This window comes from Hemitrygon akajei, unplaced genomic scaffold (assembly GCF_048418815.1).
Source record: "Hemitrygon akajei unplaced genomic scaffold, sHemAka1.3 Scf000114, whole genome shotgun sequence".
NCBI lineage: Eukaryota > Metazoa > Chordata > Chondrichthyes > Myliobatiformes > Dasyatidae > Hemitrygon > Hemitrygon akajei.
The window spans coordinates 748,569-820,657 of NW_027332000.1; positions in this window are offsets into that span (position 1 = coordinate 748,569).

Below are 72,089 nucleotides of genomic sequence, written 5' to 3' on the forward strand. Positions count from 1 at the left end.
CCTCCGTAACCTCCCTGTCTCACTGGAAAGTACCAATGCAGAACTCCAAACAAATATGCCCTGAACCTGTACCCGTCCATTACCTCCCTGTCTCACTGGAACGTATCACTACAGAACTCAACACAAATATGCCCTGATGCTGTACCCTCCATAACCTCCCTGTCACACTGGAATGTACCAATGCAGAACTACAGACATATATGCCCTGAACCTGTACCCCTCCATAACCTCCCTGTCACACTGGAATGTACCAATGCAGAACTACAGACATATATGCCCTGAACCTGTACCCCTCCATAACCTCCTTGTCTGACTGGAAAGTACCAATGCAGAACTCCTCACAAATATGCCCTGAAACTGTACCCGTCCATAACCTCCCTGTCTCACTGGAACGTACCACTGCAGAACTCCACACAAATATGCCCTGAACCTGTACCCTGCATAACCTACCTGTCTCACTGGAACGTACCATTGCAGAACACCACACAAATATGCCCTGAACCTGTATCCCTCCATAACCACCCTGTCTCACTGGAACGTACCAATGCAGAACTCCAAACAAATATGCCCTGAACCTGTACCCCTCCATAACCACCCTGTCTCACTGGAACGTACCAATGCAGAACTCCAAACAAATATACCCTGAAACTGTTCCCGTCCATATTCTCCCTGTCTCAGTGGAACGTCCCACTGCAGAACTCCACACAAATATGCATAGAACCTGTAACTCCATAACCTCCCTGTCTCACTGGAAAGTACCAATGCAGAACTCCAAACAAATATGCCCTGAACCTGTACCCGTCCATTACCTCCCCGTCTCACTGGAACGTATCACTACAGAACTCAACACAAATATGCCCTGATGCTGTACCCTCCATAACCTCCCTGTCACACTGGAATGTACCAATGCAGAACTACAGACATATATGCCCTGAACCTGTACCCCTCCATAACCTCCTTTTCTGACTGGAAAGTACCAATGCAGAACTCCACACAAATATGCCCTGAAACTGTACCCGTCCATAACCTCCCTGTCTCACTGGAACGTACCACTGCAGAACTCCTCACAAATATGCCCTGAGCCTGTACCCTGCATAACCTACCTGTCTCACTGGAACGTACCATTGCAGAACACCACACAAATATGCCCTGAACCTGTATCCCTCCATAACCACCCTGTCTCACTGGAACGTACCAATGCAGAACTCCAAACAAATATGCCCTGAACCTGTACCCCTCCATAACCACCCTGTCTCACTGGAACGTACCAATGCAGAACTCCACACAAATATGCCCTGAAACTGTTCCCGTCCATATTCTCCCTGTCTCAGTGGAACGTCCCACTGCAGAACTCCACACAAATATGCATAGAACCTGTACCTCCATAACCTCCCTGTCTCACTGGAAAGTACCAATTCAGAACTCCAAACAAATATGCCCTGAACCTGTACCCGTCCATTACCTCCCTGTCTCACTGAAACGTATCACTACAGAACTCAACACAAATATGCCCTGATGCTGTACCCTCCATAACCTCCCTGTCACACTGGAATGTACCAATGCAGAACTACAGACATATATGCCCTGAACCTGTACCCCTCCATAACCTCCTTGTCTCACTGGAACGTACCAATGCAGAACTCCACACAAATATGCCCTGAACCTGTACCCCTCCATAAACTCCCTGTCTCACTGGAACGTTCCAATGCAGAGCTCCACACAAATATGCCCTGAACCTGTACCCCTCCATAAATTCCCTGTCTCACTGGAACGTACCAATGCAGAACTCCACACAAATATGCCCTGAACCTGTATCCGTCCATAACATCCCTGTCTCACTGGAACGTCCCACTGCAGAACTCCACACAAATTTGCTATGAACCTGTACCCCTCCATAACCTCCTTGTCTCACTGGAACATACCAATGCAGAACTCCACACAAATATGCCCTGAACCTGTACCCCTCCATAACAACCCTGTCTCACTGGAACATACCAATGCAGAACTCCACACAAATATGCCCTGAACTTGTACCCCTCCATAACCACCCTGTCTCACTGAAACGTACCAATGCAGAACTCCACAGAAATATGCCCTGAAACTGTACCCGTCCATAACCTCCCTGTCTCACTGGAACGCACCAATGCCGAACTCTACTCAAATATGCCCTGAACCTGTACCCTGCATTACCACCCTGTCTCACTGGAACGTACCATTGCAGAACACCACACAAATATGCCCTGAACCTGTACCCCTCCATAACAACCCTGTCTCACTGGAACGTACCAATGCAGAACTCCACACAAATATGCCCTGAAACTGTACCCCTCCATAACCACCCTGTCTCACTAGAACGTACCAATGCAGAACTCCACACAAATATGCCCTGAAACTGTACCCGTCCATAACCTCCCTGTCTCACTGGAACGCACCAATGACGAACTCCACTCAAATATGCCCTGAACCTGTACCCTGCATAACCACCCTGTCTCACTGGAACGTACCACTGCAGAACACCACACATATATATGCACTGAACTTGTACCCGTCCATATTCTCACTGTCTCAGTGGAACGTCCCACTGCAGTACTCCACACAAATATGCATTGAACCTGTAGCCGTCCATAACCTCCCAGTCTCACTGGAACGTCCCACTGCAGAACTCCACACAAATTTGCTATGAACCTGTACCCTCCATAACCTCCCTGTCTGACTGGAACATACCAATGCAGAACTCCACACAAATATTCCCTGAACCTGTACACTGCATAACCTCCCTGTCTCACTGGAACGTACCATTGCGGATCACAACACAAATATGCCCTGAACCTGTACCCGTTCATTACCTCCCTGTCTCACTGGAACGTACCACTGCAGAACTCAACACAAATATGCCCTGATGCTGTACCCTCCATAACCTCCCTGTCTCACTGTAACGTACCACTGCAGAACTCCACACAAATATGCCCTGAACCTGTACCCAGCATATCCTCCCTGTCTCACTGGAACGTACCAATGCAGAACTCCACACAAATATGCCCTGAACATGTACCCGTCCATATTCTCCCTGTCTCAGTGGAACGTCCCACTGCAGAACTCCACACAAATATGCATAGAACCTGTACCCTCCGTAACCTCCCTGTCTCACTGGAAAGTACCAATGCAGAACTCCAAACAAATATGCCCTGAACCTGTACCCGTCCATTACCTCCCTGTCTCACTGGAACGTATCACTACAGAACTCAACACAAATATGCCCTGATGCTGTACCCTCCATAACCTCCCTGTCACACTGGAATGTACCAATGCAGAACTACAGACATATATGCCCTGAACCTGTACCCCTCCATAACCTCCCTGTCACACTGGAATGTACCAATGCAGAACTACAGACATATATGCCCTGAACCTGTACCCCTCCATAACCTCCTTGTCTGACTGGAAAGTACCAATGCAGAACTCCTCACAAATATGCCCTGAAACTGTACCCGTCCATAACCTCCCTGTCTCACTGGAACGTACCACTGCAGAACTCCACACAAATATGCCCTGAACCTGTACCCTGCATAACCTACCTGTCTCACTGGAACGTACCATTGCAGAACACCACACAAATATGCCCTGAACCTGTATCCCTCCATAACCACCCTGTCTCACTGGAACGTACCAATGCAGAACTCCAAACAAATATGCCCTGAACCTGTACCCCTCCATAACCACCCTGTCTCACTGGAACGTACCAATGCAGAACTCCAAACAAATATACCCTGAAACTGTTCCCGTCCATATTCTCCCTGTCTCAGTGGAACGTCCCACTGCAGAACTCCACACAAATATGCATAGAACCTGTAACTCCATAACCTCCCTGTCTCACTGGAAAGTACCAATGCAGAACTCCAAACAAATATGCCCTGAACCTGTACCCGTCCATTACCGCCCTGTCTCACTGAAACGTATCACTACAGAACTCAACACAAATATGCCCTGATGCTGTACCCTCCATAACCTCCCTGTCACACTGGAATGTACCAATGCAGAACTACAGACATATATGCCCTGAACCTGTACCCCTCCATAACCTCCTTGTCTCACTGGAACGTACCAATGCAGAACTCCACACAAATATGCCCTGAACCTGTACCCCTCCATAAACTCCCTGTCTCACTGGAACGTTCCAATGCAGAGCTCCACACAAATATGCCCTGAACCTGTACCCCTCCATAAATTCCCTGTCTCACTGGAACGTACCAATGCAGAACTCCACACAAATATGCCCTGAACCTGTATCCGTCCATAACATCCCTGTCTCACTGGAACGTCCCACTGCAGAACTCCACACAAATTTGCTATGAACCTGTACCCTCCATAACCACCCTGTCTGATTGGAACGTACCAATGCAGAACTCCACACAAATATGCCCTGAACCTGTACCCCTCCATAACCACCCTGTCTCACTGGAACGTACCAATGCCGAACTCCACACAAATATGCCCTGAAACTGTACCCGTCCATAACCTCCCTGTCTCACTGGAACGCACCAATGCCGAACTCCACTCAAATATGCCCTGAACCTGTACACTGCATAACCTCCCTGTCTCACTGGAACGTACCATTGCAGAACACAACACAAATATGCCCTGAACCTGTACCCGTCCATTACCTCTCTGTCTCACTGGAACATACCAATGCAGAACTCCACACAAATATGCCCTGAACCTGTACCCCTCCATAACCACCCTGTCTCACTGGAACGTACCAATGCAGAACTACACAATAATATGACCTGAAACTGTACCCGTCCATAAACTCCCTGTCTCACTGGAACGCACCAATGCCGAAATCCACTCAAATATGCCCTGAACCTGTACCCTGCATAACCACCCTGTCTCACTGGAACGTACCATTGCAGAACACCACACAAATATGCCCTGAACCTGTACCCCTCCATAACAACCCTGTCTCACTGGAACGTACCAATGCAGAACTCCACACAAATATGCCCTGAAACTGTACCCCTCCATAACCTCCCTGTCTCACTGAAACGTACCACTGCAGAACTCCACACAAATATGCCCTGAACCTGTACATTGCATAACCTCCCTGTCTCACTGGAACGTACCACTGCAGAACACCACAAAATATGCCCTGAACCTGTACCGCTCCATAACCGCTCTGTCTCACTGGAACATACCAATGCAGAACTCCACACAAATATGCCCTGAACCTGTACCCCTCCATAACCACCCTGTCTCACTGAAACGTACCAATGCAGAACTCCCCACAAATATGCCCTGAACATGTACCTGTCCATATTCTCCCTGTCTAAGTGGAACGTCCCACTGCAGAATTCCACACAAATATGCATTGAACCTGTACCCGTCCATAACCACCCTGTCTCACTGGAACGTCCCACTGCAGAACTCCACACAAATTTGCTAAGAACCTGTACCCTCCATAACCTCCCTGTCTGACTGGAAAGTACCAATGCAGAACACTACACAAATATGCCCTGAACCTGTACCCCTCCATAACCACCCTGTCTCACTGGAACGTACCAATGCAGAACTCCAAACAAATATGCCCTGAACCTGTACCCCTCCATAACCACCCTGTCTCACTGGAACGTACCAATGCAGAACTCCACACAAATATGCCCTGAAACTGTTCCCGTCCATATTCTCCCTGTCTCAGTGGAACGTCCCACTGCAGAACTCCACACAAATATGCATAGAACCTGTACCCTCCATAACCTCCCTGTCTCACTGGAAAGTACCAATGCAGAATTCCAAACAAATATGCCCTGAACCTGTACCCGTCCATTACCTCCCTGTCTCACTGGAACGTATCACTACAGAACTCAACACAAATATGCCCTGATGCTGTACCCTCCATAAACTCCCTGTCACACTGGAATGTACCAACGCAGAACTACAGACATATATGCCCTGAACCTGTACCCCTCCATAACCTCCTTGTCTCACTGGAACATACCAATGCAGAACTCCACACAAATATGCCCTGAACCTGTACCCCTCCATAAACTCCCTGTCTCACTGGAACGTTCCAATGCCGAGCTCCACACAAATATGCCCTGAACCTGTACCCCTCCATAACTTCCCTGTCTCACTGGAACGTACCAATGCAGAACTCCACACAAATATGCCCTGAACCTGTATCCGTCCATAACATCCCTGTCTCACTGGAACGTCCCACTGCAGAACTCCACACAAATTTGCTAGGAACCTATACCCTCCATAACCACGCTGTCTGCATGGAACGTACCAATGCAGAACTCCACACAAATATGCCCTGAACCTGTACCCCTCCATAACCACCCTGTCTCACTGGAACGTAGCAATGCAGAACTCCACACAAATATGCCCTGAAACTGTACCCGTCCATAACCTCCGTGTCTCACTGGAACGTACCACTGCAGAACTCCACACAAATATGCCCTGAACCTGTACCCTGCATATCCTCCCTGTCTCACTGGAACGTACCAATGCAGAACTCCACACAAATATGCCCTGAACATGTACCCGTCCATATTCTCCCTGAATCAGTGGAACGTCCCACTGCAGAACTCCACACAAATATGCATAGAACCTGTACCCTCCATAACCTCCCTGTCTCACTGGAAAGTACCAATGCAGAACTCCAAACAAATATGCCCTGAACCTGTACCCGTCCATTACCTCCCCGTCTCACTGGAACGTATCACTACAGAACTCAACACAAATATGCCCTGATGCTGTACCCTCCATAACCTCCCTGTCACACTGGAATGTACCAATGCAGAACTACAGACATATATGCCCTGAACCTGTACCCCTCCATAACCTCCTTTTCTGACTGGAAAGTACCAATGCAGAACTCCACACAAATATGCCCTGAAACTGTACCCGTCCATAACCTCCCTGTCTCACTGGAACGTACCACTGCAGAACTCCTCACAAATATGCCCTGAGCCTGTACCCTGCATAACCTACCTGTCTCACTGGAACGTACCATTGCAGAACACCACACAAATATGCCCTGAACCTGTATCCCTCCATAACCACCCTGTCTCACTGGAACGTACCAATGCAGAACTCCAAACAAATATGCCCTGAACCTGTACCCCTCCATAACCACCCTGTCTCACTGGAACGTACCAATGCAGAACTCCACACAAATATGCCCTGAAACTGTTCCCGTCCATATTCTCCCTGTCTCAGTGGAACGTCCCACTGCAGAACTCCACACAAATATGCATAGAACCTGTACCTCCATAACCTCCCTGTCTCACTGGAAAGTACCAATTCAGAACTCCAAACAAATATGCCCTGAACCTGTACCCGTCCATTACCTCCCTGTCTCACTGAAACGTATCACTACAGAACTCAACACAAATATGCCCTGATGCTGTACCCTCCATAACCTCCCTGTCACACTGGAATGTACCAATGCAGAACTACAGACATATATGCCCTGAACCTGTACCCCTCCATAACCTCCTTGTCTCACTGGAACGTACCAATGCAGAACTCCACACAAATATGCCCTGAACCTGTACCCCTCCATAAACTCCCTGTCTCACTGGAACGTTCCAATGCAGAGCTCCACACAAATATGCCCTGAACCTGTACCCCTCCATAAATTCCCTGTCTCACTGGAACGTACCAATGCAGAACTCCACACAAATATGCCCTGAACCTGTATCCGTCCATAACATCCCTGTCTCACTGGAACGTCCCACTGCAGAACTCCACACAAATTTGCTATGAACCTGTACCCTCCATAACCACCCTGTCTGATTGGAACGTACCAATGCAGAACTCCACACAAATATGCCCTGAACCTGTACCCCTCCATAACCACCCTGTCTCACTGGAACGTACCAATGCCGAACTCCACACAAATATGCCCTGAAACTGTACCCGTCCATAACCTCCCTGTCTCACTGGAACGCACCAATGCCGAACTCCACTCAAATATGCCCTGAACCTGTACACTGCATAACCTCCCTGTCTCAGTGGAACGTACCATTGCAGAACACAACACAAATATGCCCTGAACCTGTACCCCTCCATAACCACCCTGTCTCACTGGAACGTACCAATGCAGAACTCCAAACAAATATGCCCTGAACCTGTAACCCTCCATAACCACCCTGTCTCACTGGAACGTACCAATGCAGAACTCCACACAAATATGCCCTGAAACTGTTCCCGTCCATATTCTCCCTGTCTCAGTGGAACGTCCCACTGCAGAACTCCACACAAATATGCATAGAACCTGTACCCTCCATAACCTCCCTGTCTCACTGGAAAGTACCAATGCAGAACTCCAAACAAATATGCCCTGAACCTGTACCCGTCCATTACCTCCCTGTCTCACTGGAACGTATCACTAAAGAACTCAACACAAATATGCCCTGATGCTGTACCCTCCATAACCTCCCTGTCACACTGGAATGTACCAATGCAGAACTACAGACATATATGCCCTGAACCTGTACCCCTCCATAAACTCCTTGTCTCACTGGAACGTACCAATGCAGAACTCCACACAAATATGCCCTGAACCTGTACCCCTCCATAAACTCCCTGTCTCACTGGAACGTTCCAATGCAGAGCTCCACACAAATATGCCCTGAACCTGTACCCCTCCATAACTTCCCTGTCTCACTGGAACTTACCAATGCAGAACTCCACACAAATATGCCCTGAACCTGTATCCGTCCATATTCTCACTGTCTCAGTGGAACGTCCCACTGCAGTACTCCACTCAAATATGCATTGAACCTGTACCCGTCCATAACCTCCCTGTCTCACTGGAACGTCCCACTGCAGAACTCCACACAAATTTACTATGAACCTTTACCCTCCATAACCTCGCTGTCTGACTGGAAAGTACCAATGCAGAACACCACACAAATATGCCCTGAACCTGTACCCCTCCATAACCACCCTGTTTCACTGGAACGTACCAATGCAGAACCTCAAACAAATATGCCCTGAACCTCTACCCCTCCATAACCACCCTGTCTCACTGGAACGTACCAATGCAGAACTCCACACAAATATGCCCTGAAACTGTTCCCGTCCATATTCTCCCTGTCTCAGTGGAACGTCCCACTGCAGAACTCCACACAAATATGCATAGAACCTGTACCCTCCATAACCTCCCTGTCTCACTGGAAAGTACCAATGCAGAACTCCAAACAAATATGCCCTGAACCTGTACCCGTCCATTATCTCCCTGTCTCACTGGAACGTATCACTACAGAACTCAACACAAATATGCCCTGATGCTGTACCCTCCATAACCTCCCTGTCACACTGGAATGTACCAATGCAGAACTACATACATATATGCCCTGACCCTGTGCCCCTCCATAACCTCCTTGTCTCACTGGAACGTACCAATGCAGAACTCCACACAAATAAGCCCTGATCCTGTACCACTCCATAAACTCCCTGTCTCACTGGAACGTACCAATGCAGAGCTCCACACAAATATGCCCTGAACCTGTACCCCTCAATAACTTCCCTGTCTCACTGGAACGTACCAATGCAGAACTCCACACAAATATGCCCTGAACCTGTATCCGTCCGTAACATCCCTGTCTCACTGGAACGTCCCACTGCAGAACTCCACACAAATTTGCTATGAACCTGTACACTCCATAACCACCCTGTCTGATTGGAACGTACCAATGCAGAACTCCACACAAATATGCCCTGAACCTGTACACTGCAAAACCTCCCTGTCTCACTGGAACGTACCATTGCAGAACACAACACAAATATGCCCTGAACCTGTACCCGTCCATTACCTCTCTGTCTCACTGGAACATACCAATGCAGAACTCCACACAAATATGCCCTGAACCTGTAAACCTCCATAACCACTCTGTCTCACTGGAACGTACCAATGCAGAACTCCACAATAATATGACCTGAAACTGTACCCGTCCATAAACTCCCTGTCTCACTGGAACGCACCAATGCCGAAATCCACTCAAATATGCCCTGAACCTGTACCCTGCATAACCACCCTTTCTCACTGGAACGTACCATTGCAGAACACCACACAAATATGCCCTGATCCTGTACCCCTCCATAACAACCCTGTCTCACTGGAACATACCAATGCAGAACTCCACACAAATATGCCCTGAACCTGTACCCCTCCATAACCACCCTGTCTCACTGAAACGTACCAATGCAGAACTCCACAGAAATATGCCCTGAAACTGTACCCGTCCATAACCTCCCTGTCTCACTGGAACGCACCAATGCCGAACTCTACTCAAATATGCCCTGAACCTGTACCCTGCATTACCACCCTGTCTCACTGGAACGTACCATTGCAGAACACCACACAAATATGCCCTGAACCTGTACCCCTCCATAACAACCCTGTCTCACTGGAACGTACCAATGCAGAACTCCACACAAATATGCCCTGAAACTGTACCCCTCCATAACCACCCTGTCTCACTAGAACGTACCAATGCAGAACTCCACACAAATATGCCCTGAAACTGTACCCGTCCATAACCTCCCTGTCTCACTGGAACGCACCAATGACGAACTCCACTCAAATATGCCCTGAACCTGTACCCTGCATAACCACCCTGTCTCACTGGAACGTACCACTGCAGAACACCACACATATATATGCACTGAACTTGTACCCGTCCATATTCTCACTGTCTCAGTGGAACGTCCCACTGCAGTACTCCACACAAATATGCATTGAACCTGTAGCCGTCCATAACCTCCCAGTCTCACTGGAACGTCCCACTGCAGAACTCCACACAAATTTGCTATGAACCTGTACCCTCCATAACCTCCATGTCTGACTGGAACATACCAATGCAGAACTCCACACAAATATTCCCTGAACCTGTACACTGCATAACCTCCCTGTCTCACTGGAACGTACCATTGCGGATCACAACACAAATATGCCCTGAACCTGTACCCGTTCATTACCTCCCTGTCTCACTGGAACGTACCACTGCAGAACTCAACACAAATATGCCCTGATGCTGTACCCTCCATAACCTCCCTGTCTCACTGTAACGTACCACTGCAGAACTCCACACAAATATGCCCTGAACATGTACCCGTCCATATTCTCCCTGTCTCAGTGGAACGTCCCACTGCAGAACTCCACACAAATATGCATAGAACCTGTACCCTCCATAACCTCCCTGTCTCACTGGAAAGTACCAATGCAGAACTCCAAACAAATATGCCCTGAACCTGTACCCGTCCATTACCTCCCTGTCTAACTGGAACGTATCACTACAGAACTCAACACAAATATGCCCTGATGCTGTACCCTCCATAACCTCCCTGTCACACTGGAATGTACCAATGCAGAACTACAGACATATATGCCCTGAACCTGTACCCCTCCATAACCTCCTTGTCTGACTGGAAAGTACCAATGCAGAACTCCACACAAATATGCCCTGAAACTGTACCCGTCCATAACCTCCCTGTCTCACTGGAACGTACCACTGCAGAACTCCACACAAATATGCCCTGAACCTGTACCCTGCATAACCTACCTGTCTCACTGGAACGTACCATTGCAGAACACCACACAAATATGCCCTGAACCTGTATCCCTCCATAACCACCCTGTCTCACTGGAACGTACCAATGCAGAACTCCAAACAAATATGCCCTGAACCTGTACCCCTCCATAACCACCCTGTCTCACTGGAACGTACCAATGCAGAACTCCACACAAATATACCCTGAAACTGTTCCCGTCCATATTCTCCCTGTCTCAGTGGAACGTCCCACTGCAGAACTCCACACAAATATGCATAGAACCTGTAACTCCATAACCTCCCTGTCTCACTGGAAAGTACCAATGCAGAACTCCAAACAAATATGCCCTGAACCTGTACCCGTCCATTACCGCCCTGTCTCACTGAAACGTATCACTACAGAACTCAACACAAATATGCCCTGATGCTGTACCCTCCATAACCTCCCTGTCACACTGGAATGTACCAATGCAGAACTACAGACATATATGCCCTGAACCTGTACCCCTCCATAAACTCCTTGTCTCACTGGAACGTACCAATGCAGAACTCCACACAAATATGCCCTGAACCTGTACCCTTCCATAATCTCCCTGTCTCACTGGAACGTTCCAATGCAGAGCTCCACACAAATATGCCCTGAACCTGTACCCCTCCATAATTTCCCTGTCTCACTGGAACGTACCAATGCAGAACTCCACACAAATATGCCCTGAACCTGTATCCGTCCATAACATCCCTGTCTCACTGGAACGTCCCACTGCAGAACTCCACACAAATTTGCTATGAACCTGTACCCTCCATAACCACCCTGTCTGATTGGAACGTACCAATGCAGAACTCCACACAAATATGCCCTGAACCTGTACCCCTCCATAACCACCCTGTCTCACTGGAACGTACCAATGCCGAAATCCACACAAATATGCCCTGAAACTGTACCCGTCCATAACCTCCCTGTCTCACTGGAACGCACCAATGCCGAACTCCACTCAAATATGCCCTGAACCTGTACACTGCATAACCTCCCTGTCTCACTGGAACGTACCATTGCAGAACACAACACAAATATGCCCTGAACCTGTACCCGTCCATTACCTCTCTGTCTCACTGGAACATACCAATGCAGAACTCCACACAAATATGCCCTGAACCTGTACCCCTCCATAACCACCCTGTCTCACTGGAACGCACCAATGCCGAAATCCACTCAAATATGCCCTGAACCTGTACCCTGCATAACCACCCTGTCTCACTGGAACGTACCATTGCAGAACACCACACAAATATGCCCTGAACCTGTACCCCTCCATAACAACCCTGTCTCACTGGAACGTACCAATGCAGAACTCCACACAAATATGCCCTGAAACTGTACCCCTCCATAACCTCCCTGTCTCACTGGAACGTACCACTGCAGAACTCCACACAAATATGCCCTGAACCTGTACCCCTCCATAACCACCCTGTCTCACTGAAACGTACCAATGCAGAACTCCCCACAAATATGCCCTGAACATGTACCTGTCCATATTCTCCCTGTCTAAGTGGAACGTCCCACTGCAGAATTCCACACAAATATGCATTGAACCTGTACCCGTCCATAACCACCCTGTCTCACTGGAACGTCCCACTGCAGAACTCCACACAAATTTGCTAAGAACCTGTACCCTCCATAACCTCCCTGTCTGACTGGAAAGTACCAATGCAGAACACTACACAAATATGCCCTGAACCTGTACCCCTCCATAACCACCCTGTCTCACTGGAACGTACCAATGCAGAACTCCAAACAAATATGCCCTGAACCTGTACCCCTCCATAACCACCCTGTCTCACTGGAACGTACCAATGCAGAACTCCACACAAATATGCCCTGAAACTGTTCCCGTCCATATTCTCCCTGTCTCAGTGGAACGTCCCACTGCAGAACTCCACACAAATATGCATAGAACCTGTACCCTCCATAACCTCCCTGTCTCACTGGAAAGTACCAATGCAGAATTCCAAACAAATATGCCCTGAACCTGTACCCGTCCATTACCTCCCTGTCTCACTGGAACGTATCACTACAGAACTCAACACAAATATGCCCTGATGCTGTACCCTCCATAAACTCCCTGTCACACTGGAATGTACCAACGCAGAACTACAGACATATATGCCCTGAACCTGTACCCCTCCATAACCTCCTTGTCTCACTGGAACGTACCAATGCAGAACTCCACACAAATATGCCCTGAACCTGTACCCCTCCATAAACTCCCTGTCTCACTGGAACGTTCCAATGCAGAGCTCCACACAAATATGCCCTGAACCTGTACCCCTCCATAACTTCCCTGTCTCACTGGAACGTACCAATGCAGAACTCCACACAAATATGCCCTGAACCTGTATCCGTCCATAACATCCCTGTCTCACTGGAACGTCCCACTGCAGAACTCCACACAAATTTGCTAGGAACCTATACCCTCCATAACCACGCTGTCTGCATGGAACGTACCAATGCAGAACTCCACACAAATATGCCCTGAACCTGTACCCCTCCATAACCACCCTGTCTCACTGGAACGTAGCAATGCAGAACTCCACACAAATATGCCCTGAAACTGTACCCGTCCATAACCTCCGTGTCTCACTGGAACGTACCACTGCAGAACTCCACACAAATATGCCCTGAACCTGTACCCTGCATATCCTCCCTGTCTCACTGGAACGTACCAATGCAGAACTCCACACAAATATGCCCTGAACATGTACCCGTCCATATTCTCCCTGAATCAGTGGAACGTCCCACTGCAGAACTCCACACAAATATGCATAGAACCTGTACCCTCCATAACCTCCCTGTCTCACTGGAAAGTACCAATGCAGAACTCCAAACAAATATGCCCTGAACCTGTACCCGTCCATTACCTCCCCGTCTCACTGGAACGTATCACTACAGAACTCAACACAAATATGCCCTGATGCTGTACCCTCCATAACCTCCCTGTCACACTGGAATGTACCAATGCAGAACTACAGACATATATGCCCTGAACCTGTACCCCTCCATAACCTCCTTTTCTGACTGGAAAGTACCAATGCAGAACTCCACACAAATATGCCCTGAAACTGTACCCGTCCATAACCTCCCTGTCTCACTGGAACGTACCACTGCAGAACTCCTCACAAATATGCCCTGAGCCTGTACCCTGCATAACCTACCTGTCTCACTGGAACGTACCATTGCAGAACACCACACAAATATGCCCTGAACCTGTATCCCTCCATAACCACCCTGTCTCACTGGAACGTACCAATGCAGAACTCCAAACAAATATGCCCTGAACCTGTACCCCTCCATAACCACCCTGTCTCACTGGAACGTACCAATGCAGAACTCCACACAAATATGCCCTGAAACTGTTCCCGTCCATATTCTCCCTGTCTCAGTGGAACGTCCCACTGCAGAACTCCACACAAATATGCATAGAACCTGTACCTCCATAACCTCCCTGTCTCACTGGAAAGTACCAATGCAGAACTCCAAACAAATATGCCCTGAACCTGTACCCGTCCATTACCTCCCTGTCTCACTGAAACGTATCACTACAGAACTCAACACAAATATGCCCTGATGCTGTACCCTCCATAACCACCCTGTCACACTGGAATGTACCAATGCAGAACTACAGACATATATGCCCTGAACCTGTACCCCTCCATAACCTCCTTGTCTCACTGGAACGTACCAATGCAGAACTCCACACAAATATGCCCTGAACCTGTACCCCTCCATAAACTCCCTGTCTCACTGGAACGTTCCAATGCAGAGCTCCACACAAATATGCCCTGAACCTGTACCCCTCCATAAATTCCCTGTCTCACTGGAACGTACCAATGCAGAACTCCACACAAATATGCCCTGAACCTGTATCCGTCCATAACATCCCTGTCTCACTGGAACGTCCCACTGCAGAACTCCACACAAATTTGCTATGAACCTGTACCCTCCATAACCACCCTGTCTGATTGGAACGTACCAATGCAGAACTCCACACAAATATGCCCTGAACCTGTACCCCTCCATAACCACCCTGTCTCACTGGAACGTACCAATGCCGAACTCCACACAAATATGCCCTGAAACTGTACCCGTCCATAACCTCCCTGTCTCACTGGAACGCACCAATGCCGAACTCCACTCAAATATGCCCTGAACCTGTTCCCGTCCATATTCTCCCTGTCTCAGTGGAACGTCCCACTGCAGAACTCCACACAAATATGCATAGAACCTGTACCCTCCATAACCTCCCTGTCTCACTGGAAAGTACCCATGCAGAACTCCAAACAAATATGCCCTGAACCTGTACCCGTCCATTACCTCCCTGTCTCACTGAAACGTATCACTACAGAACTCAACACAAATATGCCCTGATGCTGTACCCTCCATAACCACCCTGTCACACTGGAATGTACCAATGCAGAACTACAGACATATATGCCCTGAACCTGTACCCCTCCATAACCTCCTTGTCTCACTGGAACGTACCAATGCAGAACTCCACACAAATATGCCCTGAACCTGTACCCCTCCATAAACTCCCTGTCTCACTGGAACGTTCCAATGCAGAGCTCCACACAAATATGCCCTGAACCTGTACCCCTCCATAAATTCCCTGTCTCACTGGAACGTACCAATGCAGAACTCCACACAAATATGCCCTGAACCTGTATCCGTCCATAACATCCCTGTCTCACTGGAACGTCCCACTGCAGAACTCCACACAAATTTGCTATGAACCTGTACCCTCCATAACCACCCTGTCTGATTGGAACGTACCAATGCAGAACTCCACACAAATATGCCCTGAACCTGTACCCCTCCATAACCACCCTGTCTCACTGGAACGTACCAATGCCGAACTCCACACAAATATGCCCTGAAACTGTACCCGTCCATAACCTCCCTGTCTCACTGGAACGCACCAATGCCGAACTCCACTCAAATATGCCCTGAACCTGTACACTGCATAACCTCCCTGTCTCAGTGGAACGTACCATTGCAGAACACAACACAAATATGCCCTGAACCTGTACCCGTCCATTACCTCTCTGTCTCAAAGGAACATACCAATGCAGAACTCCACACAAATATGCCCTGAACCTGTACCCCTCCATAACCACCCTGTCTCACTGGAACGTACCAATGCAGAACTACACAATAATATGACCTGAAACTGTACCCGTCCATAAACTCCCTGTCTCACTGGAACGCACCAATGCCGAAATCCACTCAAATATGCCCTGAACCTGTACCCTGCATAACCACACTGTCTCACTGGAACGTACCATTGCAGAACACCACACAAATATGCCCTGGACCTGTACCCCTCCATAACAACCCTGTCTCACTGGAACATACCAATGCAGAACTCCACACAAATATGCCCTGAAACTGTACCCCTCCATAACCTCCCTGTCTCACTGGAACGTACCACTGCAGAACTCCACACAAATATGCCCTGAACCTGTACCGCTCCATAACCGCTCTGTCTCACTGGAACATACCAATGCAGAACTCCACACAAATATGCCCTGAACCTGTACCCCTCCATAACCACCCTGTCTCACTGAAACGTACCAATGCAGAACTCCCCACAAATATGCCCTGAACATGTACCTGTCCATATTCTCCCTGTCTAAGTGGAACGTCCCACTGCAGAATTCCACACAAATATGCATTGAACCTGTACCCGTCCATAACCACCCTGTCTCACTGGAACGTCCCACTGCAGAACTCCACACAAATTTGCTAAGAACCCGTACCCTCCATAACCTCCCTGTCTGACTGGAAAGTACCAATGCAGAACACTACACAAATATGCCCTGAACCTGTACCCCTCCATAACCACCCTGTCTCACTGGAACGTACCAATGCAGAACTCCAAACAAATATGCCCTGAACCTGTACCCCTCCATAACCACCCTGTCTCACTGGAACGTACCAATGCAGAACTCCACACAAATATGCCCTGAAACTGTTCCCGTCCATATTCTCCCTGTCTCAGTGGAACGTCCCACTGCAGAACTCCACACAAATATGCATAGAACCTGTACCCTCCATAACCTCCCTGTCTCACTGGAAAGTACCAATGCAGAACTCCAAACAAATATGCCCTGAACCTGTACCCGTCCATTACCTCCCTGTCTCACTGGAACGTATCACTACAGAACTCAGCACAAATATGCCCTGATGCTGTACCCTCCATAAACTCCCTGTCACACTGGAATGTACCAACGCAGAACTACAGACATATATGCCCTGAACCTGTACCCCTCCATAACCTCCTTGTCTCACTGGAACGTACCAATGCAGAACTCCACACAAATATGCCCTGAACCTGTACCCCTCCATAAACTCCCTGTCTCACTGGAACGTTCCAATGCAGAGCTCCACACAAATATGCCCTGAACCTGTACCCCTCCATAACTTCCCTGTCCCACTGGAACGTACCAATGCAGAACTCCACACAAATATGCCCTGAACCTGTATCCGTCCATAACATCCCTGTCTCACTGGAACGTCCCACTGCAGAACTCCACACAAATTTGCTATGAACCTATACCCTCCATAACCACGCTGTCTGCTTGGAACGTACCAATGCAGAACTCCACACAAATATGCCCTGAACCTGTACCCCTCCATAACCACCCTGTCTCACTGGAACGTAGCAATGCAGAACTCCACACAAATATGCCCTGAAACTGTACCCGTCCATAACCTCCGTGTCTCACTGGAACGTACCACTGCAGAACTCCACACAAATATGCCCTGAACCTGTACCCAGCATATCCTCCCTGTCTCACTGGAACGTACCAATGCAGAACTCCACACAAATATGCGCTGAACATGTACCCGTCCATATTCTCCCTGTCTCAGTGGAACGTCCCACTGCAGAACTCCACACAAATATGCATAGAACCTGTACCCTCCATAACCTCCCTGTCTCACTGGAAAGTACCATTGCAGAACTCCAAACAAATATGCCCTGAACCTGTACCCGTCCATTACCTCCCCGTCTCACTGGAACGTATCACAACAGAACTCAACACAAATATGCCCTGATGCTGTACCCTCCATAACCTCCCTGTCACACTGGAATGTACCAATGCAGAACTACAGACATATATGCCCTGAACCTGTACCCCTCCATAAACTCCTTTTCTGACTGGAAAGTACCAATGCAGAACTCCACACAAATATGCCCTGAAACTGTACCCGTCCATAACCTCCCTGTCTCACTGGAACGTACCACTGCAGAACTCCTCACAAATATGCCCTGAAACTGTTCTCGTCCATATTCTCCCTGTCTCAGTGGAACGTCCCACTGCAGAACTCCACACAAATATGCATAGAACCTGTACCCTCCATAACCTCCCTGTCTCACTGGAAAGTACCAATGCAGAACTCCAAACAAATATGCCCTGAACCTGTACCCGTCCATTACCTCCCTGTCTCACTGGAACGTATCACTAAAGAACTCAACACAAATATGCCCTGATGCTGTACCCTCCATAACCTCCCTGTCACACTGGAATGTACCAATGCAGAACTACAGACATATATGCCCTGAACCTGTACCCCTCCATAAACTCCTTGTCTCACTGGAACGTACCAATGCAGAACTCCACACAAATATGCCCTGAACCTGTACCCCTCCATAAACTCCCTGTCTCACTGGAACGTTCCAATGCAGAGCTCCACACAAATATGCCCTGAACCTGTACCCCTCCATAACTTCCCTGTCTCACTGGAACGTACCAATGCAGAACTCCACACAAATATGCCCTGAACCTGTATCCGTCCATAACATCCCTGTCTCACTGGAATGTACCAATGCAGAACTCCACACAAATATGCCCTGAAATTGTACCCCTCCATAACCACCCTGTCTCACTGGAACGTAACAATGCAGAACACCACACAAATATGCGCAGAAACTGTACCCGTCCATAACCTCCCTGTCTCACTGGAACGCACCAATGCCGAACTCCACTCAAATATGCCCTGAACCTGTACCCTGCATAACCACCCTGTCTCACTGGAACGTACCACTGCAGAACACCACACAAATATGCACTGAACTTGTACCCCTCCATAACCGCCCTGTCTCACTGGAACGTACCAATGCAGAACTCCCCACAAATATGCCCTGAACATGTACCTGTCCATATTCTCCCTGTCTAAGTGGAACGTCCCACTGCAGAATTCCACACAAATATGCATTGAACCTGTACCCGTCCATAACCACCCTGTCTCACTGGAACGTCCCACTGCAGAACTCCACACAAATTTGCTAAGAACCCGTACCCTCCATAACCTCCCTGTCTGACTGGAAAGTACCAATGCAGAACACTACACAAATATGCCCTGAACCTGTACCCCTCCATAACCACCCTGTCTCACTGGAACGTACCAATGCAGAACTCCAAACAAATATGCCCTGAACCTGTACCCCTCCATAACCACCCTGTCTCACTGGAACGTACCAATGCAGAACTCCACACAAATATGCCCTGAAACTGTTCCCGTCCATATTCTCCCTGTCTCAGTGGAACGTCCCACTGCAGAACTCCACACAAATATGCATAGAACCTGTACCCTCCATAACCTCCCTGTCTCACTGGAAAGTACCAATGCAGAACTCCAAACAAATATGCCCTGAACCTGTACCCGTCCATTACCTCCCTGTCTCACTGGAACGTATCACTACAGAACTCAGCACAAATATGCCCTGATGCTGTACCCTCCATAAACTCCCTGTCACACTGGAATGTACCAACGCAGAACTACAGACATATATGCCCTGAACCTGTACCCCTCCATAACCTCCTTGTCTCACTGGAACGTACCAATGCAGAACTCCACACAAATATGCCCTGAACCTGTACCCCTCCATAAACTCCCTGTCTCACTGGAACGTTCCAATGCAGAGCTCCACACAAATATGCCCTGAACCTGTACCCCTCCATAACTTCCCTGTCTCACTGGAACGTACCAATGCAGAACTCCACACAAATATGCCCTGAACCTGTATCCGTCCATAACATCCCTGTCTCACTGGAATGTACCAATGCAGAACTCCACACAAATATGCCCTGAAATTGTACCCCTCCATAACCACCCTGTCTCACTGGAACGTACCAATGCAGAACACCACACAAATATGCGCAGAAACTGTACCCGTCCATAACCTCCCTGTCTCACTGGAACGCACCAATGCCGAACTCCACTCAAATATGCCCTGAACCTGTACCCTGCATAACCACCCTGTCTCACTGGAACGTACCACTGCAGAACACCACACAAATATGCACTGAACTTGTACCCCTCCATAACCGCCCTGTCTCACTGGAACGTACCAATGCAGAACTCCACACAAATATGCACTGAACATGTACCCGTCCATATTCTCACTGTCTCAGTGGAACGTCCCACTGCAGTACTCCACACAAATATGCATTGAACCTGTACCCGTCCATAACCTCCCTGTCTCACTGGAACGTCCCACTGCAGAACTCCACACAAATTTACTATGAACCTTTACCCTCCATAACCTCCCTGTCTGACTGGAAAGTACCAATGCAGAACACCACACAAATATGCACTGAACCTGTACCCCTCCATAACCTCCCTGTTTCACTGGAACGTACCAATGCAGAACTCCAAACAAATATGCCCTGAACCTCTACCCCTCCATAACCACCCTGTCTCACTGGAACGTACCAATGCAGAACTCCACACAAATATGCCCTGAAACTGTTCCCGTCCATATTCTCCCTGTCTCAGTGGAACGTCCCACTGCAGAACTCCACACAAATATGCATAGAACCTGTACCCTCCATAACCTCCCTGTCTCACTGGAAAGTACCAATGCAGAACTCCAAACAAATATGCCCTGAACCTGTACCCGTCCATTACCTCCCTGTCTCACTGGAACGTATCACTACAGAACTCAACACAAATATGCCCTGATGCTGTACCCTCCATAACCTCCCTGTCACACTGGAATGTACCAATGCAGAACTACATACATATATGCCCTGAACCTGTGCCCCTCCATAACCTCCTTGTCTCACTGGAACGTACCAATGCAGAACTCCACACAAATAAGCCCTGATCCTGTACCCCTCCATAAACTCCCTGTCTCACTGGAACGTACCAATGCAGAGCTCCACACAAATATGCCCTGAACCTGTACCCCTCCATAACTTCCCTGTCTCACTGGAACGTACCAATGCAGAACTCCACACAAATATGCCCTGAACCTGTATCCGTCCATAACATCCCTGTCTCACTGGAACGTCCCACTGCAGAACTCCACACAAATTTGCTATGAACCTGTACAGTCCATAACCACCCTGTCTGATTGGAACGTACCAATGCAGAACTCCACACAAATATGCCCTGAACCTGTACACTGCATAACCTCCCTGTCACACTGGAACGTACCATTGCAGAACACAACACAAATATGCCCTGAACCTGTACCCGTCCATTACCTCTCTGTCTCACTGGAACATACCAATGCGGAACTCCACACAAATATGCCCTGAACCTGTACACCTCCATAACCACTCTGTCTCACTGGAACGTACCAATGCAGAACTCCACAATAATATGACCTGAAACTGTACCCGTCCATAAACTCCCTGTCTCACTGGAACGCACCAATGCCGAAATCCACTCAAATATGCCCTGAACCTGTACCCTGCATAACCACCCTGTCTCACTGGAACGTACCATTGCAGAACACCACACAAATATGCCCTGAACCTGTACCCCTCCATAACAACCCTGTCTCACTGGAACATACCAATGCAGAACTCCACACAAATATGCCCTGAACCTGTACCCCTCCATAACCACCCTGTCTCACTGAAACGTACCAATGCAGAACTCCACAGAAATATGCCCTGAAACTGTACCCGTCCATAACCTCCCTGTCTCACTGGAACGCACCAATGCCGAACTCTACTCAAATATGCCCTGAACCTGTACCGCTCCATAACCGCTCTGTCTCACTGGAACATACCAATGCAGAACTCCACACAAATATGCCCTGAACCTGTACCCCTCCATAACCACCCTGTCTCACTGAAACGTACCAATGCAGAACTCCCCACAAATATGCCCTGAACATGTACCTGTCCATATTCTCCCTGTCTAAGTGGAACGTCCCACTGCAGAATTCCACACAAATATGCATTGAACCTGTACCCGTCCATAACCACCCTGTCTCACTGGAACGTCCCACTGCAGTACTCCACACACATTTGCTAAGAACCCGTACCCTCCATAACCTCCCTGTCTGACTGGAAAGTACCAATGCAGAACACTACACAAATATGCCCTGAACCTGTACCCCTCCATAACCACCCTGTCTCACTGGAACGTACCAATGCAGAACTCCAAACAAATATGCCCTGAACCTGTACCCCTCCATAACCACCCTGTCTCACTGGAACGTACCAATGCAGAACTCCACACAAATATGCCCTGAAACTGTTCCCGTCCATATTCTCCCTGTCTCAGTGGAACGTCCCACTGCAGAACTCCACACAAATATGCATAGAACCTGTACCCTCCATAACCTCCCTGTCTCACTGGAAAGTACCAATGCAGAACTCCAAACAAATATGCCCTGAACCTGTACCCGTCCATTACCTCCCTGTCTCACTGGAACGTATCACTACAGAACTCAACACAAATATGCCCTGATGCTGTACCCTCCATAAACTCCCTGTCACACTGGAATGTACCAACGCAGAACTACAGACATATATGCCCTGAACCTGTACCCCTCCATAACCTCCTTGTCTCACTGGAACGTACCAATGCAGAACTCCACACAAATATGCCCTGAACCTGTACCCCTCCATAAACTCCCTGTCTCACTGGAACGTTCCAATGCAGAGCTCCACACAAATATGCCCTGAACCTGTACCCCTCCATAACTTCCCTGTCTCACTGGAACGTACCAATGCAGAACTCCACACAAATATGCCCTGAACCTGTATCCGTCCATAACATCCCTGTCTCACTGGAACGTCCCACTGCAGAACTCCACACAAATTTGCTATGAACCTATACCCTCCATAACCACGCTGTCTGCTTGGAACGTACCAATGCAGAACTCCACACAAATATGCCCTGAACCTGTACCCCTCCATAACCACCCTGTCTCACTGGAACGTAGCAATGCAGAACTCCACACAAATATGCCCTGAAACTGTACCCGTCCATAAACTCCGTGTCTCACTGGAACGTACCACTGCAGAACTCCACACAAATATGCCCTGAACCTGTACCCAGCATATCCTCCCTGTCTCACTGGAACGTACCAATGCAGAACTCCACACAAATATGCCCTGAACATGTACCCGTCCATATTCTCCCTGTCTCAGTGGAACGTCCCACTGCAGAACTCCACACAAATATGCATAGAACCTGTACCCTCCATAACCTCCCTGTCTCACTGGAAAGTACCATTGCAGAACTCCAAACAAATATGCCCTGAACCTGTACCCGTCCATTACCTCCCCGTCTCACTGGAACGTATCACTACAGAACTCAACACAAATATGCCCTGATGCTGTACCCTCCATAACCTCCCTGTCACACTGGAATGTACCAATGCAGAACTACAGACATATATGCCCTGAACCTGTACCCCTCCATAACCTCCTTTTCTGACTGGAAAGTACCAATGCAGAACTCCACACAAATATGCCCTGAAACTGTACCCGTCCATAACCTCCCTGTCTCACTGGAACGTACCACTGCAGAACTCCTCACAAATATGCCCTGAGCCTGTACCCTGCATAACCTACCTGTCTCACTGGAACGTACCATTGCAGAACACCACACAAATATGCCCTGAACCTGTACCCCTCCATAACCACCCTGTCTCACTGGAACGTACCAATGCAGAACTCCAAACAAATATGCCCTGAACCTGTAACCCTCCATAACCACCCTGTCTCACTGGAACGTACCAATGCAGAACTCCACCCAAATATGCCCTGAAACTGTTCCCGTCCATATTCTCCCTGTCTCAGTGGAACGTCCCACTGCAGAACTCCACACAAATATGCATAGAACCTGTACCCTCCATAACCTCCCTGTCTCACTGGAAAGTACCAATGCAGAACTCCAAACAAATATGCCCTGAACCTGTACCCGTCCATTACCTCCCTGTCTCACTGGAACGTATCACTACAGAACTCAACACAAATATGCCCTGATGCTGTACCCTCCATAAACTCCCTGTCACACTGGAATGTACCAACGCAGAACTACAGACATATATGCCCTGAACCTGTACCCCTCCATAACCTCCTTGTCTCACTGGAACGTACCAATGCAGAACTCCACACAAATATGCCCTGAACCTGTACCCCTCCATAAACTCCCTGTCTCACTGGAACGTTCCAATGCAGAGCTCCACACAAATATGCCCTGAACCTGTACCCCTCCATAACTTCCCTGTCTCACTGGAACGTACCAATGCAGAACTCCACACAAATATGCCCTGAACCTGTATCCGTCCATAACATCCCTGTCTCACTGGAACGTCCCACTGCAGAACTCCACACAAATTTGCTATGAACCTATACCCTCCATAACCACGCTGTCTGCTTGGAACGTACCAATGCAGAACTCCACACAAATATGCCCTGAACCTGTACCCCTCCATAACCACCCTGTCTCACTGGAACGTAGCAATGCAGAACTCCACACAAATATGCCCTGAAACTGTACCCGTCCATAAACTCCGTGTCTCACTGGAACGTACCACTGCAGAACTCCACACAAATATGCCCTGAACCTGTACCCAGCATATCCTCCCTGTCTCACTGGAACGTACCAATGCAGAACTCCACACAAATATGCCCTGAACATGTACCCGTCCATATTCTCCCTGTCTCAGTGGAACGTCCCACTGCAGACCTCCACACAAATATGCATAGAACCTGTACCCTCCATAACCTCCCTGTCTCACTGGAAAGTACCATTGCAGAACTCCAAACAAATATGCCCTGAACCTGTACCCGTCCATTACCTCCCCGTCTCACTGGAACGTATCACTACAGAACTCAACACAAATATGCCCTGATGCTGTACCCTCCATAACCTCCCTGTCACACTGGAATGTACCAATGCAGAACTACAGACATATATGCCCTGAACCTGTACCCCTCCATAACCTCCTTTTCTGACTGGAAAGTACCAATGCAGAACTCCACACAAATATGCCCTGAAACTGTACCCGTCCATAACCTCCCTGTCTCACTGGAACGTACCACTGCAGAACTCCTCACAAATATGCCCTGAGCCTGTACCCTGCATAACCTACCTGTCTCACTGGAACGTACCATTGCAGAACACCACACAAATATGCCCTGAACCTGTACCCCTCCATAACCACCCTGTCTCACTGGAACGTACCAATGCAGAACTCCAAACAAATATGCCCTGAACCTGTAACCCTCCATAACCACCCTGTCTCACTGGAACGTACCAATGCAGAACTCCACACAAATATGCCCTGAAACTGTTCCCGTCCATATTCTCCCTGTCTCAGTGGAACGTCCCACTGCAGAACTCCACACAAATATGCATAGAACCTGTACCCTCCATAACCTCCCTGTCTCACTGGAAAGTACCAATGCAGAACTCCAAACAAATATGCCCTGAACCTGTACCCGTCCATTACCTCCCTGTCTCACTGGAACGTATCACTAAAGAACTCAACACAAATATGCCCTGATGCTGTACCCTCCATAACCTCCCTGTCACACTGGAATGTACCAATGCAGAACTACAGACATATATGCCCTGAACCTGTACCCCTCCATAAACTCCTTGTCTCACTGGAACGTTCCAATGCAGAGCTCCACACAAATATGCCCTGAACCTGTACCCCTCCATAACTTCCCTGTCTCACTGGAACGTACCAATGCAGAACTCCACACAAATATACCCTGAACCTGTATCCGTCCATAACATCCCTGTCTCACTGGAATGTACCAATGCAGAACTTCACACAAATATGCCCTGAAATTGTACCCCTCCATAACCACCCTGTCTCACTGGAACGTACCAATGCAGAACACCACACAAATATGCGCAGAAACTGTACGCGTCCATAACCTCCCTGTCTCACTGGAACGCACCAATGCCGAACTCCACTCAAATATGCCCTGAACCTGTACCCTGCATAACCACCCTGTCTCACTGGAACGTACCACTGCAGAACACCACACAAATATGCACTGAACTTGTACCCCTCCATAACCGCCCTGTCTCACTGGAACGTACCAATGCAGAACTCCACACAAATATGCACTGAACATGTACCCGTCCATATTCTCACTGTCTCAGTGGAACGTCCCACTGCAGTACTCCACACAAATATGCATTGAACCTGTACCCGTCCATAACCTCCCTGTCTCACTGGAACGTCCCACTGCAGAACTCCACACAAATTTACTATGAACCTTTACCCTCCATAACCTCCCTGTCTGACTGGAAAGTACCAATGCAGAACACCACACAAATATGCCCTGAACCTGTACCCCTCCATAACCTCCCTGTTTCACTGGAACGTACCAATGCAGAACTCCAAACAAATATGCCCTGAACCTCTACCCCTCCATAACCACCCTGTCTCACTGGAACGTACCAATGCAGAACTCCACACAAATATGCCCTGAAACTGTTCCCGTCCATATTCTCCCTGTCTCAGTGGAACGTCCCACTGCAGAACTCCACACAAATATGCATAGAACCTGTACCCTCCATAACCTCCCTGTCTCACTGGAAAGTACCAATGCAGAACTCCAAACAAATATGCCCTGAACCTGTACCCGTCCATTACCTCCCTGTCTCACTGGAACGTATCACTACAGAACTCAACACAAATATGCCCTGATGCTGTACCCTCCATAACCTCCCTGTCACACTGGAATGTACCAATGCAGAACTACATACATATATGCCCTGAACCTGTGCCCCTCCATAACCTCCTTGTCTCACTGGAACGTACCAATGCAGAACTCCACACAAATAAGCCCTGATCCTGTACCCCTCCATAAACTCCCTGTCTCACTGGAACGTACCAATGCAGAGCTCCACACAAATATGCCCTGAACCTGTACCCCTCCATAACTTCCCTGTCTCACAGGAACGTACCAATGCAGAACTCCACACAAATATGCCCTGAACCTGTATCCGTCCATAACATCCCTGTCTCACTGGAACGTCCCACTGCAGAACTCCACACAAATTTGCTATGAACCTGTACCCTCCATAACCACCCTGTCTGATTGGAACGTACCAATGCAGAACTCCACACAAATATGCCCTGAACCTGTACACTGCATAACCTCCCTGTCACACTGGAACGTACCATTGCAGAACACAACACAAATATGCCCTGAACCTGTACCCGTCCATAACCTCCCTGTCTCACTGGAACGCACCAATGCCGAACTCTACTCAAATATGCCCTGAACCTGTACCGCTCCATAACCGCTCTGTCTCACTGGAACATACCAATGCAGAACTCCACACAAATATGCCCTGAACCTGTACCCCTCCATAACCACCCTGTCTCACTGAAACGTACCAATGCAGAACTCCCCACAAATATGCCCTGAACATGTACCTGTCCATATTCTCCCTGTCTAAGTGGAACGTCCCACTGCAGAATTCCACACAAATATGCATTGAACCTGTACCCGTCCATAACCACCCTGTCTCACTGGAACGTCCCACTGCAGTACTCCACACAAATTTGCTAAGAACCCGTACCCTCCATAACCTCCCTGTCTGACTGGAAAGTACCAATGCAGAACACTACACAAATATGCCCTGAACCTGTACCCCTCCATAACCACCCTGTCTCACTGGAACGTACCAATGCAGAACTCCAAACAAATATGCCCTGAACCTGTACCCCTCCATAACCACCCTGTCTCACTGGAACGTACCAATGCAGAACTCCACACAAATATGCCCTGAAACTGTTCCCGTCCATATTCTCCCTGTCTCAGTGGAACGTCCCACTGCAGAACTCCACACAAATATGCATAGAACCTGTACCCTCCATAACCTCCCTGTCTCACTGGAAAGTACCAATGCAGAACTCCAAACAAATATGCCCTGAACCTGTACCCGTCCATTACCTCCCTGTCTCACTGGAACGTATCACTACAGAACTCAACACAAATATGCCCTGATGCTGTACCCTCCATAAACTCCCTGTCACACTGGAATGTACCAACGCAGAACTACAGACATATATGCCCTGAACCTGTACCCCTCCATAACCTCCTTGTCTCACTGGAACGTACCAATGCAGAACTCCACACAAATATGCCCTGAACCTGTACCCCTCCATAAACTCCCTGTCTCACTGGAACGTTCCAATGCAGAGCTCCACACAAATATGCCCTGAACCTGTACCCCTCCATAACTTCCCTGTCTCACTGGAACGTACCAATGCAGAACTCCACACAAATATGCCCTGAACCTGTATCCGTCCATAACATCCCTGTCTCACTGGAACGTCCCACTGCAGAACTCCACACAAATTTGCTATGAACCTATACCCTCCATAACCACGCTGTCTGCTTGGAACGTACCAATGCAGAACTCCACACAAATATGCCCTGAACCTGTACCCCTCCATAACCACCCTGTCTCACTGGAACGTAGCAATGCAGAACTCCACACAAATATGCCCTGAAACTGTACCCGTCCATAACCTCCGTGTCTCACTGGAACGTACCACTGCAGAACTCCACACAAATATGCCCTGAACCTGTACCCAGCATATCCTCCCTGTCTCACTGGAACGTACCAATGCAGAACTCCACACAAATATGCCCTGAACATGTACCCGTCCATATTCTCCCTGTCTCAGTGGAACGTCCCACTGCAGAACTCCACACAAATATGCATAGAACCTGTACCCTCCATAACCTCCCTGTCTCACTGGAAAGTACCATTGCAGAACTCCAAACAAATATGCCCTGAACCTGTACCCGTCCATTACCTCCCCGTCTCACTGGAACGTATCACTACAGAACTCAACACAAATATGCCCTGATGCTGTACCCTCCATAACCTCCCTGTCACACTGGAATGTACCAATGCAGAACTACAGACATATATGCCCTGAACCTGTACCCCTCCATAACCTCCTTTTCTGACTGGAAAGTACCAATGCAGAACTCCACACAAATATGCCCTGAAACTGTACCCGTCCATAACCTCCCTGTCTCACTGGAACGTACCACTGCAGAACTCCTCACAAATATGCCCTGAGCCTGTACCCTGCATAACCTACCTGTCTCACTGGAACGTACCATTGCAGAACACCACACAAATATGCCCTGAACCTGTACCCCTCCATAACCACCCTGTCTCACTGGAACGTACCAATGCAGAACTCCAAACAAATATGCCCTGAACCTGTAACCCTCCATAACCACCCTGTCTCACTGGAACGTACCAATGCAGAACTCCACACAAATATGCCCTGAAACTGTTCCCGTCCATATTCTCCCTGTCTCAGTGGAACGTCCCACTGCAGAACTCCACACAAATATGCATAGAACCTGTACCCTCCATAACCTCCCTGTCTCACTGGAAAGTACCAATGCAGAACTCCAAACAAATATGCCCTGAACCTGTACCCGTCCATTACCTCCCTGTCTCACTGGAACGTATCACTAAAGAACTCAACACAAATATGCCCTGATGCTGTACCCTCCATAACCTCCCTGTCACACTGGAATGTACCAATGCAGAACTACAGACATATATGCCCTGATCCTGTACCCCTCCATAAACTCCTTGTCTCACTGGAACGTTCCAATGCAGAGCTCCACACAAATATGCCCTGAACCTGTACCCCTCCATAACTTCCCTGTCTCACTGGAACGTACCAATGCAGAACTCCACACAAATATACCCTGAACCTGTATCCGTCCATAACATCCCTGTCTCACTGGAATGTACCAATGCAGAACTCCACACAAATATGCCCTGAAATTGTACCCCTCCATAACCACCCTGTCTCACTGGAACGTACCAATGCAGAACACCACACAAATATGCGCAGAAACTGTACGCGTCCATAACCTCCCTGTCTCACTGGAACGCACCAATGCCGAACTCCACTCAAATATGCCCTGAACCTGTACCCTGCATAACCACCCTGTCTCACTGGAACGTACCACTGCAGAACACCACACAAATATGCACTGAACTTGTACCCCTCCATAACCGCCCTGTCTCACTGGAACGTACCAATGCAGAACTCCACACAAATATGCACTGAACATGTACCCGTCCATATTCTCACTGTCTCAGTGGAACGTCCCACTGCAGTACTCCACACAAATATGCATTGAACCTGTACCCGTCCATAACCTCCCTGTCTCACTGGAACATACCAATGCAGAACTCCACACAAATATGCCCTGAACCTGTACCCCTCCATAACCACCCTGTCTCACTGAAACGTACCAATGCAGAACTCCCCACAAATATGCCCTGAACATGTACCTGTCCATATTCTCCCTGTCTAAGTGGAACGTCCCACTGCAGAATTCCACACAAATATGCATTGAACCTGTACCCGTCCATAACCACCCTGTCTCACTGGAACGTCCCACTGCAGTACTCCACACAAATTTGCTAAGAACCCGTACCCTCCATAACCTCCCTGTCTGACTGGAAAGTACCAATGCAGAACACTACACAAATATGCCCTGAACCTGTACCCCTCCATAACCACCCTGTCTCACTGGAACGTACCAATGCAGAACTCCAAACAAATATGCCCTGAACCTGTACCCCTCCATAACCACCCTGTCTCACTGGAACGTACCAATGCAGAACTCCACACAAATATGCCCTGAAACTGTTCCCGTCCATATTCTCCCTGTCTCAGTGGAACGTCCCACTGCAGAACTCCACACAAATATGCATAGAACCTGTACCCTCCATAACCTCCCTGTCTCACTGGAAAGTACCAATGCAGAACTCCAAACAAATATGCCCTGAACCTGTACCCGTCCATTACCTCCCTGTCTCACTGGAACGTATCACTACAGAACTCAACACAAATATGCCCTGATGCTGTACCCTCCATAAACTCCCTGTCACACTGGAATGTACCAACGCAGAACTACAGACATATATGCCCTGAACCTGTACCCCTCCATAACCTCCTTGTCTCACTGGAACGTACCAATGCAGAACTCCACACAAATATGCCCTGAACCTGTACCCCTCCATAAACTCCCTGTCTCACTGGAACGTTCCAATGCAGAGCTCCACACAAATATGCCCTGAACCTGTACCCCTCCATAACTTCCCTGTCTCACTGGAACGTACCAATGCAGAACTCCACACAAATATGCCCTGAACCTGTATCCGTCCATAACATCCCTGTCTCACTGGAACGTCCCACTGCAGAACTCCACACAAATTTGCTATGAACCTATACCCTCCATAACCACGCTGTCTGCTTGGAACGTACCAATGCAGAACTCCACACAAATATGCCCTGAACCTGTACCCCTCCATAACCACCCTGTCTCACTGGAACGTAGCAATGCAGAACTCCACACAAATATGCCCTGAAACTGTACCCGTCCATAACCTCCGTGTCTCACTGGAACGTACCACTGCAGAACTCCACACAAATATGCCCTGAACCTGTACCCAGCATATCCTCCCTGTCTCACTGGAACGTACCAATGCAGAACTCCACACAAATATGCCCTGAACATGTACCCGTCCATATTCTCCCTGTCTCAGTGGAACGTCCCACTGCAGAACTCCACACAAATATGCATAGAACCTGTACCCTCCATAACCTCCCTGTCTCACTGGAAAGTACCATTGCAGAACTCCAAACAAATATGCCCTGAACCTGTACCCGTCCATTACCTCCCCGTCTCACTGGAACGTATCACTACAGAACTCAACACAAATATGCCCTGATGCTGTACCCTCCATAACCTCCCTGTCACACTGGAATGTACCAATGCAGAACTACAGACATATATGCCCTGAACCTGTACCCCTCCATAACCTCCTTTTCTGACTGGAAAGTACCAATGCAGAACTCCACACAAATATGCCCTGAAACTGTACCCGTCCATAACCTCCCTGTCTCACTGGAACGTACCACTGCAGAACTCCTCACAAATATGCCCTGAGCCTGTACCCTGCATAACCTACCTGTCTCACTGGAACGTACCATTGCAGAACACCACACAAATATGCCCTGAACCTGTGCCCCTCCATAACCACCCTGTCTCACTGGAACGTACCAATGCAGAACTCCAAACAAATATGCCCTGAACCTGTAACCCTCCATAACCACCCTGTCTCACTGGAACGTACCAATGCAGAACTCCACACAAATATGCCCTGAAACTGTTCCCGTCCATATTCTCCCTGTCTCAGTGGAACGTCCCACTGCAGAACTCCACACAAATATGCATAGAACCTGTACCCTCCATAACCTCCCTGTCTCACTGGAAAGTACCAATGCAGAACTCCAAACAAATATGCCCTGAACCTGTACCCGTCCATTACCTCCCTGTCTCACTGGAACGTATCACTAAAGAACTCAACACAAATATGCCCTGATGCTGTACCCTCCATAACCTCCCTGTAACACTGGAATGTACCAATGCAGAACTACAGACATATATGCCCTGAACCTGTACCCCTCCATAAACTCCTTGTCTCACTGGAACGTTCCAATGCAGAGCTCCACACAAATATGCCCTGAACCTGTACCCCTCCATAACTTCCCTGTCTCACTGGAACGTACCAATGCAGAACTCCACACAAATATACCCTGAACCTGTATCCGTCCATAACATCCCTGTCTCACTGGAATGTACCAATGCAGAACTTCACACAAATATGCCCTGAAATTGTACCCCTCCATAACCACCCTGTCTCACTGGAACGTACCAATGCAGAACACCACACAAATATGCGCAGAAACTGTACGCGTCCATAACCTCCCTGTCTCACTGGAACGCACCAATGCCGAACTCCACTCAAATATGCCCTGAACCTGTACCCTGCATAACCACCCTGTCTCACTGGAACGTACCACTGCAGAACACCACACAAATATGCACTGAACTTGTACCCCTCCATAACCGCCCTGTCTCACTGGAACGTACCAATGCAGAACTCCACACAAATATGCACTGAACATGTACCCGTCCATATTCTCACTGTCTCAGTGGAACGTCCCACTGCAGTACTCCACACAAATATGCATTGAACCTGTACCCGTCCATAACCTCCCTGTCTCACTGGAACGTCCCACTGCAGAACTCCACACAAATTTACTATGAACCTTTACCCTCCATAACCTCCCTGTCTGACTGGAAAGTACCAATGCAGAACACCACACAAATATGCCCTGAACCTGTACCCCTCCATAACCTCCCTGTTTCACTGGAACGTACCAATGCAGAACTCCAAACAAATATGCCCTGAACCTCTACCCCTCCATAACCACCCTGTCTCACTGGAACGTACCAATGCAGAACTCCACACAAATATGCCCTGAAACTGTTCCCGTCCATATTCTCCCTGTCTCAGTGGAACGTCCCACTGCAGAACTCCACACAAATATGCATAGAACCTGTACCCTCCATAACCTCCCTGTCTCACTGTAAAGTACCAATGCAGAACTCCAAACAAATATGCCCTGAACCTGTACCCGTCCATTACCTCCCTGTCTCACTGGAACGTATCACTACAGAACTCAACACAAATATGCCCTGATGCTGTACCCTCCATAACCTCCCTGTCACACTGGAATGTACCAATGCAGAACTACATACATATATGCCCTGAACCTGTGCCCCTCCATAACCTCCTTGTCTCACTGGAACGTACCAATGCAGAACTCCACACAAATAAGCCCTGATCCTGTACCCCTCCATAAACTCCCTGTCTCACTGGAACGTACCAATGCAGAGCTCCACACAAATATGCCCTGAACCTGTACCCCTCCATAACTTCCCTGTCTCACAGGAACGTACCAATGCAGAACTCCACACAAATATGCCCTGAACCTGTATCCGTCCATAACATCCCTGTCTCACTGGAACGTCCCACTGCAGAACTCCACACAAATTTGCTATGAACCTGTACCCTCCATAACCACCCTGTCTGATTGGAACGTACCAATGCAGAACTCCACACAAATATGCCCTGAACCTGTACACTGCATAACCTCCCTGTCACACTGGAACGTACCATTGCAGAACACAACACAAATATGCCCTGAACCTGTACCCGTCCATAACCTCCCTGTCTCACTGGAACGCACCAATGCCGAACTCTACTCAAATATGCCCTGAACCTGTACCGCTCCATAACCGCTCTGTCTCACTGGAACATACCAATGCAGAACTCCACACAAATATGCCCTGAACCTGTACCCCTCCATAACCACCCTGTCTCACTGAAACGTACCAATGCAGAACTCCCCACAAATATGCCCTGAACATGTACCTGTCCATATTCTCCCTGTCTAAGTGGAACGTCCCACTGCAGAATTCCACACAAATATGCATTGAACCTGTACCCGTCCATAACCACCCTGTCTCACTGGAACGTCCCACTGCAGTACTCCACACAAATTTGCTAAGAACCCGTACCCTCCATAACCTCCCTGTCTGACTGGAAAGTACCAATGCAGAACACTACACAAATATGCCCTGAACCTGTACCCCTCCATAACCACCCTGTCTCACTGGAACGTACCAATGCAGAACTCCAAACAAATATGCCCTGAACCTGTACCCCTCCATAACCACCCTGTCTCACTGGAACGTACCAATGCAGAACTCCACACAAATATGCCCTGAAACTGTTCCCGTCCATATTCTCCCTGTCTCAGTGGAACGTCCCACTGCAGAACTCCACACAAATATGCATAGAACCTGTACCCTCCATAACCTCCCTGTCTCACTGGAAAGTACCAATGCAGAACTCCAAACAAATATGCCCTGAACCTGTACCCGTCCATTACCTCCCTGTCTCACTGGAACGTATCACTACAGAACTCAACACAAATATGCCCTGATGCTGTACCCTCCATAAACTCCCTGTCACACTGGAATGTACCAACGCAGAACTACAGACATATATGCCCTGAACCTGTACCCCTCCATAACCTCCTTGTCTCACTGGAACGTACCAATGCAGAACTCCACACAAATATGCCCTGAACCTGTACCCCTCCATAAACTCCCTGTCTCACTGGAACGTTCCAATGCAGAGCTCCACACAAATATGCCCTGAACCTGTACCCCTCCATAACTTCCCTGTCTCACTGGAACGTACCAATGCAGAACTCCACACAAATATGCCCTGAACCTGTATCCGTCCATAACATCCCTGTCTCACTGGAACGTCCCACTGCAGAACTCCACACAAATTTGCTATGAACCTATACCCTCCATAACCACGCTGTCTGCTTGGAACGTACCAATGCAGAACTCCACACAAATATGCCCTGAACCTGTACCCCTCCATAACCACCCTGTCTCACTGGAACGTAGCAATGCAGAACTCCACACAAATATGCCCTGAAACTGTACCCGTCCATAACCTCCGTGTCTCACTGGAACGTACCACTGCAGAACTCCACACAAATATGCCCTGAACCTGTACCCAGCATATCCTCCCTGTCTCACTGGAACGTACCAATGCAGAACTCCACACAAATATGCCCTGAACATGTACCCGTCCATATTCTCCCTGTCTCAGTGGAACGTCCCACTGCAGAACTCCACACAAATATGCATAGAACCTGTACCCTCCATAACCTCCCTGTCTCACTGGAAAGTACCATTGCAGAACTCCAAACAAATATGCCCTGAACCTGTACCCGTCCATTACCTCCCCGTCTCACTGGAACGTATCACTACAGAACTCAACACAAATATGCCCTGATGCTGTACCCTCCATAACCTCCCTGTCACACTGGAATGTACCAATGCAGAACTACAGACATATATGCCCTGAACCTGTACCCCTCCATAACCTCCTTTTCTGACTGGAAAGTACCAATGCAGAACTCCACACAAATATGCCCTGAAACTGTACCCGTCCATAACCTCCCTGTCTCACTGGAACGTACCACTGCAGAACTCCTCACAAATATGCCCTGAGCCTGTACCCTGCATAACCTACCTGTCTCACTGGAACGTACCATTGCAGAACACCACACAAATATGCCCTGAACCTGTACCCCTCCATAACCACCCTGTCTCACTGGAACGTACCAATGCAGAACTCCAAACAAATATGCCCTGAACCTGTAACCCTCCATAACCACCCTGTCTCACTGGAACGTACCAATGCAGAACTCCACACAAATATGCCCTGAAACTGTTCCCGTCCATATTCTCCCTGTCTCAGTGGAACGTCCCACTGCAGAACTCCACACAAATATGCATAGAACCTGTACCCTCCATAACCTCCCTGTCTCACTGGAAAGTACCAATGCAGAACTCCAAACAAATATGCCCTGAACCTGTACCCGTCCATTACCTCCCTGTCTCACTGGAACGTATCACTAAAGAACTCAACACAAATATGCCCTGATGCTGTACCCTCCATAACCTCCCTGTCACACTGGAATGTACCAATGCAGAACTACAGACATATATGCCCTGAACCTGTACCCCTCCATAAACTCCTTGTCTCACTGGAACGTTCCAATGCAGAGCTCCACACAAATATGCCCTGAACCTGTACCCCTCCATAACTTCCCTGTCTCACTGGAACGTACCAATGCAGAACTCCACACAAATATACCCTGAACCTGTATCCGTCCATAACATCCCTGTCTCACTGGAATGTACCAATGCAGAACTCCACACAAATATGCCCTGAAATTGTACCCCTCCATAACCACCCTGTCTCACTGGAACGTACCAATGCAGAACACCACACAAATATGCGCAGAAACTGTACGCGTCCATAACCTCCCTGTCTCACTGGAACGCACCAATGCCGAACTCCACTCAAATATGCCCTGAACCTGTACCCTGCATAACCACCCTGTCTCACTGGAACGTACCACTGCAGAACACCACACAAATATGCACTGAACTTGTACCCTTCCATAACCGCCCTGTCTCACTGGAACGTACCAATGCAGAACTCCACACAAATATGCACTGAACATGTACCCGTCCATATTCTCACTGTCTCAGTGGAACGTCCCACTGCTGTACTCCACACAAATATGCATTGAACCTGTACCCATCCATAACCTCCCTGTCTCACTGGAACGTCCCACTGCAGAACTCCACACAAATTTACTATGAACCTTTACCCTCCATAACCTCCCTGTCTGACTGGAAAGTACCAATGCAGAACACCACACAAATATGCCCTGAACCTGTACCCCTCCATAACCTCCCTGTTTCACTGGAACGTACCAATGCAGAACTCCAAACAAATATGCCCTGAACCTCTACCCCTCCATAACCACCCTGTCTCACTGGAACGTACCAATGCAGAACTCCACACAAATATGCCCTGAAACTGTTCCCGTCCATATTCTCCCTGTCTCAGTGGAACGTCCCACTGCAGAACTCCACACAAATATGCATAGAACCTGTACCCTCCATAACCTCCCTGTCTCACTGGAAAGTACCAATGCAGAACTCCAAACAAATATGCCCTGAACCTGTACCCGTCCATTACCTCCCTGTCTCACTGGAACGTATCACTACAGAACTCAACACAAATATGCCCTGATGCTGTACCCTCCATAACCTCCCTGTCACACTGGAATGTACCAATGCAGAACTACATACATATATGCCCTGAACCTGTGCCCCTCCATAACCTCCTTGTCTCACTGGAACGTACCAATGCAGAACTCCACACAAATAAGCCCTGATCCTGTACCCCTCCATAAACTCCCTGTCTCACTGGAACGTACCAATGCAGAGCTCCACACAAATATGCCCTGAACCTGTACCCCTCCATAACTTCCCTGTCTCACAGGAACGTACCAATGCAGAACTCCACACAAATATGCCCTGAACCTGTATCCGTCCATAACATCCCTGTCTCACTGGAACGTCCCACTGCAGAACTCCACACAAATTTGCTATGAACCTGTACCCTCCATAACCACCCTGTCTGATTGGAACGTACCAATGCAGAACTCCACACAAATATGCCCTGAACCTGTACACTGCATAACCTCCCTGTCACACTGGAACGTACCATTGCAGAACACAACACAAATATGCCCTGAACCTGTACCCGTCCATTACCTCTCTGTCTCACTGGAACATACCAATGCAGAACTCCACACAAATATGCCCTGAACCTGTACACCTCCATAACCACTCTGTCTCACTGGAACGTACCAATGCAGAACTCCACAATAATATGACCTGAAACTGTACCCGTCCATAAACTCCCTGTCTCACTGGAACGCACCAATGCCGAAATCCACTCAAATATGCCCTGAACCTGTACCCTGCATAACCACCCTGTCTCACTGGAACGTACCATTGCAGAACACCACACAAATATGCCCTGAACCTGTACCCCTCCATAACAACCCTGTCTCACTGGAACATACCAATGCAGAACTCCACACAAATATGCCCTGAACCTGTACCCCTCCATAACCACCCTGTCTCACTGAAACGTACCAATGCAGAACTCCACAGAAATATGCCCTGAAACTGTACCCGTCCATAACCTCCCTGTCTCACTGGAACGCACCAATGCCGAACTCTACTCAAATATGCCCTGAACCTGTACCCTGCATTACCACCCTGTCTCACTGGAACGTACCATTGCAGAACACCACACAAATATGCCCTGAACCTGTACCCCTCCATAACAACCCTGTCTCACTGGAACGTACCAATGCAGAACTCCACACAAATATGCCCTGAAACTGTACCCCTCCATAACCACCCTGTCTCACTAGAACGTACCAATGCAGAACTCCACACAAATATGCCCTGAAACTGTACCCGTCCATAACCTCCCTGTCTCACTGGAACGCACCAATGACGAACTCCACTCAAATATGCCCTGAACCTGTACCCTGCATAACCACCCTGTCTCACTGGAACGTACCACTGCAGAACACCACACATATATATGCACTGAACTTGTACCCGTCCATATTCTCACTGTCTCAGTGGAACGTCCCACTGCAGTACTCCACACAAATATGCATTGAACCTGTAGCCGTCCATAACCTCCCAGTCTCACTGGAACGTCCCACTGCAGAACTCCACACAAATTTGCTATGAACCTGTACCCTCCATAACCTCCCTGTCTGACTGGAACATACCAATGCAGAACTCCACACAAATATGCCTTGAAACCGCACCCGTCCATAACCTCCCTGACTCACTGGAACGTACCACTGCAGAACTCCACACAAATATGCCCTGAACCTGTACCCTGCATATCCTACCTGTCTCACTGGAACGTACCAATGCAGAACTCAAAACAAATATGCCCTGAACCTGTACCCCTCCATAACCACCCTGTCTCACTGGAACGTACCAATGCAGAACTCCACACAAATATGCCCTGAAACTGTTCCCGTCCATATTCTCCCTGTCTCAGTGGAACGTCCCACTGCAGAACTCCACACAAATATGCATAGAACCTGTACCCTCCATAACCTCCCTGTCTCACTGGAAACTACCAATGCAGAACTCCAAACAAATATGCCCTGAACCTGTACCCGTCCATTACCTCCCTGTCTCACTGGAACGTATCACTACAGAACTCAACACAAATATGCCCTGATGCTGTACCCTCCATAACCTCCCTGTCACACTGGAATGTCCCAATGCAGAACTACAGACATATATGCCCTGAACCTGTACCCCTCCATAACCTCCTTGTCTCACTGGAACGTACCAATGCAGAACTCCACACAAATATGCCCTGAACCTGTATCCGTCCATAAAATCCCTGTCTCACTGGAACGTCCCACTGCAGAACTCCATACAAATTTGCTAGGAACCTATACCCTCCATAACCACGCTGTCTGCTTGGAACGTACCAATGCAGAACTCCACACAAATATGCCCTGAACCTGTACCTCTCCATAACCACCCTGTCTCACTGGAACGTAGCAATGCAGAACTCCACACAAATATGCCCTGAAACTGTACCCGTCCATAACCTCCGTGTCTCACTGGAACGTACCACTGCAGAACTCCACACAAATATGCCCTGAACCTGTACCCTGCATATCCTCCCTGTCTCACTGGAACGTACCAATGCAGAACTCCACACAAATATGCCCTGAACATGTACCCGTCCATATTCTCCCTGTCTCAGTGGAACGTCCCACTGCAGAACTCCACACAAATATGCATAGAACCTGTACCCTCCATAACCTCCCTGTCTCACTGGAAAGTACCAATGCAGAACACCAAACAAATATGCCCTGAACCTGTACCCGTCCATTATCTCCCCGTCTCACTGGAACGTATCACTACAGAACTCAACACAAATATGCCCTGATGCTGTACCCTCCATAAACTCCCTGTCACACTGGAATGTACCAACGCAGAACTACAGACATATATGCCCTGAACCTGTACCCCTCCATAACCTCCTTGTCTCACTGGAACGTACCAATGCAGAACTCCACACAAATATGCCCTGAACCTGTACCCCTCCATAAACTCCCTGTCTCACTGGAACGTTCCAATGCAGAGCTCCACACAAATATGCCCTGAACCTGTACCCCTCCATAACTTCCCTGTCTCACTGGAACGTACCAATGCAGAACTCCACACAAATATGCCCTGAACCTGTATCCGTCCATAACATCCCTGTCTCACTGGAACGTCCCACTGCAGAACTCCACACAAATTTGCTATGAACCTATACCCTCCATAACCACGCTGTCTGCTTGGAACGTACCAATGCAGAACTCCACACAAATATGCCCTGAACCTGTACCCCTCCATAACCACCCTGTCTCACTGGAACGTACCACTGCAGAACTCCACACAAATATGCCCTGAACCTGTACCCAGCATATCCTCCCTGTCTCACTGGAACGTACCAATGCAGAACTCCACACAAATATGCCCTGAACATGTACCCGTCCATATTCTCCCTGTCTCAGTGGAACGTCCCACTGCAGAACTCCACACAAATATGCATAGAACCTGTACCCTCCATAACCTCCCTGTCTCAATGGAAAGTACCATTGCAGAACTCCAAACAAATATGCCCTGAACCTGTACCCGTCCATTACCTCCCCGTCTCACTGGAACGTATCACTACAGAACTCAACACAAATATGCCCTGATGCTGTACCCTCCATAACCTCCCTGTCACACTGGAATGTACCAATGCAGAACTACAGACATATATGCCCTGAACCTGTACCCCTCCATAACCTCCTTTTCTGACTGGAAAGTACCAATGCAGAACTCCACACAAATATGCCCTGAAACTGTACCCGTCCATAACCTCCCTGTCTCACTGGAACGTACCACTGCAGAACTCCTCACAAATATGCCCTGAGCCTGTACCCTGCATAACCTACCTGTCTCACTGGAACGTACCATTGCAGAACACCACACAAATATGCCCTGAACCTGTACCCCTCCATAACCACCCTGTCTCACTGGAACGTACCAATGCAGAACTCCAAACAAATATGCCCTGAACCTGTAACCCTCCATAACCACCCTGTCTCACTGGAACGTACCAATGCAGAACTCCACACAAATATGCCCTGAAACTGTTCCCGTCCATATTCTCCCTGTCTCAGTGGAACGTCCCACTGCAGAACTCCACACAAATATGCATAGAACCTGTACCCTCCATAACCTCCCTGTCTCACTGGAAAGTACCAATGCAGAACTCCAAACAAATATGCCCTGAACCTGTACCCGTCCATTACCTCCCTGTCTCACTGGAACGTATCACTAAAGAACTCAACACAAATATGCCCTGATGCTGTACCCTCCATAACCTCCCTGTCACACTGGAATGTACCAATGCAGAACTACAGACATATATGCCCTGAACCTGTACCCCTCCATAAACTCCTTGTCTCACTGGAACGTTCCAATGCAGAGCTCCACACAAATATGCCCTGAACCTGTACCCCTCCATAACTTCCCTGTCTCACTGGAACGTACCAATGCAGAACTCCACACAAATATACCCTGAACCTGTATCCGTCCATAACATCCCTGTCTCACTGGAATGTACCAATGCAGAACTCCACACAAATATGCCCTGAAATTGTACCCCTCCATAACCACCCTGTCTCACTGGAACGTACCAATGCAGAACACCACACAAATATGCGCAGAAACTGTACGCGTCCATAACCTCCCTGTCTCACTGGAACGCACCAATGCCGAACTCCACTCAAATATGCCCTGAACCTGTACCCTGCATAACCACCCTGTCTCACTGGAACGTACCACTGCAGAACACCACACAAATATGCACTGAACTTGTACCCCTCCATAACCGCCCTGTCTCACTGGAACGTACCAATGCAGAACTCCACACAAATATGCACTGAACATGTACCCGTCCATATTCTCACTGTCTCAGTGGAACGTCCCACTGCAGTACTCCACACAAATATGCATTGAACCTGTACCCGTCCATAACCTCCCTGTCTCACTGGAACGTCCCACTGCAGAACTCCACACAAATTTACTATGAACCTTTACCCTCCATAACCTCCCTGTCTGACTGGAAAGTACCAATGCAGAACACCACACAAATATGCCCTGAACCTGTACCCCTCCATAACCTCCCTGTTTCACTGGAACGTACCAATGCAGAACTCCAAACAAATATGCCCTGAACCTCTACCCCTCCATAACCACCCTGTCTCACTGGAACGTACCAATGCAGAACTCCACACAAATATGCCCTGAAACTGTTCCCGTCCATATTCTCCCTGTCTCAGTGGAACGTCCCACTGCAGAACTCCACACAAATATGCATAGAACCTGTACCCTCCATAACCTCCCTGTCTCACTGGAAAGTACCAATGCAGAACTCCAAACAAATATGCCCTGAACCTGTACCCGTCCATTACCTCCCTGTCTCACTGGAACGTATCACTACAGAACTCAACACAAATATGCCCTGATGCTGTACCCTCCATAACCTCCCTGTCACACTGGAATGTACCAATGCAGAACTACATACATATATGCCCTGAACCTGTGCCCCTCCATAACCTCCTTGTCTCACTGGAACGTACCAATGCAGAACTCCACACAAATAAGCCCTGATCCTGTACCCCTCCATAAACTCCCTGTCTCACTGGAACGTACCAATGCAGAGCTCCACACAAATATGCCCTGAACCTGTACCCCTCCATAACTTCCCTGTCTCACAGGAACGTACCAATGCAGAACTCCACACAAATATGCCCTGAACCTGTATCCGTCCATAACATCCCTGTCTCACTGGAACGTCCCACTGCAGAACTCCACACAAATTTGCTATGAACCTGTACCCTCCATAACCACCCTGTCTGATTGGAACGTACCAATGCAGAACTCCACACAAATATGCCCTGAACCTGTACACTGCATAACCTCCCTGTCACACTGGAACGTACCATTGCAGAACACAACACAAATATGCCCTGAACCTGTACCTGTCCATTACCTCTCTGTCTCACTGGAACATACCAATGCAGAACTCCACACAAATATGCCCTGAACCTGTACACCTCCATAACCACTCTGTCTCACTGGAACGTACCAATGCAGAACTCCACAATAATATGACCTGAAACTGTACCCGTCCATAAACTCCCTGTCTCACTGGAACGCACCAATGCCGAAATCCACTCAAATATGCCCTGAACCTGTACCCTGCATAACCACCCTGTCTCACTGGAACGTACCATTGCAGAACACCACACAAATATGCCCTGAACCTGTACCCCTCCATAGCAACCCTGTCTCACTGGAACATACCAATGCAGAACTCCACACAAATATGCCCTGAACCTGTACCCCTCCATAACCACCCTGTCTCACTGAAACGTACCAATGCAGAACTCCACAGAAATATGCCCTGAAACTGTACCCGTCCATAACCTCCCTGTCTCACTGGAACGCACCAATGCCGAACTCTACTCAAATATGCCCTGAACCTGTACCCTGCATTACCACCCTGTCTCACTGGAACGTACCATTGCAGAACACCACACAAATATGCCCTGAACCTGTACCCCTCCATAACAACCCTGTCTCACTGGAACGTACCAATGCAGAACTCCACACAAATATGCCCTGAAACTGTACCCCTCCATAACCACCCTGTCTCACTAGAACGTACCAATGCAGAACTCCACACAAATATGCCCTGAAACTGTACCCGTCCATAACCTCCCTGTCTCACTGGAACGCACCAATGACGAACTCCACTCAAATATGCCCTGAACCTGTACCCTGCATAACCACCCTGTCTCACTGGAACGTACCACTGCAGAACACCACACATATATATGCACTGAACTTGTACCCGTCCATATTCTCACTGTCTCAGTGGAACGTCCCACTGCAGTACTCCACACAAATATGCATTGAACCTGTAGCCGTCCATAACCTCCCAGTCTCACTGGAACGTCCCACTGCAGAACTCCACACAGATTTGCTATGAACCTGTACCCTCCATAACCTCCCTGTCTGACTGGAACATACCAATGCAGAACTCCACACAAATATGCCTTGAAACCGCACCCGTCCATAACCTCCCTGACTCACTGGAACGTACCACTGCAGAACTCCACACAAATATGCCCTGAACCTGTACCCTGCATATCCTACCTGTCTCACTGGAACGTACCAATGCAGAACTCCAAACAAATATGCCCTGAACCTGTACCCCTCCATAACCACCCTGTCTCACTGGAACGTACCAATGCAGAACTCCACACAAATATGCCCTGAAACTGTTCCCGTCCATATTCTCCCTGTCTCAGTGGAACGTCCCACTGCAGAACTCCACACAAATATGCATAGAACCTGTACCCTCCATAACCTCCCTGTCTCACTGGAAACTACCAATGCAGAACTCCAAACAAATATGCCCTGAACCTGTACCCGTCCATTACCTCCCTGTCTCACTGGAACGTATCACTACAGAACTCAACACAAATATGCCCTGATGCTGTACCCTCCATAACCTCCCTGTCACACTGGAATGTCCCAATGCAGAACTACAGACATATATGCCCTGAACCTGTACCCCTCCATAACCTCCATGTCTCACTGGAACGTACCAATGCAGAACTCCACACAAATATGCCCTGAACCTGTATCCGTCCATAAAATCCCTGTCTCACTGGAACGTCCCACTGCAGAACTCCATACAAATTTGCTAGGAACCTATACCCTCCATAACCACGCTGTCTGCTTGGAACGTACCAATGCAGAACTCCACACAAATATGCCCTGAACCTGTACCCCTCCATAACCACCCTGTCTCACTGGAACGTAGCAATGCAGAACTCCACACAAATATGCCCTGAATCTGTACCCGTCCATAACCTCCGTGTCTCACTGGAACGTACCACTGCAGAACTCCACACAAATATGCCCTGAACCTGTACCCTGCATATCCTCCCTGTCTCACTGGAACGTACCAATGCAGAACTCCACACAAATATGCCCTGAACATGTACCCGTCCATATTCTCCCTGTCTCAGTGGAACGTCCCACTGCAGAACTCCACACAAATATGCATAGAACCTGTACCCTCCATAACCTCCCTGTCTCACTGGAAAGTACCAATGCAGAACACCAAACAAATATGCCCTGAACCTGTACCCGTCCATTACCTCCCCGTCTCACTGGAACGTATCACTACAGAACTCAACACAAATATGCCCTGATGCTGTACCCTCCATAACCTCCCTGTCACACTGGAATGTACCAATGCAGAACTACAGACATATATGCCCTGAACCTGTACCCCTCCATAATCTCCTTTTCTGACTGGAAAGTACCAATGCAGAACTCCACACAAATATGCCCTGAAACTGTACCCGTCCATAACCTCCCTGTCTCACTGGAACGTACCACTGCAGAACTCCTCACAAATATGCCCTGAGCCTGTACCCTGCATAACCTACCTGTCTCACTGGAACGTACCATTGCAGAACACCACACAAATATGCCCTGAACCTGTATCCCTCCATAACCACCCTGTCTCACTGGAACGTACCAATGCAGAACTCCAAACAAATATGCCCTGAACCTGTACACCTCCATAAACTCCCTGTCTCACTGGAACGTTCCAATGCAGAGCTCCACACAAATATGCCCTGAACCTGTACCCGTCCATTACCTCCCCGTCTCACTGGAACGTATCACTACAGAACTCAACACAAATATGCCCTGATGCTGTACCCTCCATAACCTCCCTGTCACACTGGAATGTACCAATGCAGAACTACAGACATATATGCCCTGAACCTGTACCCCTCCATAATCTCCTTTTCTGACTGGAAAGTACCAATGCAGAACTCCACACAAATATGCCCTGAAACTGTACCCGTCCATAACCTCCCTGTCTCACTGGAACGTACCACTGCAGAACTCCTCACAAATATGCCCTGAGCCTGTACCCTGCATAACCTACCTGTCTCACTGGAACGTACCATTGCAGAACACCACACAAATATGCCCTGAACCTGTACCCCTCCATAACCTCCTTGTCTCACTGGAACGTACCAATGCAGAACTCCACACAAAGATGCCCTGAACCTGTACACCTCCATAAACTCCCTGTCTCACTGGAACGTTCCAATGCAGAGCTCCACACAAATATGCCCTGAACCTGTACCCCTCCATAAATTCCCTGTCTCACTGGAACGTACCAATGCAGAACTCCACACAAATATGCCCTGAACCTGTATCCGTCCATAACATCCCTGTCTCACTGGAACGTCCCACTGCAGAACTCCACACAAATTTGCTATGAACCTGTACCCTCCATAACCACCCTGTCTGATTGGAACGTACCAATGCAGAACTCCACACAAATATGCCCTGAACCTGTACCCCTCCATAACCACCCTGTCTCACTGGAACGTACCAATGCCGAACTCCACACAAATATGCCCTGAAACTGTACCCGTCCATAACCTCCCTGTCTCACTGGAACGCACCAATGCCGAACTCCACTCAAATATGCCCTGAACCTGTACACTGCATAACCTCCCTGTCTCACTGGAACGTACCATTGCAGAACACAACACAACTATGCCCTGAACCTGTACCCGTCCATTACCTCTCTGTCTCACTGGAACATACCAATGCAGAACTCCACACAAATATGCCCTGAACCTGTACCCCTCCATAACCACCCTGTCTCACTGGAACGTACCAATGCAGAACTACACAATAATATGACCTGAAACTGTACCCGTCCATAAACTCCCTTTCTCACTGGAACGCACCAATGCCGAAATCCACTCAAATATGCCCTGAACCTGTACCCTGCATAACCACCCTGTCTCACTGGAAGGTACCATTGCAGAACACCACACAAATATGCCCTGAACCTGTACCCCTCCATAACAACCCTGTCTCACTGGAACATACCAATGCAGAACTCCACACAAATATGCCCTGAAACTGTACCCCTCCATAACCTCCCTGTCTCACTGGAACGTACCACTGCAGAACTCCACACAAATATGCCCTGAACCTGTACCGCTCCATAACCGCTCTGTCTCACTGGAACATACCAATGCAGAACTCCACACAAATATGCCCTGAACCTGTACCCCTCCATAACCACCCTGTCTCACTGAAACGTACCAATGCAGAACTCCCCACAAATATGCCCTGAACATGTACCTGTCCATATTCTCCCTGTCTAAGTGGAACGTCCCACTGCAGAATTCCACACAAATATGCATTGAACCTGTACCCGTCCATAACCACCCTGTCTCACTGGAACGTCCCACTGCAGAACTCCACACAAATTTGCTAAGAACCTGTACCCTCCATAACCTCCCTGTCTGACTGGAAAGTACCAATGCAGAACACTACACAAATATGCCCTGAACCTGTACCCCTCCATAACCACCCTGTCTCACTGGAACGTACCAATGCAGAACTCCAAACAAATATGCCCTGAACCTGTACCCCTCCATAACCACCCTGTCTCACTGGAACGTACCAATGCAGAACTCCACACAAATATGCCCTGAAACTGTTCCCGTCCATATTCTCCCTGTCTCAGTGGAACGTCCCACTGCAGAACTCCACACAAATATGCATAGAACCTGTACCCTCCATAACCTCCCTGTCTCACTGGAAAGTACCAATGCAGAACTCCAAACAAATATGCCCTGAACCTGTACCCGTCCATTACCTCCCTTTCTCACTGGAACGTATCACTACAGAACTCAACACAAATATGCCCTGATGCTGTACCCTCCATAAACTCCCTGTCACACTGGAATGTACCAACGCAGAACTACAGACATATATGCCCTGAACCTGTACCCCTCCATAACCTCCTTGTCTCACTGGAACGTACCAATGCAGAACTCCACACAAATATGCCCTGAACCTGTACCCCTCCATAAACTCCCTGTCTCACTGGAACGTTCCAATGCAGAGCTCCACACAAATATGCCCTGAACCTGTACCCCTCCATAACTTCCCTGTCTCACTGGAACGTACCAATGCAGAACTCCACACAAATATGCCCTGAACCTGTATCCGTCCATAACATCCCTGTCTCACTGGAACGTCCCACTGCAGAACTCCACACAAATTTGCTATGAACCTATACCCTCCATAACCACGCTGTCTGCTTGGAACGTACCAATGCAGAACTCCACACAAATATGCCCTGAACCTGTACCCCTCCATAACCACCCTGTCTCACTGGAACGTAGCAATGCAGAACTCCACACAAATATGCCCTGAAACTGTACCCGTCCATAACTTCCGTGTCTCACTGGAACGTACCACTGCAGAACTCCACACAAATATGCCCTGAACCTGTACCCAGCATATCCTCCCTGTCTCACTGGAACGTACCAATGCAGAACTCCACACAAATATGCCCTGAATATGTACCCGTCCATATTCTCCCTGTCTCAGTGGAACGTCCCACTGCAGAACTCCACACAAATATGCATAGAACCTGTACCCTCCATAACCTCCCTGTCTCACTGGAAAGTACCAATGCAGAACTCCAAACAAATATGCCCTGAACCTGTACCCGTCCATTACCTCCCCGTCTCACTGGAACGTATCACTACAGAACTCAACACAAATATGCCCTGATGCTGTACCCTCCATAACCTCCCTGTCACACTGGAATGTACCAATGCAGAACTACAGACATATATGCCCTGAACCTGTACCCCTCCATAACCTCCTTGTCTGACAGGAAAGTACCAATGCAGAACTCCACACAAATATGCCCTGAAACTGTACCCGTCCATAACCTCCCTGTCTCACTGGAACGTACCACTGCAGAACTCCTCACAAATATGCCCTGAGCCTGTACCCTGCATAACCTACCTGTCTCACTGGAACGTACCATTGCAGAACACCACACAAATATGCCCTGAACCTGTACCCCTCCATAACCACCCTGTCTCACTGGAACGTACCAATGCAGAACTCCAAACAAATATGCCCTGAACCTGTAACCCTCCATACCACCCTGTCTCACTGGAACGTACCAATGCAGAACTCCACACAAATATGCCCTGAAACTGTTCCCGTCCATATTCTCCCTGTCTCAGTGGAACGTCCCACTGCAGAACTCCACACAAATATGCATAGAACCTGTACCCTCCATAACCTCCCTGTCTCACTGGAAAGTACCAATGCAGAACTCCAAACAAATATGCCCTGAACCTGTACCCGTCCATTACCTCCCTGTCTCACTGGAACGTATCACTAAAGAACTCAACACAAATATGCCCTGATGCTGTACCCTCCATAACCTCCCTGTCACACTGGAATGTACCAATGCAGAACTACAGACATATATGCCCTGAACCTGTACCCCTCCATAAACTCCTTGTCTCACTGGAACGTACCAATGCAGAACTCCACACAAATATGCCCTGAACCTGTACCCCTCCATAAACTCCCTGTCTCACTGGAACGTTCCAATGCAGAGCTCCACACAAATATGCCCTGAACCTGTACCCCTCCATAACTTCCCTGTCTCACTGGAACGTACCATTGCAGAACACCACACAAATATGCCCTGAACCTGTACCCCTCCATAACCACCCTGTCTCACTGGAACGTACCAATGCAGAACTCCAAACAAATATGCCCTGAACCTGTAACCCTCCATACCACCCTGTCTCACTGGAACGTACCAATGCAGAACTCCACACAAATATGCCCTGAAACTGTTCCCGTCCATATTCTCCCTGTCTCAGTGGAACGTCTCACTGCAGAACTCCACACAAATATGCATAGAACCTGTACCCTCCATAACCTCCCTGTCTCACTGGAACGTACCAATGCAGAACTCCAAACAAATATGCCCTGAACCTGTACCCGTCCATTACCTCCCTGTCTCACTGGAACGTATCACTAAAGAACTCAACACAAATATGCCCTGATGCTGTACCCTCCATAACCTCCCTGTCACACTGGAATGTACCAATGCAGAACTACAGACATATATGCCCTGAACCTGTACCCCTCCATAAACTCCTTGTCTCACTGGAACGTACCAATGCAGAACTCCACACAAATATGCCCTGAACCTGTACCCCTCCATAAACTCCCTGTCTCACTGGAACGTTCCAATGCAGAGCTCCACACAAATATGCCCTGAACCTGTACCCCTCCATAACTTCCCTGTCTCACTGGAACGTACCAATGCAGAACTCCACACAAATATGCCCTGAACCTGTATCCGTCCATAACATCCCTGTCTCACTGGAATGTACCAATGCAGAACTCCACACAAATATGCCCTGAAATTGTACCCCTCCATAACCACCCTGTCTCACTGGAACGTACCAATGCAGAACACCACACAAATATGCCCTGAAACTGTACCCGTCCATAACCTCCCTGTCTCACTGGAACGCACCAATGCCGAACTCCACTCAAATATGCCCTGAACCTGTACCCTGCATAACCACCCTGTCTCACTGGAACGTACCACTGCAGAACACCACACAAATATGCACTGAACTTGTACCCCTCCATAACCGCCCTGTCTCACTGGAACGTACCAATGCAGAACTCCACACAAATATGCTCTGAACATGTACCCGTCCATATTCTCACTGTCTCAGTGGAACGTCCCACTGCAGTACTCCACACAAATATGCATTGAACCTGTACCCGTCCATAACCTCCCTGTCTCACTGGAACGTCCCACTGCAGAACTCCACACAAATTTACTATGAACCTTTACCCTCCATAACCTCCCTGTCTGACTGGAAAGTACCAATGCAGAACACCACACAAATATGCCCTGAACCTGTACCCCTCCATAACCTCCCTGTTTCACTGGAACGTACCAATGCAGAACTCCAAACAAATATGCCCTGAACCTCTACCCCTCCATAACCACCCTGTCTCACTGGAACGTACCAATGCAGAACTCCACACAAATATGCCCTGAAACTGTTCCCGTCCATATTCTCCCTGTCTCAGTGGAACGTCCCACTGCAGAACTCCACACAAATATGCATAGAACCTGTACCCTCCATAACCTCCCTGTCTCACTGGAAAGTACCAATGCAGAACTCCAAACAAATATGCCCTGAACCTGTACCCGTCCATTACCTCCCTGTCTCACTGGAACGTATCACTACAGAACTCAACACAAATATGCCCTGATGCTGTACCCTCCATAACCTCCCTGTCACACTGGAATGTACCAATGCAGAACTACATACTTATATGCCCTGAACCTGTGCCCCTCCATAACCTCCTTGTCTCACTGGAACGTACCAATGCAGAACTCCACACAAATAAGCCCTGATCCTGTACCCCTCCATAAACTCCCTGTCTCACTGGAACGTACCAATGCAGAGCTCCACACAAATATGCCCTGAACCTGTACCCCTCCATAACTTCCCTGTCTCACTGGAACGTACCAATGCAGAACTCCACACAAATATGCCCTGAACCTGTATCCGTCCATAACATCCCTGTCTCACTGGAACGTCCCACTGCAGAACTCCACACAAATTTGCTATGAACCTGTACCCTCCATAACCACCCTGTCTGATTGGAACGTACCAATGCAGAACTCCACACAAATATGCCCTGAACCTGTACACTGCATAACCTCCCTGTCACACTGGAACGTACCATTGCAGAACACAACACAAATATGCCCTGAACCTGTACCCGTCCATTACCTCTCTGTCTCACTGGAACATACCAATGCAGAACTCCACACAAATATGCCCTGAACCTGTACACCTCCATAACCACTCTGTCTCACTGGAACGTACCAATGCAGAACTCCACAATAATATGACCTGAAACTGTACCCGTCCATAAACTCCCTGTCTCACTGGAACGCACCAATGCCGAAATCCACTCAAATATGCCCTGAACCTGTACCCTGCATAACCACCCTGTCTCACTGGAACGTACCATTGCAGAACACCACACAAATATGCCCTGAACCTGTACCCCTCCATAACAACCCTGTCTCACTGGAACATACCAATGCAGAACTCCACACAAATATGCCCTGAAACTGTACCCCTCCATAACCACCCTGTCTCACTAGAACGTACCAATGCAGTACTCCACACAAATATGCCCTGAAACTGTACCCGTCCATAACCTCCCTGTCTCACTGGAACGCACCAATGACGAACTCCACTCAAATATGCCCTGAACCTGTACCCTGCATAACCACCCTGTCTCACTGGAACGTACCAATGCAGAACTCCAAACAAATATGCCCTGAACCTGTACCCCTCCATAACCACCCTGTCTCACTGGAACGTACCAATGCAGAACTCCACACAAATATGCCCTGAAACTGTTCCCGTCCATATTCTCCCTGTCTCAGTGGAACGTCCCACTGCAGAACTCCACACAAATATGCATAGAACCTGTACCCTCCATAACCTCCCTGTCTCACTGGAAACTACCAATGCAGAAATCCAAACAAATATGCCCTGAACCTGTACCCGTCCATTACCTCCCTGTCTCACTGGAACGTATCACTACAGAACTCAACACAAATATGCCCTGATGCTGTACCCTCCATAACCTCCCTGTCACACTGGAATGTACCAATGCAGAACTACAGACATATATGCCCTGAACCTGTACCCCTCCATAACCTCCTTGTCTCACTGGAACGTACCAATGCAGAACTCCACACAAATATGCCCTGAACCTGTACCCCTCCATAAACTCCCTGTCTCACTGGAACGTTCCAATGCAGAGCTCCACACAAATATGCCCTGAACCTGTACCCCTCCATAACTTCCCTGTCTCACTGGAACGTACCAATGCAGAACTCCACACAAATATGCCCTGAACCTGTATCCGTCCATAACATCCCTGTCTCACTGGAACGTCCCACTGCAGAACTCCACACAAATTTGCTATGAACCTATACCCTCCATAACCACCCTGTCTGCTTGGAACGTACCAATGCAGAACACCACACAAATATGCCCTGAACCTGTAGCCCTCCATAACCACCCTGTCTCACTGGAACGTACCAATGCAGAACTCCACACAAATATGCCCTGAAACTGTACCCGTCCATAACCTCCGTGTATCACTGGAACGTACCACTGCAGAACTCCACACAAATATGCCCTGAACCTGTACCCAGCATATCCTCCCTGTCTCACTGGAACGTACCAATGCAGAACTCCACACAAATATGCTCTGAACATGTACCCGTCCATATTCTCCCTGTCTCAGTGGAACGTCCCACTGCAGAACTCCACACAAATATGTCCTGAACCTGTACCCCTCCATAACCACCCTGTCTCACTGGAACGTACCAATGCAGAACTCCACACAAATATGCCCTGAAACTGTACCCGTCCATAACCTCCCTGTCTCACTGGAACGCACCAATGCCGAACTCCACTCAAATATGCCCTGAACCTGTACCCTGCATAACCACCCTGTCTCACTGGAACGTACCATTGCAGAACACCACACAAATATGCCCTGAACCTGTACCCCTCCATAACCACCCTGTCTCACTGGAACGTACCAATGCAGAACACCACACAAATATGCCCTTAACCTGTACCCCTCCATATCGCTCTGTCTCACTGGAACGCACCAATGCCGAAATCCACTCAAATATGCCCTGAACCTGTATCCTGCATAACCACCCTGTCTCACTGGAACGTACCATTGCAGAACACCACACAAATGTGCCCTGAAACTATACCCCTCCATAACCTCCCTGTCTCACTGGAACGTACCACTGCAGAACTCCACACAAATATTCCTTGAACCTGTACATTGCATAACCTCCCTGTCTCACTGGAACGTACCACTGCAGAACACCACACAAATATGCCCTGAACCTGTACCCCTCCATAACCGCTCTGTCTCACTGGAACATACCAATGCAGAACTCCACACAAATATGCCCTGAACCTGTACCCCTCCATAACCACCCTGTCTCACTGAAACGTACCAATGCAGAACTCCACAGAAATATGCCCTGAAACTGTACCCGTCCATAACCTCCCTGTCTCACTGGAACGCACCAATGCCGAACTCCACTCAAATATGCCCTGAACCTGTACCCTGCATAACCACCCTGTCTCACTGGAACGTACCATTGCAGAACACCACACAAATATGCCCTGAACCTGTACCCCTCCATAACAACCCTGTCTCACTGGAACGTACCAATGCAGAACTCCACACAAATATGCCCTGAAATTGTACCCCTCCATAACCACCCTGTCTCACTGGAACGTACCAATGCAGAACACCACACAAATATGCCCTGAAACTGTACCCGTCCATAACCTCCCTGTCTCACTGGAACGCACCAATGCCGAACTCCACTCAAATATGCCCTGAACCTGTTCCCTGCATAACCACCCTGTCTCACTGGAACGTACCACTGCAGAACACCACACAAATATGCACTGAACTTGTACCCCTCCATAACCGCCCTGTCTCACTGGAACGTACCAATGCAGAAATCCACACAAATATGCACTGAACATGTACCCGTCCATATTCTCACTGTCTCAGTGGAACGTCCCACTGCAGTACTCCACACAAATATGCATTGAACCTGTACCCGTCCATAACCTCCCTGTCTCACTGGAACGTCCCACTGCAGAACTCCACACAAATTTACTATGAACCTGTACCCTCCATAACCTCCCTGTCTGACTGGAAAGTACCAATGCAGAACACCACACAAATATGCCCTGAACCTGTACCCCTCCATAACCACCCTGTCTCACTGGAACGTACCAATGCAGAACTCCACACAAATATGCCCTGAAACTGTTCCCGTCCATATTCTCCCTGTCTCAGTGGAACGTCCCACTGCAGAACTCCACACAAATATGCATAGAACCTGTACCCTCCATAACCTCCCTGTCTCACTGGAAAGTACCAATGCAGAACTCCAAACAAATATGCCCTGAACCTGTACCCGTCCATTACCTCCTTGTCTCACTGGAACGTACCAATGCAGAACTCCACACAAATATGCCCTGAACCTGTACCCCTCCATAAACTCCCTGTCTCACTGGAACGTACCAATGCAGAGCTCCACACAAACATGCCCTGAACCTGTACCCCTCCATAAACTCCCTGTCTCACTGGAACGTTCCAATGCAGAGCTCCACACAAATATGCCCTGAACCTGTACCCCTCCATAACTTCCCTGTCTCACTGGAACGTACCAATGCAGAACTCCACACAAATATGCCCTGAACCTGTATCCGTCCATAACATCCCTGTCTCACTGGAACGTCCCACTGCAGAACTCCACACAAATTTGCTATGAACCTATACCCTCCATAACCACCCTGTCTGCTTGGAACGTACCAATGCAGAACACCACACAAATATGCCCTGAACCTGTACCCCTCCATAACCACCCTGTCTCACTGGAACGTACCAATGCAGAACTCCACACAAATATGCCCTGAAACTGTACCCGTCCATAACCTCCGTGTATCACTGGAACGTACCAATGCAGAACTCCACACAAATATGCCCTGAACCTGTACCCCTCCATAAACTCCCTGTCTCACTGGAACGTTCCAATGCAGAGCTCCACACAAATATGCCCTGAACCTGTACCGCTCCATAACTTCCCTGTCTCACTGGAACGTACCAATGCAGAACTCCACACAAATATGCCCTGAACCTGTATCCGTCCATAACATCCCTGTCTCACTGGAACGTCCCACTGCAGAACTCCACACAAATTTGCTATGAACCTATACCCTCCATAACCACACTGTCTGCTTGGAACGTACCAATGCAGAACACCACACAAATATGCCCTGAACCTGTAACCCTCCATAACCACCCTGTCTCACTGGAACGTACCAATGCAGAACTCCACACAAATATGCCCTGAAACTGTACCCGTCCATAACCTCCGTGTATCACTGGAACGTACCACTGCAGAACTCCACACAAATATGCCCTGAACCTGTACCCAGCATATCCTCCCTGTCTCACTGGAACGTACCAATGCAGAACTCCACACAAATATGCCCTGAACATGTACCCGTCCATATTCTCCCTGTCTCAGTGGAACGTCCCACTGCAGAACTCCACACAAATATGTCCTGAACCTGTACCCCTCCATAACCACCCTGTCTCACTGGAACGTACCAATGCAGAACTCCACACAAATATGCCCTGAAACTGTACCCGTCCATAACCTCCCTGTCTCACTGGAACGCACCAATGCCGAACTCCACTCAAATATGCCCTGAACCTGTACCCTGCATAACCGCCCTGTCTCACTGGAACGTACCATTGCAGAACACCACACAAATATGCCCTGAACCTGTACCCCTCCATAACCACCCTGTCTCACTGGAACGTACCAATGCAGAACACCACACAAATATGCCCTTAACCTGTACCCCTCCATATCGCTCTGTCTCACTGGAACGCACCAATGCCGAAATCCACTCAAATATGCCCTGAACCTGTACCCTGCATAACCACCCTGTCTCACTGGAACGTACCATTGCAGAACACCACACAAATGTGCCCTGAAACTATACCCCTCCATAACCTCCCTGTCTCACTGGAACGTACCACTGCAGAACTCCACACAAATATTCCTTGAACCTGTACATTGCATAACCTCCCTGTCTCACTGGAACGTACCACTGCAGAACACCACACAAATATGCCCTGAACCTGTACCCCTCCATAACCGCTCTGTCTCACTGGAACATACCAATGCAGAACTCCACACAAATATGCCCTGAACCTGTACCCCTCCATAACCACCCTGTCTCACTGAAACGTACCAATGCAGAACTCCACAGAAATATGCCCTGAAACTGTACCCGTCCATAACCTCCCTGTCTCACTGGAACGCACCAATGCCGAACTCCACTCAAATATGCCCTGAACCTGTTCCCTGCATAACCACCCTGTCTCACTGGAACGTACCACTGCAGAACACCACACAAATATGCACTGAACTTGTACCCCTCCATAACCGCCCTGTCTCACTGGAACGTACCAATGCAGAAATCCACACAAATATGCACTGAACATGTACCCGTCCATATTCTCACTGTCTCAGTGGAACGTCCCACTGCAGTACTCCACACAAATATGCATTGAACCTGTACCCGTCCATAACCTCCCTGTCTCACTGGAACGTCCCACTGCAGAACTCCACACAAATTTACTATGAACCTGTACCCTCCATAACCTCCCTGTCTGACTGGAAAGTACCAATGCAGAACACCACACAAATATGCCCTGAACCTGTACCCCTCCATAACCACCCTGTCTCACTGGAACGTACCAATGCAGAACTCCACACAAATATGCCCTGAAACTGTTCCCGTCCATATTCTCCCTGTCTCAGTGGAACGTCCCACTGCAGAACTCCACACAAATATGCATAGAACCTGTACCCTCCATAACCTCCCTGTCTCACTGGAAAGTACCAATGCAGAACTCCAAACAAATATGCCCTGAACCTGTACCCGTCCATTACCTCCCTGTCTCACTGGAACGTATCACTACAGAACTCAACACAAATATGCCCTGATGCTGTACCCTCCATAACCTCCCTGTCACACTGGAATGTACCAATGCAGAACTACAGACATATATGCCCTGAACCTGTACCCCTCCATAACCTCCTTGTCTCACTGGAACGTACCAATGCAGAACTCCACACAAATATGCCCTGAACCTGTACCCTTCCATAAACTCCCTGTCTCACTGGAACGTACCAATGCAGAGCTCCACACAAATATGCCCTGAACCTGTACCCCTCCATAAACTCCCTGTCTCACTGGAACATTCCAATGCAGAGCTCCACACAAATATGCCCTGAACCTGTACCCCTCCATAACTTCCCTGTCTCACTGGAACGTACCAATGCAGAACTCCACACAAATATGCCCTGAACCTGTATCCGTCCATAACATCCCTGTCTCACTGGAACGTCCCACTGCAGAACTCCACACAAATTTGCTATGAACCTATACCCTCCATAACCACCATGTCTGCTTGGAACGTACCAATGCAGAACACCACACAGATATGCCCTGAACCTGTACCCCTCCATAACCACCCTGTCTCACTGGAACGTACCAATGCAGAACTCCACACAAATATGCCCTGAAACTGTACCCGTCCATAACCTCCGTGTATCACTGGAACGTACCACTGCAGAACTCCACACAAATATGCCCTGAACCTGTACCCAGCATATCCTCCCTGTCTCACTGGAACGTACCAATGCAGAACTCCACACAAATATGCCCTGAACATGTACCCGTCCATATTCTCCCTGTCTCAGTGGAACGTCCCACTGCAGAACTCCACACAAATATGTCCTGAACCTGTACCCCTCCATAACCACCCTGTCTCACTGGAACGTACCAATGCAGAACTCCACACAAATATGCCCTGAAACTGTACCCGTCCATAACCTCCCTGTCTCACTGGAACGCACCAATGCCGAACTCCACTCAAATATGCCCTGAACCTGTACCCTGCATAACCACCCTGTCTCACTGGAACGTACCATTGCAGAACACCACACAAATATGCCCTGAACCTGTACCCCTCCATAACCACCCTGTCTCACTGGAACGTACCAATGCAGAACACCACACAAATATGCCCTTAACCTGTACCCCTCCATATCGCTCTGTCTCACTGGAACGCACCAATGCCGAAATCCACTCAAATATGCCCTGAACCTGTACCCTGCATAACCACCCTGTCTCACTGGAACGTACCATTGCAGAACACCACACAAATTTGCCCTGAAACTATACCCCTCCATAACCTCCCTGTCTCACTGGAACGTTCCACTGCAGAACTCCACACAAATATTCCTTGAACCTGTACATTGCATAACCTCCCTGTCTCACTGGAACGTACCACTGCAGAACACCACACAAATATGCCCTGAACCTGTACCCCTCCATAACCGCTCTGTCTCACTGGAACATACCAATGCAGAACTCCACACAAATATGCCCTGAACCTGTACCCCTCCATAACCACCCTGTCTCACTGAAACGTACCAATGCAGAACTCCACAGAAATATGCCCTGAAACTGTACCCGTCCATAACCTCCCTGTCTCACTGGAACGCACCAATGCCGAACTCCACTCAAATATGCCCTGAACCTGTACCCTGCATAACCACCCTGTCTCACTGGGACGTACCATTGCAGAACACCACACAAATATGCCCTGAACCTGTACCCCTCCATAACAACACTGTCTCACTGGAACGTACCAATGCAGAAGTCCACACGAATATGCCCTGAAATTGTACCCCTCCATAACCACACTGTCTCACTGGAACGTACCAATGCAGAACACCACACAAATATGCCCTGAAACTGTACCCGTCCATAACCTCCCTGTCTCACTGGAACGCACCAATGCCGAACTCCACTCAAATATGCCCTGAACCTGTTCCCTGCATAACCACCCTGTCTCACTGGAACGTACCACTGCAGAACACCACACAAATATGCACTGAACTTGTACCCCTCCATAACCGCCCTGTCTCACTGGAACGTACCAATGCAGAAATCCACACAAATATGCACTGAACATGTACCCGTCCATATTCTCACTGTCTCAGTGGAACGTCCCACTGCAGTACTCCACACAAATATGCATTGAACCTGTACCCGTCCATAACCTCCCTGTCTCACTGGAACGTCCCACTGCAGAACTCCACACAAATTTACTATGAACCTGTACCCTCCATAACCTCCCTGTCTGACTGGAAAGTACCAATGCAGAACACCACACAAATATGCCCTGAACCTGTACCCCTCCATAACCACCCTGTCTCACTGGAACGTACCAATGCAGAACTCCACACAAATATGCCCTGAAAGTGTTCCCGTCCATATTCTCCCTGTCTCAGTGGAACGTCCCACTGCAGAACTCCACACAAATATGCATAGAACCTGTACCCTCCATAACCTCCCTGTCTCACTGGAAAGTACCAATGCAGAACTCCAAACAAATATGCCCTGAACCTGTACCCGTCCATTACCTCCCTGTCTCACTGGAACGTATCACTACAGAACTCAACACAAATATGCCCTGATGCTGTACCCTCCATAACCTCCCTGTCACACTGGAATGTACCAATGCAGAACTACAGACATATATGCCCTGAACCTGTACCCCTCCATAACCTCCTTGTCTCACTGGAACGTACCAATGCAGAACTCCACACAAATATGCCCTGAACCTGTACCCCTCCATAAACTCCCTGTCTCACTGGAACGTACCAATGCAGAGCTCCACACAAATATGCCCTGAACCTGTACCCCTCCATAACTTCCCTGTCTCACTGGAACGTACCAATGCAGAACTCCACACAAATATGCCCTGAACCTGTATCCGTCCATAACATCCCTGTATCACTGGAACGTCCCACTGCAGAACTCCACACAAATTTGCTATGAACCTGTACCCTCCATAACCACCCTGTCTGATTGGAACGTACCAATGCAGAACTCCACACAAATATGCCCTGAACCTGTACACTGCATAACCTCCCTGTCTCACTGGAACGTACCACTGCAGAACTCAACACAAATATGCCCTGATGCTGTACCCTCCATAACCTCCCTGTCTCACTGGAACGTACCACTGCAGAACTCCACACAATTATGCCCTGAACCTGTACCCAGCATATCCTCCCTGTCTCACTGGAACGTACCAATGCAGAACTCCACACAAATATGCCCTGAACATGTACCCGTCCATATTCTCCCTGTCTCAGTGGAACGTCCCACTGCAGAACTCCACACAAATATGCATAGAACCTGTACCCTCCATAACCTCCCTGTCTCACTGGAAAGTACCAATGCAGAACTCCAAACAAATATGCCCTGAACCTGTACCCGTCCATTACCGCCCTGTCTCACTGGAACGTATCACTACAGAACTCAACACAAATATGCCCTGATGCTGTACCCTCCATAACCTCCCTGTCACACTGGAATGTACCAATGCAGAACTACAGACATATATGCCCTGAACCTGTACCCCTCCATAACCTCCTTGTCTCACTGGAACGTACCAATGCAGAACTCCACACAAATATGCCCTGAACCTGTACCCCTCCATAACCTCCTTGTCTCACTGGAACGTACCAATGCAGAACTCCAAACAAATATGCCCTGAACCTGTACCCGTCCATTACCGCCCTGTCTCACTGGAACGTATCACTACAGAACTCAACACAAATATGCCCTGATGCTGTACCCTCCATAACCTCCCTGTCACACTGGAATGTACCAATGCAGAACTACAGACATATATGCCCTGAACCTGTACCCCTCCATAACCTCCTTGTCTGACAGGAAAGTACCAATGCAGAACTCCACACAAATATGCCCTGAAACTGTACCCGTCCATAACCTCCCTGTCTCACTGGAACGTACCACTGCAGAACTCCACACAAATATGCCCTGAACCTGTACCCTGCATAACCTACCTGTCTCACTGGAACGTACCATTGCAGAACACCACACAAATATGCCCTGAACCTGTATCCCTCCATAACCACCCTGTCTCACTGGAACGTACCAATGCAGAACTCCACACAAATATGCCCTGAAACTGTTCCCGTCCATATTCTCCCTGTCTCAGTGGAACGTCCCACTGCAGAACTCCACACAAATATGCATAGAACCTGTACCCTCCATAACCTCCCTGTCTCACTGGAAAGTACCAATGCAGAACTCCAAACAAATATGCCCTGAACCTGTACCCGTCCATTACCTCCCTGTCTCACTGGAACGTATCACTACAGAACTCAACACAAATATGCCCTGATGCTGTACCCTCCATAACCTCCCTGTCACACTGGAATGTACCAATGCACAACTACAGACATATATGCCCTGAACCTGTACCCCTCCATAACCTCCTTGTCTAACTGGAACGTACCAATGCAGAACTCCACGCAAATATGCCCTGAACTTGTACCCCTCCATAAACTCCCAGTCTCACTGGAACGTACCAATGCAGAGCTCCACACAAATATGCCCTGAACCTGTACCCCTCCATAACTTCCCTGTCTCACTGGAACGTACCAATGCAGTACTCCACACAAATATGCCCTGAACCTGTATCCGTCCATAACATCCCTGTATCACTGGAACGTCCCACTGCAGAACTCCACACAAATTTGCTATGAACCTGTACCCTCCATAACCACCCTGTCTGATTGGAACGTACCAATGCAGAACTCCACACAAATATGCCCTGAACCTGTACACTGCATAACCTCCCTGTCTCACTGGAACGTACCATTGCAGAACACAACACAAATATGCCCTGAACCTGTACCCCTCCATAACCACTCTGTCTTACTGGAACGTACCAATGCAGAACTCCACAATAATATGACCTGAAACTGTACCCGTCCATAAACTCCCTGTCTCACTGGAACGCACCAATGCCGAAATCCACTCAAATATGCCCTGAACCTGTACCCTGCATAACCACCCTGTCTCACTGGAACGTACCATTGCAGAACACCACACAAATATGCCCTGAACCTGTACCCCTCCATAACAACCCTGTCTCACTGGAACGTACCAATGACGAACTCCACACAAATATGCCCTGAAACTGTACCCCTCCATAACCTCCCTGTCTCACTGCAACGTACCACTGCAGAACTCCACACAAATATGCCCTGAACCTGAACATTGCATAACCTCCCTGTCTCACTGGAACGTACCACTGCAGAACACCACACAAATATGCCCTGAACCTGTACCCCTCCATAACCGCTCTGTCTCACTGGAACATACCAATGCAGAACTCCACACAAATATGCCCTGAACCTGTACCCGTCCATAACCACCCTGTCTCACTGAAAAGTACCAATGCAGAACTCCACCGAAATATGCCCTGAAACTGTACCCGTCCATAACCTCCCTGTCTCACTGGAACGCACCAATCCCGAACTCCACTCAAATATGCCCTGAACCTGTACCCTGCATAACCACCCTGTCTCACTGGAACGTACCATTGCAGAACACCACACAAATATGCCCTGACCCTGTACCCCTCCATAACAACCCTGTCTCACTGGAACGTACCAATGCAGAACTCCACACAATTATGCCCTGAAACTGTACCCCTCCATAACCACCCTGTCTCACTAGAACGTACCAATGCAGAACTCCACACAAATATGCCCTGAAACTGTACCCGTCCATAACCTCCCTGTCTCACTGGAACGCACCAATGCCGAACTCCACTCAAATATGCCCTGAACCTGTACCCTGCATAACCACCCTGTCTCACTGGAACGTACCACTGCAGAACACCACACAAATATGCCCTGAACTTGTACCCGTCCATATTCTCACTGTCTCAGTGGAACGTCCCACTGCAGTACTCCACACAAATATGCATTGAACCTGTACCCGTCCATAACCTCCCAGTCTCACTGGAACGTCCCACTGCAGAACTCCACACAAATTTGCTATGAACCTGTACCCTCCATAACCTCCCTGTCTGACTGGAACATACCAATGCAGAACTCCACACAAATATGCCCTGAAACTGTACCCGTCCATAACCTCCCTGTCTCACTGGAACGTACCACTGCAGAACTCCACACAAATATGCCCTGAACCTGTACCCTGCATAACCTACCTGTCTCACTGGAACGTACCATTGCAGAACACCACACAAATATGCCCTGAACCTGTACCCCTCCATAACCACCCTGTCTCACTGGAACGTACCAATGCAGAACTCCAAACAAATATGCCCTGAACCTGTACCCCTCCATAACCACGCTGTCTCACTGGAACGTACCACTGCAGAACTCCACACAAATATGCCCTGAACCTGTACCCTGCATAACCTACCTGTCTCACTGGAACGTACCATTGCAGAACACCACACAAATATGCCCTGAACCTGTATCCCTCCATAACCACCCTGTCTCACTGGAACGTACCAATGCAGAACTCCAAACAAATATGCCCTGAACCTGTACCCCTCCATAACCACCCTGTCTCACTGGAACGTACCAATGCAGAACTCCACACAAATATGCCCTGAAACTGTTCCCGTCCATATTCTCCCTGTCTCAGTGGAACGTCCCACTGCAGAACTCCACACAAATATGCATAGAACCTGTACCCTCCATAACCTCCCTGTCTCACTGGAAAGTACCAATGCAGAACTCCAAACAAATATGCCCTGAACCTGTACCCGTCCATTACCTCCCTGTCTCACTGGAACGTATCACTACAGAACTCAACACAAATATGCCCTGATGCTGTACCCTCCATAACCTCCCTGTCACACTGGAATGTACCAATGCACAACTACAGACATATATGCCCTGAACCTGTACCCCTCCATACCCTCCTTGTCTCACTGGAACGTACCAATGCAGAACTCCACGCAAATATGCCCTGAACTTGTACCCCTCCATAAACTCCCTGTCTCACTGGAACGTACCAATGCAGAGCTCCACACAAATATGCCCTGAACCTGTACCCCTCCATAACTTCCCTGTCTCACTGGAACGTACCAATGCAGTACTCCACACAAATATGCCCTGAACCTGTATCAGTCCATAACATCCCTGTATCACTGGAACGTCCCACTGCAGAACTCCACACAAATTTGCTATGAACCTGTACCCTCCATAACCACCCTGTCTGATTGGAACGTACCAATGCAGAACTCCACACAAATATGCCCTGAACCTGTACACTGCATAACCTCCCTGTCTCACTGGAACGTACCATTGCAGAACACAACACAAATATGCCCTGAACCTGTACCCGTCCATTACCTCTCTGTCTCACTGGAACATACCAATGCAGAACTCCACACAAATATGCCCTGAACCTGTACCCCTCCATAACCACTCTGTCTTACTGGAACGTACCAATGCAGAACTCCACAATAATATGACCTGAAACTGTACCCGTCCATAAACTCCCTGTCTCACTGGAACGCACCAATGCCGAAATCCACTCAAATATGCCCTGAACCTGTACCCTGCATAACCACCCTGTCTCACTGGAACGTACCATTGCAGAACACCACACAAATATGCCCTGAACCTGTACCCCTCCATAACAACCCTGTCTCACTGGAACGTACCAATGACGAACTCCACACAAATATGCCCTGAAACTGTACCCCTCCATAACCTCCCTGTCTCACTGCAACTTACCACTGCAGAACTCCACACAAATATGCCCTGAACCTGAACATTGCATAACCTCCCTGTCTCACTGGAACGTACCACTGCAGAACACCACACAAATATGCCCTGAACCTGTACCCCTCCATAACCGCTCTGTCTCACTGGAACATACCAATGCAGAACTCCACACAAATATGCCCTGAACCTGTACCCGTCCATAACCACCCTGTCTCACTGAAAAGTACCAATGCAGAACTCCACCGAAATATGCCCTGAAACTGTACCCGTCCATAACCTCCCTGTCTCACTGGAACGCACCAATGCCGAACTCCACTCAAATATGCCCTGAACCTGTACCCTGCATAACCACCCTGTCTCACTGGAACGTACCATTGCAGAACACCACACAAATATGCCCTGACCTGTACCCCTCCATAACAACCCTGTCTCACTGGAACGTACCAATGCAGAACTCCACACAATTATGCCCTGAAACTGTACCCCTCCATAACCACCCTGTCTCACTAGAACGTACCAATGCAGAACTCCACACAAATATGCCCTGAAACTGTACCCGTCCATAACCTCCCTGTCTCACTGGAACGCACCAATGCCGAACTCCACTCAAATATGCCCTGAACCTGTACCCTGCATAACCACCCTGTCTCACTGGAACGTACCACTGCAGAACACCACACAAATATGCCCTGAACTTGTACCCGTCCATATTCTCACTGTCTCAGTGGAACGTCCCACTGCAGTACTCCACACAAATATGCATTGAACCTGTACCCGTCCACAACCTCCCAGTCTCACTGGAACGTCCCACTGCAGAACTCCACACAAATTTGCTATGAACCTGTACCCTCCATAACCTCCCTGTCTGACTGGAACATACCAATGCAGAACTCCACACAAATATGCCCTGAAACTGTACCCGTCCATAACCTCCCTGTCTCACTGGAACGTACCACTGCAGAACTCCACACAAATATGCCCTGAACCTGTACCCTGCATAACCTACCTGTCTCACTGAACGTACCATTGCAGAACACCACACAAATATGCCCTGAACCTGTACCCCTCCATAACCACCCTGTCTCACTGGAACGTACCAATGCAGAACTCCAAACAAATATGCCCTGAACCTGTACCCGTCTATTACCTCCCTGTCTCACTGGAACGTATCACTACAGAACTCAACACAAATATGCCCTGATGCTGTACCCTCCATAACCTCCCTGTCACACTGGAATGTACCAATGCAGAACTACAGACATATATGCCCTGAACCTGTACCCCTCCATAACCTCCTTGTCTCACTGGAAAGTACCAATGCAGAACTCCACACAAATGTGCCCTGAACCTGTACCCCTCCATAAACTCCCTGTCTCACTGGAACGTTCCAATGCAGAGCTCCACACAAATATGCCCTGAACCTGTACCCCTCCATAACTTCCCTGTCTCACTGGAACGTACCAATGCAGAACTCCACACAAATATGCCCTGAACCTGTATCCGTCCATAACATCCCTGTCTCACTGGAACGTCCCACTGCAGAACTCCACACAAATTTGCTATGAACCTATACCCTCCATAACCACCCTGTCTGCTTGGAACGTACCAATGCAGAACTCCACACAAATATGCCCTGAACCTGTACCCCTCCATAACCACCCTGTCTCACTGGAACGTACCAATGCAGAACTCCACACAAATATGCCCTGAAACTGTACCCGTCCATAACCTCCCTGTCTCACTGGAACGCACCAATGCCGAACTCCACTCAAATATTCCCTGAACCTGTACACTGCATAACCTCCCTGTCTCACTGGAACGTACCATTGCAGAACACAACACAAATATGCCCTGAACATGTACCCGTCCATATTCTCCCTGTCTCAGTGGAACGTCCCACTGCAGAACTCCACACAAATATGCATAGAACCTGTACCCTCCATAACCTCCCTGTCTCACTGGAAAGTACCAATGCAGAACTCCAAACAAATATGCCCTGAACCTGTACCCGTCCATTACCTCCCTGTCTCACTGGAACGTATCACTACAGAACTCAACACAAATATGCCCTGATGCTGTACCCTCCATAACCTCCCTGTCACACTGGAATGTACCAATGCAGAACTACAGAGATATATGCCCTGAACCTGTACCCCTCCATAACCTCCTTGTCTGACTGGAAAGTACCAATGCAGAACACCACACAAATATGCCCTGAACCTGTACCCCTCCATAACAACCCTGTCTCACTGGAACGTCCCACTGCAGAACTCCACACAAATTTGCCCTGAAACTGTACCCGTCCATAACCTCCCTGTCTCACTGGAACGTACCACTGCAGAACTCCACACAAATATGCCCTGAACCTGTACCCTGCATAACCTACCTGTCTCACTGGAACGTACCATTGCAGAACACCACACAAATATGCCCTGAACCTGTACCCCTCCATAACCACCCTGTCTCACTGGAACGTACCAATGCAGAACTCCAAACAAATATGCCCTGAACCTGTACCCCTCCATAACCACCCTGTCTCACTGGAACGTACCAATGCAGAACTCCACACAAATATGCCCTGAACCTGTACCCCTCCATAACCACCCTGTCTCACTGGAACGTACCAATGCAGAACTCCACACAAATATGCCCTGAAACTGTTCCCGTCCATATTCTCCCTGTCTCAGTGGAACGTCCCACTGCAGAACTCCACACAAATATGCATAGAACCTGTACCCTCCATAACCTCCCTGTCTCACTGGAAAGTACCAATGCAGAACTCCAAACAAATATGCCCTGAACCTGTACCCGTCCATTACTTCCCTGTCTCACTGGAACGTATCACTACAGAACTCAACACAAATATGCCCTGATGCTGTACCCTCCATAACCTCCCTGTCACACTGGAATGTACCAATGCAGAACTACAGACATATATGCCCTGAACCTGTACCCCTCCATAACCTCCTTGTCTCACTGGAAAGTACCAATGCAGAACTCCACACAAATATGCCCTGAACCTGTACCCCTCCATAAACTCCCTGTCTCACTGGAACGTTCCAATGCAGAGCTCCACACAAATATGCCCAGAACCTGTACCCCTCCATAACTTCCCTGTCTCACTGGAACGTACCATTGCAGAACACAACACAAATATGCCCTGAACCTGTACCCGTTCATTACCTCCCTGTCTCACTGGAACGTACCACTGCAGAACTCAACACAAATATGCCCTGATGCTGTACCCTCCATAACCTCCCTGTCTCACTGGAACGTACCACTGCAGAACTCCACACAAATATGCCCTGATGCTGTACCCTCCATAACCTCCCTGTCACACTGGAATGTACCAATGCAGAACTACAGACATATATGCCCCGAACCTGTACCCCTCCATAACCTCCTTGTCTGACTGGAAAGTACCAATGCAGAACTCCACACAAATATGCCCTGAAACTGTACCCGTCCATAACCTCCCTGTCTCCCTGGAACGTACCACTGCAGAACTCCACACAAATATGCCCTGAACCTGTACCCTGCATAACCTACCTGTCTCACTGGAACGTACCATTGCAGAACACCACACAAATATGCCCTGAACCTGTATCCCTCCATAACCACCCTGTCTCACTGGAACGTACCAATACAGAACTCCAAACAAATATGCCCTGAACCTGTACCCCTCCATAACCACCCTGTCTCACTGGAACGTACCAATGCAGAACTCCACACAAATATGCCCTGAAACTGTACCCGTCCATAACCTCCCTGTCTCACTGGAACGCACCAATGCCGAACTCCACTCAAATATGCCCTGAACCTGTACCCTGCATAACCACCCTGTCTCACTGGAACGTACCACTGCAGAACACCACACAAATATGCCCTGAACTTGTACCCGTCCATATTCTCACTGTCTCAGTGGAACGTCCCACTGCAGTACTCCACACAAATATGCATTGAACCTGTACCCGTCCACAACCTCCCAGTCTCACTGGAACGTCCCACTGCAGAACTCCACACAAATTTGCTATGAACCTGTACCCTCCATAACCTCCCTGTCTCACTGGAACGCACCAATGCCGAACTCCACTCAAATATTCCCTGAACCTGTACACTGCATAACCTCCCTGTCTCACTGGAACGTACCATTGCAGAACACAACACAAATATGCCCTGAACATATACCCGTCCATAACCTCCCTGTCTCACTGGAACGCACCAATGCCGAACTCCACTCAAATATTCCCTGAACCTGTACCCCTCCATAACCACCCTGTCTCACTGGAACGTACCAATGCAGAACTCCAAACAAATATGCCCTGAACCTGTACCCGTCTATTACCTCCCTGTCTCACTGGAACGTATCACTACAGAACTCAACACAAATATGCCCTGATGCTGTACCCTCCATAACCTCCCTGTCACACTGGAATGTACCAATGCAGAACTACAGACATATATGCCCTGAACCTGTACCCCTCCATAACCTCCTTGTCTCACTGGAAAGTACCAATGCAGAACTCCACACAAATGTGCCCTGAACCTGTACCCCTCCATAAACTCCCTGTCTCACTGGAACGTTCCAATGCAGAGCTCCACACAAATATGCCCTGAACCTGTACCCCTCCATAACTTCCCTGTCTCACTGGAACGTACCAATGCAGAACTCCACACAAATATGCCCTGAACCTGTATCCGTCCATAACATCCCTGTCTCACTGGAACGTCCCACTGCAGAACTCCACACAAATTTGCTATGAACCTATACCCTCCATAACCACCCTGTCTGCTTGGAACGTACCAATGCAGAACTCCACACAAATATGCCCTGAACCTGTACCCCTCCATAACCACCCTGTCTCACTGGAACGTACCAATGCAGAACTCCACACAAATATGCCCTGAAACTGTACCCGTCCATAACCTCCCTGTCTCACTGGAACGCACCAATGCCGAACTCCACTCAAATATTCCCTGAACCTGTACACTGCATAACCTCCCTGTCTCACTGGAACGTACCATTGCAGAACACAACACAAATATGCCCTGAACATGTACCCGTCCATATTCTCCCTGTCTCAGTGGAACGTCCCACTGCAGAACTCCACACAAATATGCATAGAACCTGTACCCTCCATAACCTCCCTGTCTCACTGGAAAGTACCAATGCAGAACTCCAAACAAATATGCCCTGAACCTGTACCCGTCCATTACCTCCCTGTCTCACTGGAACGTATCACTACAGAACTCAACACAAATATGCCCTGATGCTGTACCCTCCATAACCTCCCTGTCACACTGGAATGTACCAATGCAGAACTACAGAGATATATGCCCTGAACCTGTACCCCTCCATAACCTCCTTGTCTGACTGGAAAGTACCAATGCAGAACACCACACAAATATGCCCTGAACCTGTACCCCTCCATAACAACCCTGTCTCACTGGAACGTCCCACTGCAGAACTCCAC